This window comes from Epinephelus fuscoguttatus, linkage group LG1 (assembly GCF_011397635.1).
Source record: "Epinephelus fuscoguttatus linkage group LG1, E.fuscoguttatus.final_Chr_v1".
Classification (NCBI taxonomy): domain Eukaryota; kingdom Metazoa; phylum Chordata; class Actinopteri; order Perciformes; family Serranidae; genus Epinephelus; species Epinephelus fuscoguttatus.
Window position 1 is genome coordinate 40,117,134 of NC_064752.1, and position 72,089 is coordinate 40,189,222.

General features: G+C 41.7%; 2 protein-coding genes across 4 annotated transcripts in view; one reads left to right on the plus strand and one right to left on the minus strand.

Annotated features, from left to right (window-relative positions):
- LOC125891024 (cell division control protein 42 homolog) overlaps positions 1 to 11,383 on the plus strand; it is a 17,447-nt gene extending 6,064 nt beyond the window's left edge. Inside the window, exons 2-6 of one of the 3 annotated variants that reach the window (XM_049580023.1) lie at positions 1,289 to 1,429; positions 2,877 to 2,949; positions 3,208 to 3,317; positions 3,720 to 3,917; positions 9,501 to 11,383. In XM_049580023.1, coding sequence (XP_049435980.1) covers positions 1,325 to 1,429; positions 2,877 to 2,949; positions 3,208 to 3,317; positions 3,720 to 3,917; positions 9,501 to 9,590 — 576 coding nt within the window. In that variant the 5' untranslated portion in view covers positions 1,289 to 1,324 and the 3' untranslated portion in view covers positions 9,591 to 11,383. Of the gene's footprint in view, positions 1 to 1,288; positions 1,430 to 2,876; positions 2,950 to 3,207; positions 3,318 to 3,719; positions 3,918 to 6,079; positions 7,161 to 9,500 lie in introns of those variants that run through there. The other 2 variants (XM_049580027.1, XM_049580029.1) reach the window with 2 other exon arrangements.
- A 16,334-nt stretch (positions 11,384 to 27,717) lies between these two features.
- On the minus strand, positions 27,718 to 57,690 carry wnt4 (wingless-type MMTV integration site family, member 4). The gene is made up of 6 exons (XM_049579967.1): positions 57,026 to 57,690; positions 33,408 to 33,489; positions 32,400 to 32,553; positions 31,867 to 31,998; positions 31,358 to 31,500; positions 27,718 to 29,674 (listed from the first exon to the last, which is right to left on the minus strand). The coding sequence occupies exons 1-6, from the start codon at positions 57,223 to 57,225 to the stop codon at positions 29,204 to 29,206; spliced, it is 1,182 nt and encodes a 393-aa protein (XP_049435924.1). The 5' UTR covers positions 57,226 to 57,690; the 3' UTR covers positions 27,718 to 29,203.
- Positions 57,691 to 72,089: the final 14,399 nt, after the last annotated feature.

The window sequence follows — 72,089 nt, forward strand, 5'->3', positions numbered from 1 at the left end:
GAGTAAAGACTGGATTTCCAATCTGTTTTGTGGCAACTGAGTGCAAGGGAGTCAACCCCAGTCTGGTTGGTTTTTCTTTTCTTCAGTGTTTTCCTCCATCCACAGTCACCAGCTGTGGGTCTACACAATCCCTCAATCCTTTAAATTACAAAACCTCATTTGGACATCTGGACACTTGCATTGACCCTGTGGTTGATCAGGATGCTCCAGTTATTAATCTGTAACTGAACAAGGTTATCTCCCCATAAACATATCCATTTCAAATAGATAATGACATTCTTTCTCTGGGCTTTGGGCACCTCAATTTTCAGATTTAGGTCAGGGTCCCATTTTGGAGTTATATTGAAAAATGCTCTTACCAACAGTTTCTCGTTGACAAGTAATCAAAATGCCATCTGGTGTTGAGCTTTCCAGGGTCTCCCCCGGAAAACTGGAATGTCCCCTATGCACTTCTGCTTCTGCGTCCTGTCGAAACAAGCCTTTTTTACAGAGAGATTGGGCTGTAGGCCCTCAACGAAGTCCCTTCTTTACACACCCCTTGCATTTTTACACAGAACCCAGCAACGACAGCTTCATTCTGCTCTGGTGTGCTGTTATACACTGCATTCTGCAGTCACCCAATGAAAGACGCATGACAGGCCTGATATGAAACACAGTAGCGTCAGCCACTAGTGTGACATCTAACATGCGTTGGCAGGGCTTTATAAACAATAACAAAGGCATAATGTGGCAAAAGCAATCATTTACCATCCCTGTCATATGGCAGCTGATCTTGTCCTCCAATTGCAGGGTAAGGAGCTCCCCAACTGCAGTGTGCTCCCAATTTGCAGACATTTTTGGCTGCTGATCTTCTTAGTTAGCTGCTATGTGCTGACAGCTACTTTTCAAAATCATAACACGATGTCAGAACTTCACACCCATGCCACCCGTGATCCTGTCGTGCACACTGCCTGCTTAGAAGATGAGTCGTTTCAGCTCTGTTACTACATTCCTGGTTCAGAGGCAAGACCACTCTGTCGTGGCATAATGGCGTGATATTCCCACTCTAAACAGGCACTGTAAAAGGGGCTACAATGTCGACACTGCCAATAAAGTGCTAATTCAGACCTAAGTAATCCACAAAGATTTGAGACTGGGTGTTCCCAAGGCACTTATAATAATAAGGTTAAATGAGTGAATGCTAAAGGGGGTAAAAAATGTACAGGCTGTAGTTGTTACTTTTTGCCCATGGTGACTTCACTGGTGATCAACTAATTAACTTTCCTTTCTATTTATTTGTCTGTTCCAGATCTTGAATGAATAGTGAAGACTGTAAAACACAGCTATGCAGACCATCAAGTGTGTTGTAGTTGGGGACGGTGCTGTAGGTAAAACCTGCCTGCTCATCTCTTACACCACAAACAAGTTTCCCTCTGAATATGTACCTACGGTAAGTGTGTTAATGCCCGTTTGTGGGCCTCAATATGTTCTTTCTTTTAGTTACCACATGCTCACAGTTGGCAGATGCTGCTAATTTCCACGGAGCCTAATATTTTCTACCTTTGTAGTTGTATTTGTAATTCTGATGTAATTTTGATGTTATGAGTTAATTTAGAGTTAATCAATTTCATGGTGTTTATATGTTTTTAGCTTTGGTTAGCATGCTGCCAGTTGACTAATATTGAAGGGAAACATTGCCAATTTTTAACCAGCTCTGTATCAACACAGTGTGTGCAGATGAATAATGTTAAGCTTTCCCTGTGCCTCAAGTGCCCAGAACTTCCATGCCAAGAAGTGCCCAGATCCTAGCAGGTGATGTGGAATGTGTCATCGATGACACAAAATGCATCACCTGGCTGACCTCTGCCAGCAAATGAGTGGGGATATCTGGGAACTTGCGACGTGGGGGACGCCAAACACTGTTCATCTGCACACTGCAATGACACTGAGCTGAGCCCGTCAGCCTAACTACAGGCCATGTCATTGTACATGCACACTCAATTGAAAAGTCTGAATTAAGAAAGCCCAAGTAGTGTGTCAGGTGTTAGGATGGGTCACCCCAGCTTTTTTTAGCTAGCATCACAGAGCCTGTTTATATCAGGTATTAAAACGCGTTTCGGGATCTGAACACAGGTGGACTGCCATAACACATTGCCGTTCATACCTGTGTCTATCATGCTGACTGCTTGTGTTCAGATTTTGTTACTGCCTAAGTCACTTATGCTAGAAAGCGAAGTGGCCCCACACACAGTTATTATATTTACTCATGCTTCTTGTTTGCTAGCGTGCAGCAGAATTCAACATTTCTCCTTCCATAGGGCAACCAAAACAACCATCACATCCTGCAATAATGACGTCCTTGTCAGGGATGCATCAGGAGGTGTTAGTGTTCACATTAGAGAAGATGTGTCATCAAATGCATCCCAGACCACCTTGCCAAAAAGTTTGATTAATCAGATCATAATCATAAATTTAAAAAGTTAAAAAAAAATTAAAATTAAAAAATTACATTTAATGCTGGTCCACATGTGATCACCCCTTAGGCATGTTAATAGCAGATATAAACAGGCTAACTGATTATTTTATTTACGAATTTGAAGAACCTTCCAGATCACATGCTGTTCTGTCCTATTTTCTCTGTTGTACTTTGAAGTAGCAAACCACTGTTGACCTCCTGCTGCTCGATTAAAGTTTGTATGTGAACACAGCTACCTGAAACAGTTTGAGTTGTGTCAGTTAGAACCTGATGCATGAAGATGATCAGTTTAAAAGATATTGAATGTGAAAGTACTTATATTATTTTCAACATATCTCTAGACTCCAGTGGTGATAAAATATATACATAATTTACTATTAAGCAAATGAGCTAACTGTTGGTTTTGGTTTGTGTTTCGTAGGTGTTTGATAATTATGCTGTAACTGTAATGATTGGAGGAGAGCCCTACACTCTGGGCTTGTTTGATACAGCAGGTACGTCTTTCCGATACCAACTATCACTTGTGTAGTGCTGTTAAAGTTGTCTTCCTTCACTTTCCACCCACATGCTAACTTTTGCAATTTCCAACCCTGGGTGTGTTTGATGGCTCTTAAACCTAACACTGAGGATGCCCTGTTTTTGGTGCCGTGCCTGGTTCTACCAACAGAGATACCCTGCTTTGTTCATTGTGTCACTGCTGGTAATGATGCCCAGACTGTGTGAGTTAAACATTTTTTATGGTGTTTCTCCAGGTCAGGAAGACTACGATAGGTTAAGACCTTTGAGTTATCCCCAGACAGATGTCTTCCTCGTCTGTTTCTCCGTCGTGTCCCCCTCCTCCTTTGAAAACGTCAAAGAAAAGGCAAGTCAAGCCCTTCCTTTTTATTCTCTTGCGACTGGTCTTTTTCCCAGTCTCTTGTGAAATATGGGTTCTTTTTTTTTTCCTTTTTTTTTTGAAATATCCTAAAATACTCAGTTAATGATTAAATAGTAAGATAGATATTTTAAAATAATCACAGACTTGTGATTTGTCATTTGCAGCCCAAGTTTAGCACAGGGCTTTATTTTATCAGTTGCTGTGCAGATTGTGTTGTAGGAGCTGGTCAGTGACCAATCAATTTTGATTGAATGTAAGCAGAAACAATCTAGTTGGCTACCTGTCCCCATCCTATTTTAAACAGGTATCCACTAATTTACAGTAAAATGTTAAATGCTTGTGATGCAGTGTGTTGACCGTCGCATAACCCTGTTTTTGTGTATACAGTGGGTTCCAGAGATCACCCACCACTGTCCAAAGACCCCCTTCCTGCTAGTTGGGACTCAGATTGACTTGCGAGATGACCCATCCACTATAGAGAAGCTGGCCAAGAACAAGCAAAAGCCCATCACTCCAGAGACAGCCGAGAAGCTGGCAAGAGACCTCAAGGCTGTGAAATATGTGGAGTGCTCAGCCCTCACGCAGGTAATATATATAAATATATACAGTCACACATACATACACTCTTGGCACACATGATCCACACCTTGATAGCAAGAACTAAGAAAAAGGAGGAAAGAGGAACATGACCACACCCCCCTGGCCTGTGCACGCTCTGGTTGATGGGTTTTATTCTGCATGCCAGTTTGGTTTCAGTCACTGTTCTTATGAGCTCGGTGGTATTACTAATTACAAATTATTAGACGTTTTTCATATGGCTTAAAAACGTTGCCTAAGACCGCAGTGCATCCTGGGTCCTGTAAGCTATCTGCCTTTAGCTGAGAGTGGTGTTTCCCAGGGTTTCTAGTAAGGAGGGTCAGGCAAGGTGTTTCCTACAAGCCTCTCCACCACAGAAGTCCAGCGAGAGGGACACTAATCTGGTCTTGTGCACCTTTTTCCTGGGAGTCTCCCAGTACAACGTGACCTTTGGCCGTGTCCTCAGATCTGCTTCCTATACCTGGAGTAAAAAGTGTGCTGCTTGTGTCTGTAATTTGAGAATGGACACAGTGCAGCTTTGAAGGACAATATGTGACAAAATGTTAAGATATCAATAACTTTACAAAATAGCTTCAGTTTTTCTTTGGGAGCAACATGTCTTCTAATGTGAAAATGATGCAGTTTGTGAAGTCAAATAGAGAAGCTATGTTTTTCGGGAGAGTGGCTGTGGTTGTGCAGGCAAATCTTTTAATGAAAATTCAGGGCTCAAAATACCACATGCACTGTAGTGCATGGAAAATCTGAACTGTGCATGTAATTGTCAGCTGTTAATGCACTGGTGCACAAAACTCTTTAGGGTTGCCAACACACTGACAGTGAGGCTCATACAAATGACAGTTTCCACATGCCACACAGCCATTTTCTGAGATGGTGAAAAATAAACTTATAACAGATTACACTGCAAAGAGAAAAAAGACGAGACAGAGCAGCACAGAGTAAAAGCATCACTGTAAGACACAGCAGTCAAGCGAACCACTGTTTGCGAAAACCCTGTTAGGCCAGCTGCTTGGATTTTGATGCCCATCTATTCATTCTGTTACAGACTGGTAATTGGAGAAGACAAAGACAAAGGAGGACTCGCATTTTGACAATAATCTTTCACATTTATGTACCTAATGAAACCATGAGCTAATTTTTTACAGAGCACAGTGGTTCCTGACAGTGACCAAAAGTAATTTCACCATAGATAGCTGTATAGGGAAAGTGAGCTTAAATGATATTGAAAACACTAAAAAAAAAGTTTTTAAACTCTTACAAATTAAATAAATCAATGTTTTCCTTCAGAGGTTTGCTGAAAGTTTGAATGTAATCCTGTTCAGGATGACACTGACTTTGATCAAGTAAAATCTGAAGTGGTGGAAGTTCAGAGAAAGAAGGAGGAATACCAGATAATGCAGTAAAAAGAAAAATGCAACTAATTTTAAAAGTTGCATGCACTTATTCATGTAGTACAGTAATTTGAGTCCTGGAACTGTAATGGCCAGTGTGTGATTAGATGAAACTAATTATATGCTTTTAGAGGAAGTCTTTAAATAATACCAAGAGTAGATGGTGTGAATTACCATGTCTTAAACTCAATATTAGGTTCAATACTGTGGCAGTCAGTACTTGTGTTAGATTTTCAGATTAATAAATCAGTCTGTGCTTTTGTGTGTTTATCTACTTAATCAATCCTGAGTACTTGTGTTGGCTGTGGTGCATCACTGCTGGAAACTCGAGGAGGAAAGCAAGCAGAGGGAACATGACTCATAGGAGAACAGATGAGCTAGGCCTCACTCAGGCAGAGAACAATAGTGTTGATGGAGTTGAGGCGGAGTCCCCACCTCTCTGCTCTGCCCCTTCCTTCCTCCTCCTCCCCCCTCCTTGGCACAACTGTTGCATAGCTGTTGATGTAATATCCTGTTTCCTGTTGGGGATCTCAGCACTGCACAGTCAACTACGCAGCGACTGCCTTCATCTCAACACTGTCATCTTTGTGCTATGCATCTCCTTCACACAGACGCCCTGCAACTCATACCTTCTTTGTATTTCACACCTATACTTTCCTCCTCGTTCTGCCATGTTCCTCTTACCTCACTCTCCCGTCTATCTCGCTCTGTGTTTGCTGTGCTAATTGTGCTCTTGTTCTCTTCCCTCTCCTGTCATTGTAGCGAGGGCTGAAGAATGTATTTGACGAAGCTATCCTAGCTGCCCTAGAGCCGCCTGAGACGCAGAGAAAGAGGAAATGCTGTATATTTTGAACACTCTGTGCCACTGCTCTCATCTCTTCCTCCTCTGATTGACATTATCCTCTTCATTTTTCATTTCTCTACCCCATCTCTGACCTTTCCTCTCCTTCCCTCTCTCCATGTATTTACTATTAATCTAGACCAATCCCAGCCATCTGACTAACCAGTCCATCAGTCAGAGTGCATTGTAACTAATCTTTGTTTCATGGCCTGATTCACTGACTCATGTTGGCCTTTCTACACCTCATTGACTTTACTTGTTGCCTTTTCTAACCTGTAACTGCTGACAGTCTGTTTGGTTGGTGTGTTAATGTACTTCATATCTTTCCTCTGGAGTGTTTTATGAAAGCTTAATTTTGCATCATAAATCCTGCACTTCACTACTGTATCATTCCTAGTTTTTCTTCGTTGGCCCAGTGCTTACTGACGTGACCTAGGGCTGGGCGATATGGACTAAAGATCATACCTTGGTAGTTTTAGGCTGAATGCCAATCCACAACACACATCTCTGTGTTTCCTACAAAGTGGGCTAACTGTTCAGTTGTAAGTCAAAGTCATGTGTAACATGTAACAAGCACTTTCATTACAACAGACTTATCAAAATAAAATGCAAAGACAGGGTTTCCCTCTTTATTTCGGTTGATACCTTAAATGTATGGAGTAGGGATACCTAGCCCAAAGGATGAGTGTAAAGGTGTCAAGTGAATCCAGCGTAGTTTGAGACTGTTCAGATTCTGTTAGAGGGAGTTTTAAGTCATTTTACATGACCTTTCAAATTAATATAGTGCTTAAAAATGCCGACATTGTTTCAAATTTCTTCATTTGTTATTATTTATACACGTAGCATGGACAGAGAGAAACTTTGTCTGTGTTACGTCTTGTGTATGAAGTGTCTGTTTTATCACTGCTCTGCATTTTTATAAACACATCTGTGACCCGCATCCAGATGTCATCTCTGTCTGACCATTGCTTGACAGACAACAGCTACCAAATAGAATAGCTATTGAGAGCTAGAGAGTGAGTGGGGGGGGGGGGGGGTGCGCGCGTGGTGTGTTAGAGAGGAGAGATGTAAACACTGGTATGACTTTATGAAGAAACTGGTTGTGTAACACAACATCAAACTATATCAACATAAATGCTACTGTTTTGTCTTATATTTTGTTTTATAATATATCTATATCTTAATAAGTCGAATTACCGCCCAGCCCTAATGTGGCCCCTGGCCAACAGTGGAGCGACATCTTACAGAGGATGTAGGATGTCATTTGGGATGCAGCCATTGTTTTAGTTAGTCGTCGTCCCCCCCCCCACCCCCACCCCCCCCCCCCCACCCCCCCATCCTGTAGTAGTAGTTAATGTGGGGAGGGTTTGGACTGAAGTGAGGGCGGAGGCTTCACATGGCTCCACACTGAGATTGATCTCAACACTAAACAGAGCTTCCATTTCTAATGCTAATGTATTTTTTGTACTAATGTACTACTGATGTTTGATCAAACAGACCTTGGAGTCTGACTATGGTTACATGTAGGGCTTTTAATTACTCATGTCATGTACAGAGAGTTTTGGGCCAGTTTGTCAGTGTGACCACGCTGATAAAAAGCCCCATGATGGTTCTGCCCCATGGTCAGACAGTACTGTCATGGTCTCATGATGGCTTATAGTGAAGCTACACTTGATGTGTCATGGTTGTAATCTTCTAAAAATGCTTCCTTGGTTACGTGTTTGGCCCAATTTTCTCTATATATGAGACATGTGCCACAGATAATTAAAAAGCTATAATTGTGTGAAATGACCTGTGAAATGAATTAATAAAGGACAAATGAACTTGCTTTCCTCTCTGGCTCTCTTCTTTCCCAGTGCTCTGTCAGAGAAGATTTTAGTAGGGTTAGTCAACTGAGTGAAACAACACCGGGGGTGCTTACTGGTTTACTGTATAGTGCAGCACTGTGTCAGAGCAGCTCTGGTTACTTCACATGACCAGGCTCATGGTGTAAGCAGCTTGGCTCCAGGGCAAATACAAAGAGAAAAGAAACATTCACTTGTGAGGCTGAGAGTAGACCCAGTTTGTGGACCCAGATTAAATATGTTGAATCTGGACGGCCTCTTGTCGTGAGTCAGTCAGCGATTTTAATCTGAAGAGCAGAGCTGATGAAGAAAAATAGGGGGTGTGGAATGGAAATGCTCACATTCCATTTTTGTGTTGTAGCGTCAGAGGTTATGCTGCCTTTTTCCTCCACTTTTCTTGTTTGACTTGCCTTTGTTTCAGCTACATTTTGCACTCAGACATGCATGTGATTTGTGTTGTTGACACTTACTCCCTGATGTGGCTCACACTACTAATCACATTTATAGGAAAGCAGAACATTCTCTAGTGTTTTTGTTGCACATCTGGTCCAATCCTCTTGAAATAATTTACATATTTGTTAATTTTTTTTGTCCCCAACAGCACTCTCACATTACAGTGACTATGCTTACATGCACACAAATATTCCGAATTTGACAGTATTCTGAAATTAATACGGGTCATGTAAACAGCATAATCTGTTTGGATATTCCAAAGTAGGCCTTTTTCCGAGCTCGCCATTTCCTGAATAAGATGCGGAATGCGCGAGATTGTGTTGGTTACGGGACATGTTTACAGCACATTCTGAATATGCGTTTGAATAGAGGTTTTTTCAGCTGTTTGCGACACACAGCATCTTTCCTGTTTACAGTCAGCTCTGTGTGTTGTCATGGATACTTTGTACACAAACCAACTAGCCAACAGTTTGTAAGGCTGGGGTAGAGATACATGCCCAAAAGAAAAGCCCATGCTTCTAGTCAGAAGGAGAAACACACCTACTTTTAAACCATATGAAAGACTTGGATATGAACAGGTTTTTGGATATGCACTAATATCACTGCATTGACCTTATTAAGAAAATGGTTGCAGGAATAAAAGAGGGAGGTTGTGTTTGCACAGTCGATCATGTCCACCACCAGTGGGAAAAACAATCAGTCAATGACAACAATGGCACAAGAAGTTCCAGCCATTCCAGTTTTCCATATTTTGACGTGATGAATGAAGTGTTAGGGCACATGAATCGAGTATGCACAGCTAAATGCAAACAGCTTTGAAGGAATTTTGTCTTTTTGCGAAATAAGGGCAAAAAACTGAATATTTTGTGCATATAAAAGTAGTCACTGTTCTAAAGATGTTTAATGCTGCTTTGTTTTCACCCAGTTATTATCCCTCTGTTTAAGCTGCTATTGTGTTTCCCGTTTCCCTACCCTTTTAATTGACCTGTGTGTGTTTGCGTTGCCCCCTCATTGAGCCTGTGCGTTTGTGTGTTTGTGTTCACAGAAAGGCCTAAAGAATGTGTTTGATGAGGCGATATTGGCTGCACTGGAGCCCCCAGAGCCCAAGAAGAAACGCAAATGTGTGCTGCTATGAGAGGCTCCTCCTTTTTCAGAGCATACACACATAATGCATACATACATCTTAAATACACACACTCATATACACAGACACTCATATACACACACACACACACACACACACACACACACACACCCTCCCCTGCCACCACACCCCTTTCCCTCGCTCTGCTAAGGTTGGTCGACAGCATTGTCCTCCACAGAGAAGACTAGACAGAAAACAGCCTACAATGTTTCAGATAATTCTCTGCAATAATAAGAAGCTTCACCCTTAAGTCTTGAGTTTGGGACAGAAGATCAACCTAACCTCGCCAACAGGCTGCTGTGGGCTCCGGGCAGGGTGGCGTAGCCTCCAACGGGGATCCAGACACCAAGCTTACGTACAAGTAGAACTCATTCTGTGGAGCTTTTGATAGATTGATTTGGATTCAGTCAGTGTTGTGGCCTAATCAACTTTTAGACGTCCTCAGCCAATGTAAAATTTTCATGGATATAAGCCCCACCCCAGCCCCTCCCAGCCACCTGATTGGTGGCTGCTCATGCTGCTGGTCCCGTCCTCTCTGTTGACGAGCACACTCATTGGCCGATCCCTACCTTCTTTCTCAGCACTACCAGAAGAATTGCTAACAAAGTAGTGTTGTTTTGTTTCTGTTTGCCAACCCCCCTTTTCTCCTCCAACACAAGTCTGAGATATTTATTCCATGTTCCAGACAGACGCGCTCTTAACCACTAAGGAAACCGTGTAGATCCGACAGGGATCAGTAATTCAGAGCAATACAAGTAAAACTCCACACAGCTCTCACCGAGGAAATTGAATCAGCAAATATTGCCATCTAGTATCCAGTCCTCTTAGTGTGGACGTTCACAGCGCAGAGTCGCAGTCCATTTTGGAGTGTGGTAATCACTTGAAGAGCTAAAGGCATCCAGTAGTAATGGGTCCACTTGTCGACCGCAGGAATTGGCCTTCTAGATGCAGGGAACTTGAACAGTGTTAGCAGAACAAGCGGTGTGTTCTTTACGCGTTGCCAGGGACCAAGGGGGGGAAATGTTTTAACATTGTCATCACTGTACACTCAGAGCGGGTACAGCAGAGACAGCCACGTAAAGCAAGTGTTCCTTGGCGTGCACTGGCAGCCAAATCTGGAGAACTGTACTTAGACAACTGATCAATGAACATGAATTTCCACCACAATTCTGTGCCAGGTCAGAATTTGGTGCCTTCCTGATGTGTTTTTGATTCGTCTGAGGAGCTGAGGGCTGTCTGCTCTGCTGTACGCCCTCTAACTGTACGCTGCTGCGTGTAGCTGAGCCTTGGTCTCTGTTCTAAATGATAGGTTTAACAGATGTAATTATAATGTAAGCTGGCACACAATGTTGATGTAGGCTCCAGGTGTTTTTACCAAAATATTTTGTTTTCTTCATTATTTCTGTTTGTGCTGTTTTTTTTTTTTTTTATTTTATATATATAAATATATAAAAAGAAGGTTACTTTCACTCCTTTTACATTTAGGGGTCGGAACCCATCTGAACTCTTCCCTGCCAGTTTATACCAAGAAAAGCTCTGATTGGTTTAGTTGAATAAAAACCTCCAATGGCAGAGAGACTGTTTGGTTAAGATTATTTGTGATTGGTTGGTTCTTGTTTTTCTTTACTGGTGGCTTAGAGTTGGGTTGATTTCCAGCCCAAGTCAGTATAATTATTATAACCTGTTGTTGTTTTGGTGCAAAACCAAATGCTCTGTCTAAAGTCTTTGTTCTTTGTATATGCATTCTTTTAAAAAATATTAAACTTATACCTTAATTGCCTTTACCACTTCTACCTTGCCATTCTTTTTGGTTTTTATTGTGACTGATGAACAAGAGAATGACCTGTCCACCTAACAATAGTTTTCAGTTATCATGATTGTGTTGTATGCTAGCTCATGTTTGAATAGTGTCAAGGGAGATCTTTTGTCATCCTTCAACATCAGACATCAGACCAACATAGTGGTGGGCCCTGTGCCTTGTTAAGGTGGCAGGCTACATTTGTTAAGGCAACTGGGATCTCTACATCCAGTTTGTCTACTGTTCAGCTGTTAGTGTTCATCACAGCTGCACGAGCCTGTTGTGGCACGTTCAGCCAGCAGGAGGTGCTGTCCACCCAAACGTAATTGCCCCTGATGTTGGTGCCCCTCTTTTGGTCACAGACACACACACTGCTGATGCTATTCACAATCCACTGGCCTGCATTTATTTCCACTTTAAAAACTGATAATTGGATGTTGATACTGGGGTTGTGTGTGCACATCACCCACAGAGGTAAGATAAAACTCAAACCACCCATGAAGATTTTTAAAATGTATGAAACAAAATGGAGAAAGGCAATGACACTGGTGCAAAATATTGAATATTAATATATGAAAGTGATACATATTAAATGTGAAACAGTAGTATAATAGACTTAAATCATTATAAGGTCTGCAGAGGTCCATACAGGCAGTGCCAACATGTATAATGGCTTTTCCAAAGCTGCATAAAATAAATCTGGAACTGTCTTTTAACCCCAAACTGCCAAAGTGCAGCTTGTTGATAGCTGAATCATGACCAAGATGTATTTCAGTCAGCCCCACACATAAACTAACTTTTAGACATAAATGGCTTGCTTGGTAATATTTATGATGACACTGTTGATACCATGCTGTTTGCAGATAAATCATTATGGTCTGTTGGTGTAATGATCACAACAATGTTCATGACAAGTTATAACTTATCTATGGCAAAATGTCCAACCAAAAATAATCAATCAATAAAAAAATGGAGTATAGGTGTAGCCATAACAGAATCAGAATCAGAGATACTTTATTGATCCCTGTGGGGAAATTGTTGGCAGTACGGTGCTCCTTACAAGAGTAGAAAGATATATTGTATAGTGCAAAAATATATATAGTAACTATATACACAGATAGCTACAGTGGCAAAAATAGATAATAAGCAGAATATATACAGTAAAGGCAAAGTTAAATTATTGCACAGAGTAATAATACTGTTAATTATTGCACAGATTATTGTATCCAGTCAGCAGTTAACAGTGGAATAAATATGTAATAATTTACTGGTTAAGTTGTTGACAGTGGGTCAAATAGTCTAAGGGCCATGAAAATTAATTGTAACATTTTGGTTGCCTAAAAAAGTCTTGTTCAGCCTCTGGTTGTACAAAAAGACCCTCTAAAGAGTTGGTCATTTAGTTTATCCAGTAAGTACATTTTGTTTAAATGGTTGTAAGCCTGTTTTTTTCACGGGTACAAATTAGTATTAGCAATGTCACAGTTAACTATAGCTGTAAATGCACTGTGCTAACCAAGCTAGCAGCTAGCGTTAGCGTTAGCTCCACTATCTAATCCAAATATGAAAACTTCTGGCTCCAAAAATCCAAGATGGCGACGGCTAACATGTTAAACTTGAGGATTCAAAACAGGAGTCAACAAATCAGTGGATGGCTATATCCATTATTTGATTTATTTTATGTAATTAACAAGATATTAATATTGTTAATTCAGAAAACAAGAATTTATGATATTATTATCTCATTAATTCAGATTCCAGAGCAGATTTTTTTCTCTCAGGTGAATGCTTTTATCCTGTTTAAAGTTAAACTGATGAAAAGTAGACGTCAATGTGCTGAAAACTGATTTCACATTTGATTTAAGAAAGCAATTTAAGCTGCTTTTTGTGGTAATTTTTTTTAACTGTGTGTAATGTGTTTGTGGGCCACCAAGTCAAAGACACACTTTCCATCCCTTTGTGAAGGACTGTAAAGATGTTTGGACTCTGTCTCTCCTTTTACCTGTTGATAAAGTGGAACTAGTTTTACCTCTCAAGCTCAGCCCAGTCGGCAGAAGAAAATGTTGGCATTGTACCTCTCTGCAAACCATGAATAAGTTACATTTGTAGGTTTCATACGTATCACATCAGACCACTGTTCAAGACCAACAAACGACAAAACCAGTTGAGTGTAAGAGTCATTTCTCTTTCCAGCAGCCTTTTACCCTCTAAACGTGGGTGTTTTTTTGTGACCCTTAACTGATTTTCCAGCCAAGACTGTGCCACAGAAAGTGGTTGTTTTTTTTACTGAGACATTGCCAGCTTTGCCAGCTGTGATTGTGCCACCAAATCTGTTTTTTTTAATCCCAAACATGATCTTTTCCTAACCATAACCAAGTGCTTTGTGCTTAAACCTAACCTCGCATCAACCATAGCGTTGTTGAAATGTAAAGTTTCAACTTATCCGCTTTATAATAATGTGCAATTGTCTGTGGTTCGTAGAAATGTACAATGACAACATTTTTCTGGTGATTGTGTTAAGCCATAGTTCCACACACATGCACACAGACAGTATGTAACAGTGTGTTGGTGATGTTGGTGTTGAGAGATCAGTTAACACACTCACACAGATGTCCAGAAATTCCTCAAATGACAGCAAATGAGGGCGATATCCCAGGTTTGGTGACCTGGATAATCTGAAACATGCAGTTAGAAGGGATGTGCACCCCACCCTCAGCTCCCTCCTCCACCCTCATCCACCCCTGCTAGGCGTTCACACATTCCCTGCGTTTCTGGAGTGCTGTCTGTCAGCGCCTTCTTCCGCTAAAGAGACGCTGACAGCCATTAATTATCACACAGGCTGAACGAAGGGCATTCCTCTCTGCTGAAATATTAGTGTGCGCACACACACACACACACACACACACACACATGCTCCTCAGCCCTCCGTGTCCACACACACAAACGCAGAGAGACACCACCTGGCCTCCATTGGTCTTCATCATGTTTGACAAATGAGTCCAAATGTTTTGTCCTCTGGGGTCGTCCAATCACCATCCAGCCAGGCCGAGTGTCTCCTCTGGGTGGGACGAGCAGGCAGTGGTGGGGATGTAATGACCAGGCAACTTGCAGGACACTGAGGACACACACACAAACACACACAGTGCTGGTGGAAAGCTGCCTGTGTGTTTGTGTGCTGCACCCACTTTTATGAGACAATTTTATGATGATCTGCACAGATACTGACTTGTGATGAAAAACACGCTGAGGATTTAAGCAGTTTATCGGAGCTCAGCAGTAAATCAGTGTTCAGACTTGTCAGCTATACACTGTGCGAGGGCACGGCTGCTATGCGTGTGCATGAAAATAAATCTTCGACGCTGGCTCGAGCTGTAGGACGCAGCCTGCTTAGCCGTGCCGGTGCTGAACCTTTGACAGTCTCTGCTGTTCCAGTGTCCAGAGCTCCTGCCAACACATGGAGCACAATGTGGTTTTCATGTAGATGTTGGCTGTGGTGTAGAGGTGCAGCTTTGGCCCAGTCTACCTGCTCTAAATGCTCTCCAGCAGGTAGGAGGAGGTGCACGAGTAAGAGAAATGGAGAGGGGCCATCTTTATTTTTAACTTATTGTAAATCATGTGGGTAAAGTTATCTCTGGGCTACAGTATGAGCTGAAAAGTGTCCTGTCCTGTGAGCTGTCCATCACAATCTGTGTTCAAGTTCAAGTAGAAAAGCTCCATGCAGATGGATGTATTCCTGTAAAGGCTGCTTGTATTTCAGGCAACAGTACTGGAAGTTCAGCTTTTCAACTAAAATTAATGTTTAACATAGTTTTCCCACATAACAGTTAAAAAAAATCTCTGGAAAGGGGCCCTCATTGAGAATTTTGCTTGTGGTATGTTTCACTCTCCACCTTCTCTCTACGTTGAAAGAGCAGTGTGCATCAAGATGGCTAGTGTTAGCATTAGCGGAAACATCAGAGGGATTCAGCCATACATGTTTGAGCCTCAGTTAGACCAAGACTTAGATCAGGAGTCTGCTGTGCACCGAAATCGACAACTACAAGACATAGCAGCACGGTAAGTGTATCTTTTATTTGTTTATGTTGTCTGTTATCTTGTTGAGGTCAAAACACAGCAGTGGCGAATAGTGCGCATCAAAATACACGCCCCTACCATTTTCAATGAACAACCCCACATTGGCTGCTAGAAGCGCCTCAATGCTCCAGGATGCACTGCTGTTCTATTTCCAGCCTTGCCATGCCTGTTTTTTTTCCCTCTAAAATCACTTCCTGTTGGTCCATTCCAGCTTCCGTAGCAGCTCGACTTTTCTTCACCTGTAGCTGTCGCTGTCCCCAAGGAAACTAAAAACTCATTGGCTGTCCTTTGAGTGTGTGTGAGGTATGGATGAGGAGAGACTAGTTATTAAGACTGAGAAATATCCGGAGCTATACAACACACAATCCATTGCAATCCATTCCCTCCATTGCAAGGTCAATGGCTAAAACGATATTGCCTGGCGAGCCACAGCTCTGGACATCGACTGTTCAGGTGAGAAATCAGATTTAATTTGTAGGTGTCCACACACAACTTTAAGCTAATGCAGAGGTGGGAGAAGTTTTCCGATCCGTTACTTTCGTTGAAAATAGCAACAACATAATGTAAAAATACTCAATTACAAGTATAAATCCTGCATTCAAAATCTTACCTGAGTACATTAAAACTACAAAAGTATTAGCATCAACATGTGCTTAAAGTACCAAAAGTAAAAGTAGGTGACTCATTATACAGGATGACTCATTTCAGAATAATATACATTCCATTATTAGCTACAATTCATTGATTCCTGGAGGTATTCATCACTTTGAAGACTTAACTGCAGGCTGGTTTTATCCATAGTCATAGACAATTTACAGTAGGATCAGCTTTATTATAAAAAAGTAGGCTAAACATGGAATAACTTTTCATCAGTTACATTATGTCTGTTGACACGCTGCAGCATCCTGTGTGTGCTAGGGCACTTGATGCGCATTGAGGTGCCAGTGTGTTTTCAGCTTTAGCTTGTAGGCTAACTGGCAGTGGCTGACACAACATTAATGTTTGTGAAACACAATAATATTTGCTATGATGGAGTTTTTGGGAAATAGTGGAAGGAAGCTCTCGGGTTAGGTTTTCTTTAAATTCATCTTTTTTAATAAATGAATTACTTTTTTTCCAAAAGTGCACACTCTAACATATGTGCTGTCAAAACTTTCACTATGCTAACGCTAACTTTGCTCTCTGTCCGCTCATCACTGTTGGTTTCAGGTTTCTTTGCTGGTGTTGTGACAAAGTCTGTTCCCCTGTCACTATGTGTTTCCTGTATTCGAAAACGATACAGAAACTAGAAATGTACCTAATCTATCTTACCTGGGGTTCATTTCAATGTAAGATTTTCGGGAAGTGCACAGACAGCAAAGGAAAGTGAAAACACCTCTCTAGTGACAAACTTTGCACAGATACAAGCCAGTGTAGTCAAGGTCAGACATTTTAGGGGACATAAACAGAAGACAAACACATTTTTGAGTGGAGGAGGACATTAAATCATTTTTTTCATGTCATTCAGAGAGTTTTGGTTTTATGAGCCAAGGTTTAAGGTATCTGTCTCAGAGATTTCTGCTGAATTGACTGTCATTTGTAGGGCTTAAAGCAATGTGAGCTGTTTTTCCTGAAATGATGTTACTCTGGATAACCTTGTGCACCATCATCAGTTTTTATTAAAACTTTTTTTGAGAAAGTAGATCCAATGACATTTTTGTGTATTATCCACATTACATTGTTTCTAAAAAAAAAAAAAATAACAGATGTTGCTGTTAATTTTTTAAATGTAATTTTTCAGTGTTATGAGCAACCAGCAACATTTCATTCACCTCCATTGAACAGGCATAGAGACAGATATCTGAAAACCTGGACAAATAAAACCAGAAGTTTAATGGCCATATGTTATGAGAGGTGAAAATATGTCATTTTGTTAATTCTGTGAAAAGATCATTCCAACGTAGTTTAGTTAGTATTTAAAGAAATTTAGAGAAACCGAAGCTGACTTTATTTTCTTTAATTAAAACCATACATTTCATGTGAAATATAAATGTTTTTGAGTATGTAGCAAGAATGCAGTGGCAGGTGTGACAGACATGGGAAGCTAGCTTGCTAATAAATACTATGAAATATGATGTTACTGGTACAATTTCTATATTTTTATGTTCTATGCCTGATCCCTGACTCAAGGCCAGCCAGGCAGCATCTCACATGAGCATCTCTCATGTGGGGCTGTTTGTAGTTTTCAAGGACAATATTATTTCATATGGGCTGGTTAGACAAGGCAACAATCATTGCCAATGCAAATTTGCTTTGCCACCAATTTTTTTATTCACCTTTTTGCTCTCACTGAATGGAGGTGAACGGGAGGAAAATATTTGCCACTGTTAACTTTGTGCATGTGTGACCATTGCCTTATCACAATTCTGCACTTTTGAGATGATTGTAACATAAATGTCTATCGCTATGCGGTATGTGTAGCAAATTCATTTTTGTATTCTTCCTAATAACAGCACAACATGAGAGATTGTGTTCATTGTTTCTTATTACACTATCAGGGTTGTGTCATCTTAAATTTTGGGGCCAGGCAGATATACTGTAAGAACAACATTCATTTCTTAAGATAAACTGCGTCTGTGGAGATTAAAGAACAATGGGATAATGACATATGAATATGATTCAGGGAATGCTGCATAAAATTTATGTTCGAAGTCAAGATGTGTGAGCTTACCTGATCGTTACACTCATCTTGATGACTTTTTCCATTGTGTAAAACAGCTCTGTGTGTGTGTGTGTGTGAGTCAACCATGAAGTGACGCTACCACTGGTCACTGCAAGGATTATTTTGACACGGCAGGTTGCTGTTGGCTAATAGATACATGTAACACACACACTTCAACCCCTCTCACCCGCATACACACACCTACATAGACACATATGTTCAGGTGTGTGTGTCTGTTTAGTGTCCAGGTGTTGAGGGAAAGTTCTTTGCAGTTCAGCTGAAATCTTCCCGATGACAGACACACAGCTATAACCGTCGCTAGAGAGTGTGTGTGTGGAGAGGTAAGCTCACAGTGATCCTCCGTACCAGCATCCAGAGATGAAGCTGTGGCAGCTAAAGCCCTCATCAACAGCCTGATCCACCATGTGTGTGCGTGTCATCGCTTTCACTCCTCCCGACTGATCCGTCCTTATCTGATTTGTCCATGCTGGGATAAAATGTTGCCTGAGTGGCCTCGAGATGAGCGCTCGGAATTCACTGCAATCAAAAGCTCAGTGAGTTTGTATGGATAGATGTGGAAAACAGACCTGCTTAGATTTCACTGTAAATGTCTCAGAAATTAAAACATCTTTCCGTTCACCATTTAACCCAGAGTTGATTTCCATCTTTTGAAGTCAAAGGTAAATCTCAAGTCTTTCTGAGCAAGTCTAAACAAGCCCTGCTCATTAAATGTACAGTTTCATGTATAAGACAAAGGCAGGTGCACTGCAGAGTCCATACTGCAAGCTTCCGTGTCTGTGTATATGCAGAGTTTGAGCTTTAGTCCTGTCTGATAAAAGCATTTACACAAGATAAAGAACTGTCTGAGTCAGGGTGAGAGCAGATTCTGCTGATTACAGTAGGCGACTGTTGGCCAATGTTGGGCTGTCGGTGAGTGTCTGTCACTTTAGTTTTTGCGGTGTGTCCTGCACTCTTGGCACAAGTTGGCCCTTGTCTGTGACTTTTCAGCTGATTCAGCATGTTGAATTGGCGAAGGAACCGGCAGAACCCATTGCTGTGAGAAATCCCTTTGATCGGCAGTTCAGCTCGGTGCACAAAAAGAGAAACGGAAATGAGGAAAGCAAACAAATGACCTTAGACGAGAGGGCATGAGATCAAAACAAACTTGTTATTTTAGGTAAGATTATATCTGTTTTAGCCACTGAGCTCTTCAGCAGAAATAGTTCAGAATTGTTTTTGTCACTGTTTGCTCGCGCACAGTAAACATCCTTTGTTATTTCAACATCAGGTTGTGTTGTTAATGTGCTAACTGGCAAACTGGCCTCTTGAATCTATCCTGTTGGTCTTTGAGTTTTCCTTTTTTGAATAATAAATACAGACTACCGCCACCTGCTGGTACGGAGAGTTATTTCCTCTCACACAGGCACAGAATGTACTTGCTAGTCGGCTAATGGCTATATGCTTTGCGGTGTGTTCAAGTGCAACATTTTGGATGAAACACAGGCAACATGAGGAGATGCAGCAGTTGGCCTTTACTAATCATCAGTGCTATATCGTAGGCAACCAGACTTGCTTACGTTTCGAGTCTCATCCAAGAAGCTTCTTCAGTTCTAAATGACTGGTACGCAACTGGTCATTTAGAACTGAAGAAGCTTCTTGGATGAGAGGCGAAACGTCTTCAAGAAACGCAAGCAAGTGTGGTTGCCTACGATATAGCACTGATGATTACCATGACCTGGATGACTGAGAATCTTAACCGACTTATTGCTACTAGTTCACTGATGTCAGTTCGATGTGTCTGGGCCCTGATGATTCCTCCAGTGCTCCAGCCTGACACTAAAATCGATCAGTGATATTCTAGACACTGTTCCAATTTGTTTCTCTTATTTTAATGCCATGATATATGTATAACCAGTTTTGGAGCAGGGATCATCAGATGCCAGATGATTATCTTCTAAAGTGTTGATGTAATTATTTCAGTAGTGGTTGCTGTCTCCCCAAACTGGCACTGCTGTGAGTGAGGATATCTCATGGATTTATAGCGAGACCTGGATACAGTGTTGGAGGCAAGGCCTGGTTCATTGTATGAAAGTTGCTCAGTGGCACATGGAGCCAAAGAAGTTTGACTTCCCAGATAACATTATCAGGCCCATAGAGCAAGCACACCAGTGACTTTCTCTGGCTGTGCAGCTGACTTCACCACTAACCTGAATGGAACTTAAATGTTTTAATTCGCACGATGTGGTGGTTAGCACTGTCACCTCACAGCAAGAGTGTTCCTGGTTCGATCCCGGGTGTGGGAGCCCTTCTGTGTGGAGTTTGCATGTTCTCCCCGTGTCAGCGTGGGCTTTCTCCGGGTACTCTGGCTTCCTCCTGCAGTCCAAAGACATGCAGGTTAATTGATAACTCTAAATTGTCCGTAGGTGTGAATGTGAGCGTGAATGGTTGTCTGTCTCTATGTGTCAGCCCTGCGATAGTCTGGCGACCTGTCCAGGGTGTACCCTGCCTCTCACCCAATGTCAGCTGGGATAGGCTCCAGCCAACCCGCGACCCTCAAGAGGATAAGTGGTTAGAAAATCGATGGATGGATAATCGTGTGGCACTTTCTCAGTGTTATTGAATGGATCAAATCCCGTTCGTGAAACAGATCATTATTTAGGGGCTGTGACACCCAAAAAAACGATGTGTTTCACTAACGGGATTTGATCCATCCACTGATTTACAGACGTGTCTTTCACAATGTAAGTCTATGGGGAAAAGTCTTTTTTGGCCTTGTGGCCCATATGATGAACTGTAAAGCCGTAATTCCTCAATTTGGCCACTATGTCAAATAGACCTTTAAGTCTAGTGCTGTTTCTGGGGGCTTGGGATGTCTCATTTGTGACCTGCTCCATCATTTTTGCCCACATTGACCCTGAAACACATTTTGAGATTTATACACTGTTAGAAATATGAGCTTTCCAATGGTATTTGTATTGTTTCAGTGCTCAAAATATTAAGCAAAATAGTAGCCTTCATAAGTTGTGGTATGGTCGTGGCAAAGATGTGTGTCAAAGCCCATTGGCCTTCCAAACTGGGACCACATGCTGTACTCCAGGGGCTGCAAGAAAAAAAATAGAGGAGCTTGGAAGCACTTTTATTTTGCAGCAGGCAGGGTAACGAAAACAAGCAAACCCAGCAACATGGTGCAGGAAAACAAGAAAATACTGTTTATGTCGGAAGAACTGCTGTCCATTCCATGACAGTATTCACATCTTGGATTAATTTTATGTAAGACCATTTTGATTCTTTTGATCAGTGGATCCTTACAGACTAATTGAACATAAATTATGGAGGAATGGACTCATGTTTGGACATAACGACCACTTCAAAGGAAGAGTGTCACCAATTTTGTTTGGCCTATTTTGGTAAATCTGAATGAATTATACTGTGGTGCTGATTTTGCTAAAAATGAACTGAACAGTTGAATTAGCATTTGTTGTGTAGCATGTCCATATTGACAAGAGTTTAACGTTAAACAATTATATTTTGATGCTTGATGCTAAGCCACTTGAAAGTAGCTCATGCGGGTCCATGGTGGCAGAGCCGGCGGTTTTAAAGAGATTTTAATATTCTGAAAGCGCAAGATTTAATTGACATCAGACAAAGACCCACTGTCTGGGATTCCGCCTTGTTACCTTAAGCCTGTAATTCATAATTTCAGGGATACATAGAGGGAAGGAAAGTGACTTTGAGTAGGACCAGAGTGTGGTTGACGAGTGTTCGCTGCTAGCTTGTCATCATGCCTTTATACGCTTCATAATTGTATCTATTGTCTGAATTTGATGATAAGAGTTTCATATTATGAAATCCAAGACTTTGTTTTGTAAAATCAAACACAACCACAAAATGACCAGATGTTGATGTTGACATCGAGATCAAGATGCTGACAGAAATCCTCATTTTCCTAGAAATGAGCCGTTGCAACATCTGACTGATTTTGATAGAGTTCACCACATGTGGAGAACATAATTCCTATGTCCTCATGTCACTTCCTCGCATCTGCCTCTTGCATCCGCCGCTGGGAAGATCCAAGGCGCAGGGGAGAGATGTGAGGAGACACGTTAGCCCAATGGAAAGCACCCACAAATTACACCACTGGCATAGCTGAGTAATGTGTTTAGTGTTTGTTAAATAAAAAAACTATATAATTTTCATAATGTTCTCATTTTAAAAAGTTTCAGGCAACATATCCGTTTCATTCTGTGGCTGAGTGAGGATCTGAGTCTCCGTCTGTCTGTCATGATCCACGGGGGTGTACCAGTACACAGAGGAGGAATGCAGACAGTAAGCTGTGGGTCACCTACATCGCTCTTCGTAGTTAACCACCAACCCCCTTCATCCACCTCTCCTGGGGTTTATGTCACCCAACTCTCCCCCACTATGAGTTCAAATCAGTTGATCAACAGTCTTTCCCTCCTCTGCTGATTATTCCTACATAACTCTTTATACATAACTCAGCCATTTAAATGATTCTTGGCCTGTCTTTCATGTACATAAGGTAAGTTCTAACAACCATTTTTTCTTCCATAAATTATGTTAATATGCAGGTAATTGGCATTAGCAACTTATCTTTGCAGCTCCAGAACAGAATTTTCGAGTGTGAAGCTTAATGGTTCATGTCTTTTCTCGTACTTGTAATTTGTAGCATAATAGAAGCATTACAATGCAATTCATAGATGATACTGTTGTGTATGTGGAGATGGGGAAAAGACACTGGAGGGTCCAGTTTCCCCACCTTTTGACTGACGTAATGTGCACTTGTCAGTAGAAAGGACATAAAACCTACAGTCAGTTAACAGGAAGTCCTCTGCACCAGTACGTAGCCACGTCAGATATGGAGCCCGGTGTCCATGTCTCGATGCCCACAAGCCTGATTCTCACGACTGCTCCGCTCATGTTGCACAACGTGGCCGTTTTTGGGCAAAAAAAAAAACAAAAACGACGGAGACACCAGAGGAAAGCCGAGAGGGAAGAAGAGGGGAGGAGGGCTGCAGGAGAGAGAATTGCAACTGTCATCACAAACAAGAACCATCTGTCTCATTTGTGTAACTTGTTTTCTTTTAATATGAGAAGTATGCTGAAGAGATCTGGGAGTTTGAGAGAGGCCTGGGAGGGCTGGGCCCTGGGCTAAAGCCAGCCTTCTCCTGGGTTCTCTGAGCGAGTGGCATTAATATCCAGCCAACCTGCACTGTTAACCCTTCACACTCACGACACACACTGACAGAGAAAGAGAGACAGTCAGAAAACCTCTGACTTAAGGTATGCAGAGGTACCTGAGGTGTAATGTGAGCTATTAGCTGCCTGTCTGGGGAAAGAATTGGCTGGAAGATTTACGTGAAAGGGTGAAATTGCACCGTCATTAACTCATTACCTCTCATACCTCCAAGAAGGATTTATCAGAACTGTACCTGTGCCGGTGTGGGCTGTAAATAACACATGCTAATTAGACAAACCATTGTATTCTTAACCTTTATAGTTCATTATTTGCATAATGTCCTTGATTTATACGCCCTGGGGAAGCTTCTCCAGAAGTGAAAAACCCTTGTTCAAAATCTCATTGGCATTTGTCAGGATAACAACAGATAAAAAAAAAAAAAGATCTCATATTTTTTTAAACAGTTGTGTTTTTAGCAGACTTTGATGAAACCAATTTCCATAAGCTTTCAACCCTTGCAGGTTGAATGTCTTGGCTTGACAGAGGACGCGATCCCTAAGAGAATTGAGGGGTTGTGTTTAGCTCAGACGTGTCTGTAAAAAGCAGGACAGAGAGGACTGAGTGCTGTACAGGTTTTCAGACAGCAGAGATTATAGCTGCAAAGTTGGGAGAAAAAGCATTGGTGAATTTTATGTATATGGACGAGTTACGATGATGCAAGTACCTCTGCTGCCATGCTGATTATTTTTCATTGGGGCTGTAGTTTTTTTATATTCGCAAAAAATAAATGTTTAACTTTAGAATCCAGGTTTCAACTTAAACAGACAGTGCCGCAATGGATACTGATCTTTCTTAAAATATGGGCAGTAAACCGTAGGATTAGGGTTATTTAAGTTTATGTCTTTTGGTTCAAAGTGATCTCGTCCCTATTCGTCATATTTTGATGCTTGGGCAATTACGCTGTGGGGAAGCCTTTTGCGCTGTTGATGCAAGGGTCAGCACATCTTGACAGAAGGTGTCAGCGGTAAGTTGCGTGAGTTGAATCACTTGACTAAGTTCGGGTTGACAGTTAGGTTTAGGCAATGAAACCACTTGGTTAGGGTAATGAAAAAATTGTAGTAACCTCGGAGTGATGTGACAAAATAACTCAACTTTGACTTCTGGTGATTTTCAGTGACTTTTTCTTTCTCTTGGGACATGAACACTGGTCTCTAGTGCTTGCTCGACCCATCCACCCTCTGCCCACCATAGGAGAACTTCTGTGCTTTTAAATCTACATCTGTTGCTCTAAACATCTAATAATGATGTGTATGGGTTTACACCGGAGTTGGTTGAAAGATTGGTACATTTCATACAGACGTTAAAGGGTACGATTAGCATCATTATTATGATGCCAAGGACTCAGCCCAAGTGACATATTTCACCAAAAATAATAAGTTGGCTACTGTAACTTTTACATTGTGGTGCACCACTGTAACCAGTCAGTGAACTGTAAGGGTGTGAATCACCAGAGGATCCACAATATGATATTATCATGATACTTAAGTCACGATACAATATTAAAGTGATTTTAAAAATGTTGTGATATGCTGAGTATTGGGATAAAATATACTGAGACATATTGCAATTTAGGGCGGCACGGTGGTGTGGTGGTTAGCACCCTCGCCTCACAGCAAGAGGGATGCCGGTTCGATCCCAGGCGTGGGAGCCCTTCTGTGCGGAGTTTGCATGTTCTCCCCGTGTCAGCGTGGGTTCTCTCCGGGCACTCCGGCTTCCTCCCACAGTCCAAAGACATGCAGATTGGGGACTAGGTTAATTGATAACTCTAAATTCTCCGTAGGTGTGAATGTGAGCGTGAATGGTTGTTTGTCTCTATGTGTCAGCCCTGCGATAGTCTGGCGACCTGTCCAGGGTGTACCCTGCCTCTCGCCCGATGTCAGCTGGGATAGGCTCCAGCCCCCCCGCGACCCTCAAGAGGATGAAGCGGTTAGAAGATGAATGAATATTGCAATTTATTACCTATTTTTCAACAGGAAATCATGTCCCCAAAAGGAGCTTTGTCAACACCTGTTTATGTAATAATGTAAAGTTTTCAGTCTGTTCATCTCACTTCAGTCATTTTGTTTGCAGCCAAATGTATCTACTGGACTTCATTTTTATTTAAGTATGCTACCTAAAGTTTAATTTGTACTTGTAATTTTAATAATCTATATAATAAAAAATCAATACTTGCACCGTGTGACTATACGATATTGCCACACAAAAATATCGCGATACTATGCTGTATCAATCCCCCACCCCACCCCTGGCAAACTGACAGTATTGTCAATTGTAAGCCAATGTCTACCAAAAGTTTGCAAATGTTAGCCAACATTAGCAACCATAAGCTACCAGCAGCCTGTTGCACCAGCTATACATGCACAAGGTCTCTCTTCTATGATACGGTGCAAAGTGCACACTAAACCATCATTGAAATTAGATAAAATGATAAAGCTGCATCAGTGTTTGGCTGCATCATGGAGATGCAAGGTTCATCTTAGTTACTCTGGCATAAAGTCCACACTAACCAACATCTTGTTGCAGAAAATGACGTTTTCACATACTGTGGTCAATCAGTGAAATTCAGTAATGTTATTCTTGATGCTAATGGCTAGGAATAGCTAACATTAATCACCCAACAACAAAAAGGTACCTAAACGAGGACAAATTTACACCAACTAAAGGTTAAGTGTAAGATTTAAGTTTAAATTTATGCCTACATTGGAGCTTTTTCAGCTACTTTAAAATGTTGGAATTGCGTAAACTCAAAGCTAAGTTATTATTAAACTAGGCTACAGTGCAGATCGTGTAGCTGTTGCACCAAAATCCCTGACTGTAGCTTGTTTTATTGCTCATGAATTCAACTCATCTCTGTGTACAAAACACAAAATAAGGTTATTGCTAATAATAACCCACTTGTGAAAACATTTGTCAAAGTAAATTGCACTAGCACTTTTGGTGCTAGGCTAACCTTTTCCGACATTTGTGCATATCTGCCTCCTGATCTAGTAATTGACTTATAGCTATAGGCTAAACTCAGTTAAACACACTTCTTAAATTCAGTTCTAACATGGGAAAGACATAATGATGATTAAGCAGTTGGTTTCAGTGGACTACGTACTATTTCCAAAGTTTGTCAAAAGTGTATGTATTTGAGGGGCATTTTTTTGGCCTGATAATTGGTATTAGCACAAAATATTGACTATGAGTAGTTTCATTCCACAAATATTTGTACGAGCCTTCATAAACCCATATTTGCTGCATCTTAATTTCAACACACTCACTCACCCCCCTGACACACACACTCACTAAGTGGTAAAACCTTACTGTCAGCCTCTTGTCTCCGCCACAACCGCAGCAAACCACAAAAGGCATTAGACTTCTCTGACTGACTGACTGACTGACTGTACATCTGGCTGTCTGACAGACTGAGCACACACACAAGCCCGCAGACATTCCCAATCAGTGTGGCCACCACCACCCACCTCATCTAGGCCATCATGGTAGCTTAATGAAGGACAGATCCCCACCGTTGCAGACCGAGAGTGGTTAGGGTTACACTTTCCGCAGAGGGGGAGCAGACTGAGACCAGTGTAAGTCAAAGATATTGCAGGAGAAAAAGCGAGAAGGCTGGAGTAGGGGGGGCAGTATGATATTGATAGAGACAGAAGGAGGGAAAAAGCTTGTGCCATGTGGTCTGCATTTCGCTGTAATCCCTGTTCTAGCCCGGTGTTCCTGCCTCTGTTCCCTCTTCAGCCCGAACCCAATCAGGCAGTTGCTGTAACCTGAGCAGCCGCTCTGGTTCTTCCCAAAACCAGACTACCAGGTTCCCAGCGCCGCGGGAAACACATCAATTTATCTCTGGTTCATATACTGTATGGGATGATATATGGCGCATAAATTGTGTTTATAGGTGTCGGGGGTGCTGGGAAGGACCTCGGGGTGTAATGTACCTCACACAACAGCACACACACACACACACACACAAAATGCTGCACAGCACACACTGTGGCCACATAATAACGCAGCTGAAAGACACGGGAAATGGACGATTTTATTGAAATATGTGTATGTCTGTCAGCAGGGCTCTGTGTGTGTGTGTGTGTGTGTGTGTGTGTGTGTCTCAGGGCTTGGTGGTGGAATAGGATCTGCTCTCTCTCACTTTCCATCTTTCTGTCCTCTCATGTTCTCATGTCTTTCCTTCTGGGCAACATTGTTTTGGTGGTATTCTTTCTCTCTCTCTCTCTCTCTCTCTCTCACACACAAACACACACACACACACAGTATCTTTTGAAAGAAGCGACAACAGTCATTTTTGACACAGCATATATTCCGTATTAACATACATTCATAGGCAGTATAGTCTTCTTCAGTGTATAAGTCTTTACAGATCTACAGTATGTCTCTATAATGATAGCACGTTATTATAGGAAAGCTTGGCTTTATGGTGGTGGTACAAGACAACAATAGAGTCCTGACAGTGGCATGGGAAACCATGTTTGTGTGTGTGTGTGTGTGTGTGTGTGTTTGAGGAACAGGATGAACTGAATATGTGTTCAGATGTCGGTTGCTGTGGGGCGAGGGCTCTATGTGCGCTTGGAGAGAAAGTGCTTCAGTCATCATGCATGGTGAACATGCTCGGCAACCCTCTGGCAGACCCCTTTGTGTATGTGTGTGTTTACACTGAGTATGTTTGCTGGTCCATGCATGTCTCTGTGTGTTTACTCGTGTTTGCATTAAAGCCAACTAGCGTTTGGCAGATGTTGCAGAAGGAGGCCAAGACCAATGTTCTGAAATGCTAACCAATCATTTAATATCTGATCTGGAAACTATTTTGATTTAAGGTTTCTGGTTTGCTGTCGCAGGTAGCAGCTGTGGATGAATACAGGTGTCTGTTTGGAGTAATGTTTGTTTGGTATGTGTGTGTTTTGTGAGTTTCATGCCCATTGCCTGCCAGTGCTACGGGTCTACAGAAAAGCCAGGAAGGAGCTGACAGTGGCTTTCACCTGTCCATCATCGTCCTCGCTCTGACAGAAAGACAGTGAGTGTGTGTGTGAGTGAATGAGTGGAGCAGCATCAGGGCATTGCAGGGGGCAAATTAAATGACTCAACAGCAACTGAACCTCAGCGCAGCACAGCCATGTACACTCAGGAAGCAAGTCACAGAATGTCTGTGACACGCTCCTCCTTGTTGTTCAAGTCCGTCCTCCGACAGACTCGGCGTCTCCCTTTTTGACATCCAGCACTCCAAGTGAGTCCCCGAAGCAGCAGCAGCAGCAGCAAGGATAGAGGGCAAACAACCCTCCTCCTGACCCCACCCCAACCCCTTAACCCCACCCATCTGCCCACCCGTGGGTCCAGTTTGTCCTTTATTATCTCCACTCGTCTGTCCCCTTCTAGGTCCATCCCCCGTCAATCTCCTCAGTCTCAACAAATAAGTTAAACATTACAAAAATAAGAAGCATCAATGACAAAGCAAATATGAGAGTGAGGGAGGGAGACAGAAAGTGAAAGATGATCTCTACTTGAGAAGAAACAAACTGCCTCTGTAGCTTTGTAGGAAATCCCATGCATAATCTACTGATATCCATTAAGGTGGCATAAAATGAATAGGATGACATTTGACCTCTCAGCCACTCAGTCTGTTTCTGTGACCAGTAGTTGGAGGGTGGGGTGGTTTCGAGCAGGAGAAGAGGGAGTTCCACGTGTCCTTTTTGCTCCCTCTGGCCTTAGCAATTGAGCAGGAGTGTGGGGCGTTTGTTTTGTCCATCAGCAGTGCCCTCTGAGCCCCCCTCCCATCACCGGCAAGTGTGCATCTCCACCATTTTGCGGCACTGTTTGCATTTGACATAACAGCACCAGTGGAACTTACAGCTGCACCTGTCCACCACCTCCACCTCCTGCGTCTGGAAGCCGCGGCCACAGCACATCAGCTCGCAGCCGTCGATGGCCTTTGAGGTTCTGTTACACTGGCGGCCCACCGTGCCCAGCATACCCGGTGTGCGCGGGTCATAGTCGCAGAAATCTGGACTGGGGTCCAGGTAGACCAGATCTTCGTCTGTGTGAGGTTTGAACTGGGAGTTTCGAGGCACCAGGACTTTGGTGGTGCCCACCTTGCGCTGTTCCACCTCAGTTGCACCATCAAACTTCTCCTTGATGACATTGCCCACTTTGCGGAAGGGGGGCATGGCTTTCCAGCAGGTTTTTACCTCACAGGAGCCTGACACACCATGACATTTGCACTCCACACGCATGTGGGACAAGATGGCCTGCAGAGATGTCAAAGAACCTTTGGTTAGCAGAGAGGACTTGAAATAATGCGATGACAATGCATAATATCCATAAAGGATAGCTGCAGTAGATAGCAACATCTCTTAAATGCTGACTGTTTGTGCTTACAGTAAAAACTACAGCAAAACACAAGAGCTATAGACTTGAGACTTGGACTTGAGTATGATGAGAGCAAAACAAATAAAAGAACTGGGATTTGAGTTTGACTTGACTGCTGCGAGGATAAACAAATTGTGTCTAGTATGTTTATGTCTTTTGAAATGGACTTGTCTCAAATAACTTGAGACTTGATATGGACTCAACTAAATTAAAAACTGACTTGCACTTGTCTTGACTGACTTCCAACCTAACCTGGACTTGTCTTACACAAGAAGATTTGAATGGAATGGAACTGGAAGCGTAACTTTCCTGAGTGACATAAAACTTGATATGGACTTGTCTCAGATAACTTGAGACTTGACTTGCACATGTGTTAATAACTTGAGACTTGAGCTGGACCTATCCAGAATAACTTTAAGCTTGCGTTGGACTCCTTTCATATGAGTTGAGACCTGACTTGGACTTACCTCAAATAACTGGAGACTTGGACTTATTTGAATGACCTGGGACTTGGCTTGGACTTGCCTTAACTGATACTTGATTTGGACTTGTCTCAAATGACTTGATGCTTAACTTGAACTTGACTCGAATGAAGAAAATTACTTGCATTAGTTTTGACTGACTTGAAACTTGACTTGGACGTGTCTGTTAAAGGCTTCACTTGGGATTTGACCTCTACTTCTCTGGAAGTACACAAAATGTGAGTTGAGCTCCTATAGAGGGATTTAAGACTTGATCTGTACATTATCTGACTGACTTGAAACTTGACTTGCACTTGTCTCAGATAACTTGACCTGGGCCTGTCTAGAATAACTTGAGACTTACCTTGAACTTCTCTCATATGACTTGAAACTTAAATTAAATTTATCTCAAATAACCTGAGACCTGGACATATTTGAATAACTTGAGACTTGGCTTGGACTTGTCTCGAATGACTTAAAAATAACTTGAATTTGTCTTGACTGACCTGAAACATGGCTGCACTGGATTTGTCTGTAATAGGGTAAGCCTTGACTTGAGACTTGACATCAACTTGTCTTAAATGACTCAAAATTTGATTTCAACTTATCTAAAAGGATTTAAAGCTTGACCTGGATTTATCTTGGAGGACTTGAGACTTAACTCTGACTTCTGTTGAAAGACTTGACTTGTCACAAAATAATTTGAAACCTGACTCATATGACTTGAGACTTGGCTTGTGCCATCTCCAGTAGACTTAAATAGCTCTATCTTAATTTTCATTCTTCTTCAGTGTTGCTGCTGCAGCCAGCTGTGTATGGAAGCACATAACAACCTATGTCCTCACCATTTCTAATAAACCAAGCTAATATCCAGAAACTTTTCTCTTCTATAGAGAGCATCTTTATTAGATATTAAAATACAGAGCCCCTGAAAGTGGTATACTAAAGTCACTGCCTGTTAATGCAAAATTTATTGTGAGGTAATGCAAAGTATTTCAGAAAAAAAATGCCAGCATGACCCTTTGGGCGCTCCACACTAAAAGAAGTGCAGTGTTTTTGTGCAGTGTAAATTCACATGTCACATCAAACACACTGAGTTACCTTCCTGCCAGCCTCGTTGTTGTGCAGGTTCATGAGAGCCCGACTGGAGGACTGGCCTTTACTCCTCTCCCTCACATCCACGAAGGACTGGGAAAAGGCCACTCCATATGCAATGTTATCACTGCAGCCTGACCACTGGAACCCTGTGACAGTATATCAAGATAGAGGCAGGAAGTGGTTATCTGTATGGCTCCGTCATTGCACTTTAAACATCACATAAACACTACACTAATGTGCAGCCTCTTTTCAGTTCCTCTGTACTGATGGTACATTGTAGCAATACATGATATTGATATTGTAAAAGATCTGTCTGTACACACTGAGTTTAACTGGAATAATTAAAATGCAACCAATTATATCAGTCCGGCCTTTTCAAAATAAAATAAGTATTTAAAATGTCACATTATTTAGTCTTTTCATATTATTGCATTAAAATGTATTGGATGTGTTGGTCCTTCTGTTTTCTCTGCATGTGTGTGTGTTTGTGTGAAAGAGAGAGGGAGACTTACCCTCTGGACTGACTCCATGTACATTGTGGTCACAGCCACATTTTTCCAGCTCTCCGCTGCTGCAGGCCCTTGTGACCGCAAACGCCACACTGGCTGCTGAGATGGCATACACAAAGGCTGCCTCACGGGTGCCTAACACACAAACACAGAGACACACATACACACACTGTCACATTGTTTCATTATGCAGCTGAAAAGAGCTCGTCATTTTGAATGGCAAAACAACATCTCCAGATAAAGAGTGTATTAAAGTCTAAGTGAAGGAGCCAAGATGTTCACATGCAGGAGCTGGTTGAGCCAACACACATGGAAAGCAGCTTAAAAATGTCACAATATTTTAAAATGAAATGGGATAATCCACATCAAATCAGTTTTTGAAACAGTCCTGAGTGATATCAAAGTATATATATAGTTTGGGGTTTGGACATGCTCGCAGGTAGAAAATCTGTTTTAGCGTCAGTCAGCTTTGGTGCTGTCTGACATATCAGTATCTTTTTCTTGATGACAAGACTTGCTACAATGTCTAATCTTACCCTGGGTGACCACTTTGCCAAACACAGGCATGGTCTCCAGAGTGGAGCAGTTCCATCGACGGTTGCGAAACTGGAACTGACACTCATCTATAGCCAGCTGTGCTCCACGGCGCACCGCATCCATCACCTCCACGCTGCGCTTACAGATCTGAACCTGGAGCAGAAACACACAGGAGCTACATCAGCCACAGACACACTAAAATGCTTTACTTTCTCATGATCTCCACCAATGTTTGTTTGTCTAGTCGTCAGCAGGAGTAAGGAGTAAGTGCTAGACCAGTGTTTATGAAACCTGGTGGAAGGTTGTTGCATGAACCAAGAGAGAACTCATTAAACTTTGGGGCAAATTCTGAATCATGGGGCGGATACTCAAATTATTTTTCAGCTTCATTAACACTGTGAGATATGGTCTTTGGTTTTGGCGGAATAAATGCCGAATTTCTAAAATCTAGTAGATGGTAGGAAAGTTCAACAGTGACAAAGCGTAGCCAATTGTAGAAATACAATAAATTTACAACAACAATAAATATATGATTCCATATCACAATCCACATTCAAACTGTTGTTAAGAAGCACCCGAGGACAGACAGTGGTTTCATAGGAGAACCACTACAAATGTAACACCAGCACATTTGTAATGCATTTTTCTTCCCACACTGAGGCATGGCTTTGGAAATGTAAATTCATACATATCATGCAACTAATTATACTCTTACTGTGATTGCAATTTTACGACATCCTTGAGGGACTGAGTAACATGATAACATACCTTAAAATAAATCAAAGTTCAATTGGTTTCACCCAGGACACAAACACTGGTCTCCTGGGGGAAAGTTCAGTGTTTGTTTGACCATTTCACCACCCCAACCTGCCTCTTTACACAGACTTTCACTCTTAACTACTTCCATTTTTATTCCTGTCAGAGCATTTGTCACATGATGTACAAATTATGGTGCAATACATTTTGTAAGTATACATACAATGACAACAGCCAGAAAACGTATGTACCTGTCTCTGGATGAGGCCTCGTAATCTCTCGCATGTTTCCTCATCCCTGATGCTTCCTACTGATGACAGCTTGGCCAGGTACCTGATGGAATTAGATACACGGTGTATATTAGTGTACATTTCTTTAGTAGACCTGAAAGTACCTGGAGAATGCAAAGAAACATTCAGAAAAAGGAATTTAAGGAAAGGAAAGGAATTTAAAAGTACCAATCTGATGCTACAAGCTGAGATACAGACTGTATATCATCTCCACCATAGTGCCACTTTGGTACAGTTGTTACAGATAATGCTCCCTTTTAAACCAGGGATGACTTGACGACACTGTTCAGAGAAGCAGAGCTTGTGTTCAGAGGATTGGTTCCCATGACGTTGTGGGAATGTTTTGGATAAATGTCTGGTTGTAAGGTCTCTGAGAGGAGGGAAAGTGGCTTATCACGCACACCACCTCCAGGCCAGACAGGTCAGGGCGATATACTGCGCGCACACACACACACACACACACACACACACACGACCTAAGATGTGTGAGAAAATGGCATCGGTCTGGATGCCCTGACCCTCACACATCCACCTCACCTCACTCCAGTCTCATATCTCCAGTCCCAGCTGCACCATACAGAAATAGGCTTTCTCATAAGCTGGCAGTGAGACTCCCACAGAGGGAGCAGCCCTGATTATGTACTGTCTACACTTCTCATCGTGTACTCACTTAAACACATGTTGAGTCTAAAAATCTTGGTTTTGTTTTTTTCAAACAATGGAAAGTTTTCCAGATGACATGACATAACTCCTCACTTCTAAATTCGCTACCAGTATCATGTAACACACTCAGAGCTTTGAAAGACATGTTTTATCTTCAACCATGGCACAAAAACATGCATCATTTTGGAATTTTGGATTTTGGAATTGTACATTGTGCAAACCATGAATATATTACATTTCAATTCAATGTTTCTAAAGTAATGTAATATATAAGCTAGCTTTGTCAACAGGAGGTGGAGAGGAAGGTGGATGGTGCGACAAGATGCACGCTAAAAAATGATCCATGGGGTTCATGGATAGCGCTTAAAAAAGGAAGTTTTTCACCATAAAAAATTCTGAGCATCAGACACCTAATTATCATTTCATTAAACATTCTGGCGATTTTTAATGCACCAATTTATGGTGGAAATGTATTGTTGTCAATAAAAAAGGGGCAAATGCACATGTTCTAAATATTGAGGGAGGCATGTCCCCTGTGTTCCCGACTCCCCCCTCCCAAAATCCACACTTATATGGTTGGACTACTCCTTTCATGAAGCTTAAACAAAAAACACACTATTGTTTAACAGGCAAAATTCATGGACTGACATCTAAAATATAAAAAAATAAGCTAAATTAAATCCAAGTGGCCTGTTACATTAGACTGTCTATGACTTGATACATTTTGCAGTGTATGTCACACTGCATCAGGCCACACAGCAGTTCATGCTGTGAAATGTCGCACTACAGCTGTATGAAAGAGTGTTGAAGGGACAGCGATAAATGTAATAGATGTGATCATCATGTTTTAATGAAGAAATTACTTCAGTATTTGCAGGCTCATCCAAACAGTGGAAAGAGTTTGAATATCAAATGTCCCTTAATAAAGGCAAATTCCAACAATATTAACTTTTAGGCTATCGTTCTGTACAAGTAGACATGTTTTTCCTTAAGGTTTCTCAAGCTTGTTTTATGAGTCTTGGGTTATGAGTTCCCAAGACCACACATACCTCTGTAAAGCCCTGTTAGCCCATCTCAATCAAGCTGTGGCACAGATCCAGATTGCAGAGAATTCGGCTGTCCGATTATTGACAAAGCTATAATGCACAACATGAAGCTGTGCTACAAGTGTTTTACACCAGCTGAGTGTGTTAAAGGCTTTATGACAGCCTTATTGATTTTATTACGCAAACATGAGCTGTTAGCTACATCTCAGCCCTCAAACCCTCCTGAGCTTGGGTGGTAAAAAGGATAGTAGCAGAGGTAACACAAGTTTGGCATTACTGCAGTATGTTTAGTACTGTTTGTAAATGTGGTAGTGTAATTAGTGTATCATCTGTCCAGAGGTCAAACAGCTCCTCCTCTGCTTTCACTGCCTCATCTCCTCTTCTCAACAGCTCAGATAATCTCTCTGCCTCTTTGATGATATTCTTTTTCTCTTCCGCTCCAGACAGCATCAGTATTCAGCACTCATCGCTGTGATAACCTCGCTGTCTGCCACTCCACCACATCTCAGCCACATCCGCTCACATCTGCCCTCAGGGGTGACCTCACTCTCTCATAAGGTGGACACTTTCCTCAGGAGCTCCACCAAGGCCCCCATCCTCTATCAGAGTGTGTCCAACGCTTTTATGTCATGAACCCCCAACACTTTCTTTAAAGCTGCTCTAATCAATATTACTATGTTAACAGTAGATTAATTAGGCGTTTTCAGAACAGAGTAAGTTTCTCATAGGTCTGAGAACCTCACTTCTTGCTGTGTTTGCACTGTAAGAGCTAGAAAGAATCTTAGTTCTTAGAGGACTCTTTTAGCTCCTCTGTCAGAGTAGGTAGTCTCCCAGCACAGGAGGAACCATGAGTGATGTATGTGTACAGTGATTGGTCAAACAGCCAATGCAGCACCGGCAACTGCCATTTTTTAAACAACAAACAACTCGAAACACAAATAACAGCTCGTAATGAAAAAATGGAAGAACACATGGACTAAATGGACCGACAGTAAAGTCCGGACTTTTCGTAGCATAAATGTAGCGGCAGAAATATAACTTGATTTTTGACGTGTCAAAGTGAAAGTGACATCGCTATACCATCTGCCATCTGGCTTACAGTACATCACTTCAGTGTTCTTATTCACGGTGCGATTGCAAACAGGACAGAAGCCCTTGAAGGGTTCATATTTGTGCCTTGTGATTAAGTATTTTCCTGTGACAAGCTTAAATATAGCCAGCAGGCTCAGTAATGTCAGTGCAATATCTAATCTTATCATAAATTTGCAAACACCATAAGCTACTGGACATACCAGACCAACTGAGCAAAGAAGTGTTTTATTGTTTATTGACTCAATTTTGATTTGTAAGAGGAGGAAAGCGGTATTTATTCTTTTCAAAGTTACACACAATGGCTTGAAGGAACAGAAGGGCTTCAGCTAAAATATGAAAAGTTATTAACAGCAATTTCATCACTGGACACTGAAATGCGGGAGATTACAGTGGTAAGAAGACCTGACCATTTCAAAATTTCTGAAGGGAGCTGGAGTAAATCGAAGCTGTTGGGGGTATGTAAACTCCATGTCTGTCCTGGAGCCCACTGTCAGTTTATTTCTCTTTCCAAATCTACAGGTCCTGCCCCCCCTCCCCCCATGTGGATGGAGTCCAGCTCAGCTCTGCCCCGCTCTGATTTACTCGATTGCAGAAGCGAGGTTTTCATCAAAGCCATGTCCGGCGTTTGATCCCTCTTTGTTGTTTAGCGGAGCCTTGGGCAGCGCGCTACGTTTGGGTCGAGGCATCCAGCTGGGAGACCATCAGACAGCGATAAAAACAACCCATGGAGAAAACACATTCAAAAACAACATGCTGCCTGTCTGACGGGCAGCGCCACACTCACAATGACACAAACAGCTGGATGGCATCGCGCTGACCTGACAAAGACCCTGGAAACGTTTAATAAACACTGGATAAGCTGTTATTCAGGTAATTTTCTGGATATGTGTGTGTGTGAATATGTTTACATGTGTGGGAATAGTTCAGCAAAGGCCTTGGGCGAATGTGTGTGAGTCTATTCAGCCCTGTCTCACTTTATCTGCTGTGTGTACCCTCCGCTTCCCACAGACAAGGTTAACAAAACGCCTCAACAAGGAGACAGACCCACAGAAGGACAGAGCAACACACACAGACACACAGACACACACACACACCATCATCCCACATCTCATCCTCATTCCACTCCCTCTTTCCTTTCTGTCTCTCTGGCCTCTGGTGGTTGCGTGCTTAAATCCCAGGGGCCTAAGCCCAGTGGAGCCAGTGGTGTTGTGAAGGCTGCAATGTGTAATGCAACACAAACACGCGAACGCACCACAGTCCAGGTGGAATGCTCCATACCTCCCACCCAGAGCCCCCCACGGCCTCATGGGAGGCTGAAACTGAAAAGAAGAGATAATTCTAAACAGAGGAGACATTTATGACGCAGGTTGCTATCTGGAGACAGGAAATAAAGGATAACACAAAAATGGAGAATACAACACAGAAATCCATTCTGAACCACTTTTATGCTTTATAAATATGCATTACCACAGCTCATTTCAATGACAGACAAAGCTTCTGTTATTGAAGGAATACTTTCTCTGTAGTGCAAAAAAGATCATTCGACGATGAGCTGATCAACAGCAAATTGATAAGTCATTTTAATAATGAATCAATATATAAGAGCTTCATTCTGAATGAAGACCATGAGATGCAGCTAAAAGCTGGTAAGTGGACCTTTGAGTCTACATTTATTGTTACATAAATTGTTACAAAAGGTCCAGGTCCTGAATTTTGGGAATTACATTTATTGTTTGCTTGCAGAGAGTCAGATGAGAAGATTGATACCAGAGGTGGAAGCAAGTCACAAATGTGCAAGTCACAAGCAAGTCTTGACCTTCAAGTCTCAAGTTACTTTGGTGAGAATCACATAAGTAAAGTCGAATAAATAAAGCAAGACAAATCAAGTCATGTTATTCTGGGGAAGCTAACGCTTGACCAGCCAATAAGCTGATAAGTTAGCTAAAAAGACACATTCACAGCCCTTTCTTTGTTGGTTTTGAAGAGATGAATGAAGTTGGATGTTCTGGTTGTCGTGGCGCTGATTTTTGAGCTGCTGGTCTGCATACCGCTAATCCAGATTTTCTTATTTTTGGATTAGCTCCTTCCATGGTAGCATTTGTTGGCCTCTGCTTCTCTGCCACATCCTAATAAGTTTCCAGGTGTGCACTTTATTGCACTAGAAATCACCCAGTCATGAATTAAAAAACAAACAAACTGTAACTTCTCAATATCTAGAAAAATGCTAATATTCAATTTAAAAAAGTCAAGTCCTTCTGTTATCTGTCTCAAGTCTAAGTCCAGTCTTAAGTCATGAATACCAAGTAAAGGTTGAGTCTTTATCAGTGTTAGTCAAGCAACAAAGAATCACATTGAATCCATTGGCTTGACAAAATATTTTTATCACATCTGAAGTCAGCAGAACTAAGGGCTGAAATGAAGAGAAAGTATGGGCAGCAGAGAAGAGAGAAATTCAGGGGAGGGAGAGGATACACAGGCTGGACACATCTGCATGACAGCAGTGTGCTTCAGCAAACTTCTCAGCGTTCTTGCACACATGCACACACCCAAAGTGACACAAATGCCCCCAAACTGTAGCACACTCTCTGTGCCTCCATCACCTCTAATGTGTATTTATATGAAAATATCCTCATGTTTGCCTTTCCAGCACTAAGCACACAGCAGAGGTACACAGCGACAGGTAAATATAGCATGGATGGGAAATGCAAGGAGGAGAGCTGCAAGAAAGAGTCTAAGAAATGTCTTTTCTACTGAGGCACTGTGCACAGCTCTTAAATGAGCCAACAGACCTGCAAGCAACCCTGCAACAAGTCAGATTTTTGTTTGACTTGATGCATTGGCAATGTTCTTTGTTAGTTTTACACCAGTAAAGTAAATGACTCAGAAAATGTCACATTTAGTAGTGCAAGTAGAGAGTCAGCAGGCAGCAGAGATTTGTCCTGCTCGTAAAGACAAATGTGACCTGAGCTAACCCTCCCTGTCCCCTCCGCAGTGGTCACCTTCAGTATGTAAAACACACAGTGACCTGTAGAGGGCACTATCCTCTCACTTTAACTTCAGCCACTCACTGAGCCACAGTACAGCACTCAGCTCGCCCTCCTACCTGCTGAACCTTCTGCGGCTCTCATGATGGCTTCAGACGATCAGACTGTTCTGAACAGCCAGTGTTGTGTCATGTGTCTCTTCAAATTGTTCTTGAGCAAACACCTGTTGATTGCATGATGCACTGGTTATGTGCGGGAAACACAGATAGATGAAACAGGTCTTCAAATGTATGTGTGTAGATGTAGTAGTATCAGACCAATGTCCATTGCATTACTCCACAATGACAGAGATATTCATCTGACATCTAAGCTTGAATCTGGAATTTTTGTCTTAACACTTAAGATATGCATTTCTAGAAACCAGCGTACATGCAGGCAATACATCTGAGTAATGTCAGCAAATCCATATAATGCCAATCAGTGAGGGATTGTTGGACATCAGTGCACACGTCTAAGAAAAGCTGACACCAGAACTCAAGTTATTTCCAAGGGAAGTTAAAAAAAAGTCCAACACTTTCAAAGAAAAAAAAAAAATCTGATTCCGACCCACCTTAGCCTCAAATTGACCTCTGAACCTCCCTGAACCTCATATGCACCTGCCTTGCTGAGCTGTCCTTGAAGAAGACATGGTAAAGCTGACCTGTGTCTAGATCACTATCTTAGCACATGCATCACATACTTCTAACTATCTTTGATATTTTTAAGGGTTAGGGTTATTTTCTAACCTCCTAAAAATATATGTCTGACATGTGGACACATCTGTCTACTGTGACAACAGAATAAGTTGTTTGCCAGTGACTCGCACAATGTATCAGTTTTAAACATGTGATTAACACTTGGAAATGTTGTTTTAACGTTCAGTGTTGAAACAGTTTTAGAGAGGTGTTGATTCAATTTTTTTTGGAGGATCAAGGTGCTCCTGAGCTGTACTAGGCTACATTATAAAGAGAGGTGTTGTTGTTATTTAGCTTGACCCTGACTGATATAAATGGGGTAGACACAATAACACCTTTTAGTACAATACAACCTTTATGAGGGTAAGCTTCCTTGCAAGGCTCTTGGTCTACGTGCACATGCCTTGAACACCTGCAGCTGCATCTTGTCTCATATCAGGAGTCACTTTTCCTAAACTTTTCCACGACCTTGGTCCTTCTGCATCATTAACCAAGTGGCTTGCTTTGTCTACCCCTAACCATACCTGACTACTGTGTAGGTGTTGTGCATACTTGTTGGAATAATTCAAAAAAGAAAAAATAAAACATAGTCAACACCGTTGACCATGGTTTTATGTGAATGGTGACCTACCTACTGAAGGCTTGTTGTTTATCTCATATTACACATAAAATATTGACATCAAATACTAACAATATAGTGATCCAAAAATCTTAAAGTGGATCTTAAAGATCTTAAAATAAACCTTGCTTTGAAATACTGAATGCAAAGCCTTTGGAAGAGCCTGTATTTGCCCAAGTAATATGCAATCTGTAATTCTTATGAGACAGAAAAAAAGGAAATAAATACAAAAAATAACCTTTCCCACATGATGGGTATCACAGTGAGGAATAAAACTCAAGTGAAAAAAGAAAGCACTGCTGCCATGCAGTAGATTGTTCAGGAGTCTAAGGGTGGTGGATGTTTTTATGAGTGGGTGTGTGGGTTGAAGGACTACGTAGGTCTAATTTTACGTCATAATACTCAAAAGCCATTCTCTTATGTATTCAGTGACAAATTAAATAAACATTGGTTGAAGACCTTGAGAGGAAAGAACAGAAGTGAAGAAGGAAGGCAGGATGGGAGGAGACAGACAGAGGAAATCATTTAAAGAATGAAAGAAAAGTATAAGCAAAGCAGAGAGACAATAAAGTGGTCAGAGAGGAAAGAGGTGAGAGTGAAAAACATCTGATGAGTTCAGTTAACACAGTCACTGAGCAGCTAAAGGTGTGTGTGTGTGTGTGTGTGTGTGTGTGTGTGTGTGCCCATGTGTGTGTCTGGGTGTATTTATATGCTGCTGGCTCCACTAGAGCTCATTTCCCCCTAAAAATAACATGCTCTGCCAACACCACAACCCTAACACACACGCACACACACACACACACACACACACACACACACACACACACACTCTCTCTCTCTCTCTCTCTCTCTCTCTCTCTTTTACACACATTTGGGAAAAGTGGCAATAAAAGCCATGAAATTAACCTCCTGCCTGGTGTTAGTGCCGTGGCCCCTGAAGGTTAGGAATCAATTAGTGTGTGTGTCAGTATAATGTTCATGCATACCAGCCTCATCCAAGTGTCATCTTCAGCCTGTTTAACTGTCCAGTGATTCCTTGTGGTGTTTTCTATTGTCTTGTTTCTGTCCATGAAGGTCTTTCAGGTGATGTAACAAACACTCGTGCAGCCATGCTGACGGTCTGTAGCTCTTAGGAAAGAACGGCTGTGAACAGCTGATTGTTTCTAAATGCAGGACTTGGCTGAAGCTGCGTCCTGTGCTGTGTACCTGAGACCAGGTTTTGTGTAAGTCAGTTCATTAGCTAGCTGACCACCAGACCAGCACATGCATATCTTGTTTAACAATTGTTTGATCTATGGACATGTCTTATTATTATTTAGGGACCTTGCATGTAGCTGAACATTTGCGATACCATAACAAATTAAAGTTGATCGCCACCTTGTCCCTTCACTCTTCCCCCAGTCCATGTGGAACAGTGATCCAACACAGTGGCTGGATATTGCTTATCCAAACATTTATACCTATTTGATTGAATCACCAGATATTGAAGGGTTGTGTTGTTTGTAAATAATCAACCTGTTACTTGCCAATTGTTTGATCTAAAGGCTGACATTTAGATGCTGCTATGTACATGAGTGTACTGCAGCAGCCCCCCACTCAAGCTAACGTTAGAAGTGACTATCACCAGCATAATATTAACTTACCTTATATGCGTCAGATCTCTGCATAAAAGCCTTATTTAACCTGCTACACAACAGCTTTCCTGCATTTTCTGTTCCTCTCCTTACCTGACAGAGCAATGTATCTTCATGCAATAATTCATATGATATCTAACAAATTATTGCTCTACGACTGAAGTTGTGTAATTAATGTAAAGTGACATAGGTTATGTTTAGGAAAAGAAACATGGGGATGACGTACCTTAAAATAACTCAAAGTTCACTTGGTTTCACATGGTTCTGAACACCAGTCTCCTGGGGAAAGTCCTGTGCTTGTTTGGCCCATCCACCATCCCAACCTGCCTCCTGAAACGGACTCTTTATACTACTTTTTAGTTTTTTATGTTTTTAATCATTTAGAGTTTCTTTAGTTTTCTGAAAAGCTGAAACGTTTTCTCATTTTCTTTTTCTGTTAAATGAGTATCTACTAGACAACAACTAGACAGTAAAAGCTGAGCTGGGGTGGAGGGGATGGTGGATGGCATGTCACCTAGGCGAGATGGCTGCCAAGCTGTAAATCACAGTTGAAGACCAACAAATGAACCTAACCCTAACCCAAAGACTGTGGCTTTTAGCCAAGTAACATAGGTGTTTTTTAGGGATCCATCACTGTGTTTCCTGCTGGGACTGTGCCCCCGAAATGCCCCCCCCCCCCAGGTATTTCAAGCCAAAACTTCCTAACCATGATCAAGTGGTTTTTGTGCCTAAACCTAACCACACATTAACCACAGCATTGTTGAAAGATTCAACATACCTGCTACATAACAATGTACAAATGTAACATATCCACGGTTTGCAGAAACATAGAATGCCAACATTTATTGTAGAGTACAGTCATGCAGAGGCAAAGTAGCAGCTCTGCGAGGCAAAGTGGTGCTTAATGCTGACAATGGTATGCTAACATGCATTCATGTCATTAACTTTTCAGGTACTTATTCATAAGCCAAAGTACTGGAAAAACTGTAATTTAAGGATTCTGATAAGGACACCAGAGGAGAAGTTAGAGGATCTCCACAGTAATCAGCTTCCACAAGTCTTTATCGAGACATTGCTGCTTTACCTGCCAGGACTGTGCACCCAAACCAGGTATTTCGAGCCAAAACATGATCTTTCTTAACTATTAACAAGTGGATTTTTCTGCCTAAACCTAATCAGACATTTAACCACAATATTGTTGAAATGTGAAATTTCAACATGAAGCTTCAATGTATGGGCTACATGATAACGTACTAATGTAACATATCTGTGGTGTGCAAAATATGCCAAACCGACATTTTTCTTGGGATTTAGTTGATTATTAAGTTACACTCTACAACTTTCTACTTCAACAACAGACACACAACAACAGCATCATCCCATTGGGGTTTGATCACTTGACCAATCTAACACCTGTTAGCTATGTTTTAATCTCCACCGACTCCCGAGATAAATATCTCAGTTTGCTAGAACTTCGACCTTCTTCATTAGTCACTTGTTTATGTATACAGTCTGAGCATTGCTATAAACAGCTGCCTATGTTTTGACATTGAAATAACCAAAGCGTGAGGTGAAAGGTGGTAAGAGAGGCCAACGTTGGCTTAGAGTGTCATTGAGATGTCAAGTCATTTTAAAAGAAATGGAAGATTAGAAATATATCTTCAGTTTTTGTAAATCTACGCAAGGACATACGTCAGAGAATTTGTTTTAATCATTGCCTATTTGAAGTCAAAGGGTTGCCTGAAGAGAGAGCATGGATAATATGAAAGGGGGAAGATTCAGTAAAGGCAGAACACTTGGAGGGACAGAGTCTAACATACTATTTTAAATTTGGATGAACTGACAACTTTAGGTTTCAACTCAAGAGGAGCAAACTGTAGAAGTTTACAATTACTCAGACTAATGATTTGATGTCTTACACTGTCAGTGTGTTGGATAAGCTGGAAAGAATGTGATTGCGTTATTGATATGTTTTTCTACAGTGTCAAAAATGAATTTATGGTTGTTTTTATTTTCACATTCAGTTCTGATAGATAAGGAGATAAGCTTGCTTGTAAAACTGAAATCATTCATGTGCAGTGGGCAGGTTTTGACATGCACCATTTACACCCCTGCCAACTATTTACACAGTTAACACACGTGCATAAACTGTGTGTTGTACACAAGTTTGTATGTATAAAGAACTCTCTGTGTAAGAGGTAAGAGTTTTCAGCGTGGTTCTCACCTATCTGGTATCTAACTATCACTGCTGAACAGAACAGAAACTCCTTCAACTTTTCATTTTAAGATCAAGATGAAATGTGTGCAGAGTGAGTAAATTAAAAGGGTAAAAAGACAATTTGTCCGTTGTGTGTTCAGATTTGACTGAGTAAAGACTCAGAGTGATTGGACTCTAACAGTTTTAAAGTGTAAGCCTTGTTTTCACTAAGCACTCTGGTTCAGTTCAGTTCCGTTCATTACATATATTCAGCAGTTATCCATTGTTGTCTCCATTGTCAAAAGCTGAGGATGGCACCAACAGAACTGTTCTGTATTTTTGGTACGCTTTGTTGAGGTACCTAGCACACTGCAGGAGCTAGAGCTAGAAACACTGCAATCTGTTAACTGGTCTATAGAGAATCAACACTTGCTCTACAAGGACTCAATGCACAAACCACAAACCTGTGATTAAAATATCTCATTGATTGTAACAGAGACTGTTACTAGACCTATGACGAGTTGAGTTGTTGCTCGTTTCAAAGGTTATGTGACCACTGCTTCTACAGTGGCAAGTTTCCATATATTAGCCCACTATACCTAAATAAATAGAATAGAATAGAATAGAATAGAATAGAATAGAATAGAAACTTTATTGTCTGAAACCAAAAGGCTACAGAAATTTGTCTTCAACAAGGCTCAACACCAGCTTTACACACACACAAAGGATGTATTGCTGCCTTTTCATCTTTTCTAGTTAACAGTTGGCAGCTATATACTCAGAAAAACTAATTAAATTCACTGTGCCCCTCAAAGGCTGCCAACCAGCAACTTTTAGGTGGAGTGTTTTCTTGCATGTTACATAATGCATGAGTTGACAATATGAATCAATCAACATCCCCTTAATTGTCAATGTGGCCTGTTCTTTTTTGTTCTGAAAATGACCTGCAACCAGTTCCATGCACAATCACTAAGGTGCAGAGGAAATACAGCGAGAGCAGTGAGATGGTTATTACCATCGGTAAACAACCCTGCCTACATATAAAGCCCCGTTCAGACCAATAAGCACATACAGCGAGCAGCAGCGGCAACCCACCGTTCTTCATCAACACACCATTAGGATGGAAAGAGAGGGCTCGGCAGGGACGTAGCACCTGCAAACACACCGTGTAGTCATTTTGACTTTTGACTAGCAGACGTCACTATAAGCCAATTGGCTGTTTAAACAGGTGATTTGCTTCATGTTCTAAAACCACCTGTCGGCGATTTGACCAGCTGAGTTGCAAGTGCCACCATCAGCCAGCTTGAGCCAAGCTCAGACTGGCCAGTTCACCCTGCTGCAACTTTTCTCTGCTAAGCTCTAAAATGGTTTCTCCTCGCAATGCTTTGGTCTGAATTGTCATTGGTGGAAAGCAAAATGGATCTAAACTTTATGTACTTATCTGTATAAGTTACAGTTTTTAGGGTATTAAACATAAAGTTTTTGGTGTAAACGCAGCTTTAATTGCCTACATGAGCTGTGTATCACAGTCACTGCTACTGCTGAATGTGTTGGTGAGCGTGCAAAACTACAATCACTACCTTCCAGTTGTTTTTAGAACACCTGCACGCACCTGTCCCTTTAACCTCAGCAGTATCTTTACCTCATGTCTGTCTCTCCTTCAAGTGTCAAGGAAGTCCCACGCCTCAAAGTAAAAACAGTTTTACAGCAACATGTATATGCATATGATCAAGACATCTTGAGATGAGATGAGATGAGATGAGATGAGAATTCATCCCACACTAGGGAAGTTCACGCGTTACAGCAGCTCAAGAGCCAGAGGCAAGGTACATAGAATGACAAAAGTGATTGAGTGCTTAAAAAAGGATAAAAACATTACAAAAATATAAATCCAGAAATGTAACAAACTGTTACCAGGCATTGTTGCCCAGAAGCATAAGCCCTCCAACATGGCTGTCAGAGGGTATGTTACACCTCCTAAAAGCCCTGTGCACCTCACAGCTGATCTGCCAGAACTGTCTCTTGTCTTTCAGCGGCCGAGGTGTTTCCTCGTCAGCCCAAGCTGTCCTGGTGGTAATCTGGTCAACATAAGCAGTTCCCAGTGGCTCCAAGTGTGTCACGATAATTGTACACACTCTGGTGACAAGAGGGCTCGAAATAACATGCCACAGCTTTACCACATTCATGTGTGTGTCTGTGTGTGTGTGAAAGAAGTGTGAGGCGCCAGTGTGTACCGCAATGCCAAGGTCTCTGCTTTCTCTGGTTACCCATCAGCTGCCATCTCTTTAGCACCTCACCATGGTTGTGCAGGACATATGCATGTATATTCACGCACTTCATACACACACACTAACACAAACACAAAGAAACAGAGAGACAAAGAGAGATGCCGAGGAAGGAGACACAGAAAGAGAGAGCAGTGTGTGCTTCTAATCCTACAGTGTATAGAAAGATAACTGTGGCATGCTATTAGTGAGTTATCAGTGATATGTGTAACACCATGATGCTACTGTAGATGTGGAGTGTATTTGGCAGTTTAGAGAGAAAACGATATTTATTCTGCCTAACCCAGAACATTTAGTAATAATATGAACTTCCGTACATGTGTTTCCATATTCTGGTTGCTTTGCTGCCGTATCTGCTGGTTCATGTTTACAGTAGCAAATGGCATTCAGACTTGAACACACTGTTCCCTACTGAAAGTGAAGTGTTTCAAAGCAAACACTCAACTCTTTCTAGGTTTTAAAGGGGATGTCCTTTCTTGAGTAAATAAATGAGCATTCTAATCCTTTCTCCTGAGCTGATTCATGACAGTTTAACTAAACAAATAAATGAAATTGAGCAAGGTCACTCTGGTTTTTGTCTTTTCTTTAGACAGATGCCAGATGAAACCTTTGTTTTTGCCACATCTGTGGTGAGAGAAATGATTCACAACCACTATGGTTACTTTTTCTTAAGTCAGTGTTTAGGGTTTTTTTATACTCTTTAAAGGGTCTGATTGTCAACATGGAGGTGGCTGAGTGGGCGACTAACAAAGGTGCTAACTTAATAAACAGTGCTAACAGTGGTAACAGTGCTGACACAGCTACTATTGTTAACGTTGGGGCAAACCAGACAGTGGGTGTTATGCATCGGCGACACTGCAATTGGTCAGAATGCGTTATCAGAAACAAGGGCACATCTGACTGAGTAATTTGGTAGAAAGCTCAATTTTAGTGTCAGCTAGGGCACACTGAGGTTATTTCCTAGACTGTGCTAGTGGGGTGTCTTGGAACCTCAGTGTGGCGTTGCCAGTCCAACTCTTGGTGCCAAGAATGAGTGGGTCCATAATATTTTGGTCACTTTATTTCGTGACATTACCATATAAACTTATCCGAAATCACACTAATCTTTTTGTTTGCCTTGCTTTCTCAATTTCATTCTGCATTTTTCATACTGACAAAATAATGTTTTATTCCAATCATAGCATTATTGCCAGTGGGGCAGAATAAAGATTAAAGAATGTTACCAACTTTGTAATAATCACATACTGTATAATATACTGAAAACTTTTCCTTCACTCACTGGTGAGTCTTCACAGCCATCTGAGGCAGCGTGTATCTGTTCTGCAGCCTTTAACTGGAGTGATGTTGTCACTGTCAAGCCACAATTACACACAGCAGATCCACTGGTTCCATTTTATGTAACCAGCCCCAGACTGTTGGAAAATAACCACAGAAATCTCTGTACTTATGTGCACATTATTTATGTGATTATAATTCATTATTCTACAGTTTCTACTGGAATGTACTGTAAATCAACTGGAGCGTTGGAGAATGAAAACAGTGAATAAAACTCCATGAATAACTCCCTCAGGACTGTTGATTCCTGCCATCCACGTGTCATCTATTTAACGAGTCTGGCCAAAATGTGGCCTGGGACTCCACATTTGTAAATACAATACAACAGATGTGTGGCTGTGATGGGCAACATGATGTGAGATAAAGATTGTTGGGGTTAAAGTTGACAGGGGTGTTCCCAGATACCAAAGAGTGTCATTTTAAAAATCCTAATTTATTCGTGGATCATTACCAGGATCAAGTTTACATTGCAACGCAAATATTGAGCAGCAGAAATGGCCAGATTGTCAGCACATGTGTGTTGCATGTAAAACAGTCAAATCTAACTGACTGAAACATGGAAAATTTCACAGCACAAATTCAACATGAAAAAAATGGAATGCACTCATAATTCTGCTTTCATTTTATTTATGGCACTTTGGTGGTAAACCCTTTGAACCTGCAGATGGTTATTGTATGGATCAGTATGATGACAAATAAAATTGCGCGCTATAATGCACGGAAGATGCTTTAAAATGTTCACAAAAGTGAATTTAACTAAATAGAATCACCGCCTGCTCTAATGGGCTGCTGGATTCATATCTGAAACTTTGCATGTCCCGTTGACAAGCATCCTCTGAGGAAAACTCTCAGAGCCCTGTAAGAGTTTACAACTCTACTCTGAACTGTAAACAGTTTTGAGCTAAATGCTAACGACAGCAAGTTAATATGCTCACAATGACAATATAATAGATCAATGGAGGAAGTCAGGTGACATTATGATGGAGCAACAAAGTCTACAGAGGGAGGAAGTCAAGATGGATGGCTCAACAAAACATCTCTTTAACCATGACCATGATCGTTCCCTAACCTTAACAAAGTACTAACCTTAACCCACACCATATTGTTGGTCTAATCTAAAGTACCCATTTAAGCCCAAACCACGATCTTTCCCAGCACCGTAACACAAACATGTGAGCCACCCTGCTGGAGTTGGGCTTGGGTGAAAAGATTCAAACTGGTTTGACATTAAGCCAAACACTGGACTGGACTGGTATACCGAATTTTACTTTTTTTACTCAGCAGCCACTACTGAGTAGAATATAATGACCCTTTGTCCAATCAGAAAACGAGTGTCTGACTATCGCACAGCATCACAAAACACTGGAGCTCTCTGTCCACACTGAGCCCATTGAATATCCACTTCTGTTACATCATGTGCACAAACCACAGAGCTATCAGCTGTGCGCTCCAGATCAGACTGGTGATGTAACCACTTGTAAGATGGCTGAGTAGTCTACTTGCCATCTTCTTACATTTGTAAAGTTAAATTTTAAAACAGAAAACACAAATTTTATGTTGTGATTACAGGAAATTACATACAATATAGCCAACAGCAAGTAACAATTAGCCTAGCTTGTTTTTAGCAATGATCTATTATCTCACTACAAAGTTTTAGCTCTGTGGTAATCTGCCTCCTGGCAGCTGCACCTTATTTAGGTTTTTGTGGTGAAATAAGAAGATACTGTGTAGATTATTCCTCATTTTAACTTCACGTATCAGCCGTTCATTGTCCATTGCGGTGCTTTCAAAGCGAGCAACAGATATAAATAGAAACACAGCCCGACGAAAGTTCAGCTCAGAACAGCGTTTGCAGTCAGTTAGGACGGCTCTTACATTGGCTTCAAATTCAAAATGTTGTCATATTAGCACAGTTTTAGTTTTCTTGAGAGACTAACTCTGCTATGTTTCCACTCGTCACCCCAAAAAACACATGAACTTTCTGGTAAACAAACAGCAAACCTCCTACTTCTACTGAAACGTAGTCTCCTTCATTTTGCCAACATGGGCCTCAATCTTAAATGCACACAGCCTGTCAGACACTAGTTGCTCCTTTAGTCTGTTTATAAACATATTATTATATTAATCACATTGTCATGTTGCTTATATTAATGCAATTTGAGTTGGATTTAACGCTGTGATGCTTAGGCTACTTTTTAATTTGCCAAAACGTGTTATAATGACAGCTGTGGTTAAGCTGCTTTGCACAACATCAAACCAAGTAGGCCCTTCTCCTGCAGCACAAAGCAGACAAATTTCAAAACCTATCATAGTGACAGTGCTGACCATTGTAAATGCACAACCAAATTTAACAGAGCAGTTCAGAAGACTGGACACAGATTATGGAGTTAACTGTACTGAGTAAATTTTAAACTGTTGGAGCTTACTAACATTGCAAACTATAAAGTGTCACAACAGCTGTCACATCTATTACAGTATTTGGGTTGCTGGTCATCACTACAGAATCGAATCTCTTACATTTAGCCAACACCTCTATTATAAAACTCCTTAAATGTAAATGTAGCAGAGAGGGTTAAAACAAGTGAAGTTCTCCTGTAGACTGAAGTGAAGCCCTCTGTGAGTCCTCTTGCTTTCATTCATTTAATTTCTCACTAGCCAGTACATTCCTAGATTATTTGATTTCAAAACCCACATGCTCACGCACACACACACACACACACACACACACACACACACACACACACACACACACACACACACACAACTTTCCTGTTTCTTCTCTAACACTGTGTTCACCTGTGCATGCATCTGTGTGTGAGTTGGAGCACGCATGGTGCACTGTTAGGTGTCTACCATTCTTCTGCGGTCAGTGTTGTAATTACTGAGTATGTGCCACCGTTGGGGAAGATGCCAGTTTACATGCTGAATAAATTTTTTAAAAAATCATACACACAGAAACACACACACACACACACACACACACACACACACACACACACACACACACACACACAGCAGCCCTGGAGCAGCGTGCAGGTGCAGCAGAACCAGTCGGAGCTGGGCAGGAGGAGGAAGAGGAGGACAAGGAGGAGGAGGAGGAGGAGGAGGGTGATGACGGATAAATTAATGAAAAGTAGCATTCAAATCCCTATTCGGCAGTAGGACACTAAACATGACTCAGCAACCACAGAGATTTGGCAAAGCGATCGCATCCTGGCTCACGGGCTAAAGGTGACAGGCACAGGCAGAGCTACAGGTGAGGTAAACAAACAGGCTGCGGTTTGGTGTGACGTACAAACAGCTGAGAGGTGTTATGAAATGTTTCATCTAAGAAACAATAACAATCTGCCATATATCTCCAACACAGGCTGCAACTAGCAATTATGTTCATTATGGATTCATCTTCAAAGTGTTTTCTGAATATCAAATTGATGATCTGATGAATGAAAATCAGAAAATAGAGAAAATGCCTGTCATAGTTTCTTAGAGCCAAGAAACATTGTTTATTTTATCAACAGTCCAAAACCCTGAAGGCAGTCAGTTTAAAGAGGAGGGAAAAAATTTATACTTGAGAAGCTAGAGCTGGTTGATTTTTGGCAGGATTAATTGAAGGTAACAATTTTAAGCAAAGATTTCTGAAGACTGCAACTGTTGAATACATCTCTAAGACAGTGTTACAATCTTTCAGGCACTTGCTGGTTTTAATATAACATCAAGTATCTGTTAATTTTGGTTACAAAATGAAATCTACTTTATCCTGAAGTTATCACTGACCCTAGCCTGGTTCCAGACCATAGACCCCGCCCACTCAACTGAGTAGGCTTGCATCTCTGGTCTGGCATACTGCAATGAATTTGCGATTTATCTCGTCCAAACGCTGGACGGACCAATGAACGCCGGGGGTCTAGCGATTAGCCAATCAGCGCCACGCTGATGTCAAGCTGTACGCCGGTGGGTAACTGGTGAGGATAGCAACAATGGCGACCGCTACAGATCCTACAGACCACATTAATGATGCTATCGAGGTATTTCGCCACTACTCGCGTAAATGGAGGACCAAATTAAGGAAGCTGCTAAACTGGATTTAACGGCGACGCAGCTGGGCGTGCACGACTACGGAGACATTTTAAACGGGCAATGCTCGCTTGTTTTCGGCACCCCCGAGGCATGGATAATAATGACGTCAGATTCTGGGTGAGTCTTTGATCTCTACTGATTGGTTAGGGAAAAATCTAATTCCCTCCCCCTTGTAAATCGCCTTCAGTGGAAGCCATATCAGACTGAAGGTTCTGGGAGCTTCAGTCTGACACTCAGGCTACACTGACCCAAGTTGCAAGACAAACCAACGACCCAACAAAACAATCAGACTGAACTGTTATACCTCAGATAAAGGGGCACTTCACCACTTTCACACATGAGGATTAGTTTGCTGGTCATTAGGAGAGCTACTCAGCCTGAGAAAACAGCTGTAAGATTTCTTCCATGGCTCTGGAGGGGCTTTGTCAAGTTTGAGAGAATAATCCCTAATGATGTCACAGTGATGTCATCATCTCTGCTTGGGTTTGGAGACCACAACTTTACAACAGAAGGCATTTATTTCTAAATCTGTATTTTGAGAGCTGTCCAACTGCGTGAAAGTTCAATATCACTGGAGATCAGCCCAAACCTTGTTTCATTTGTTCCATTTCCGCATGTTACCTTCCGGTTGCTGTTGCTGCTTATAGTAAATTATAGTCAAAAGTCCTGGTCCTGATTGGATCACATGGCCTACTCTGCATTTCTCAAAGACAGGAACCCAAATCCACATTTCTGAGGTCAATTGTCCGAACAGCACCACATCCACAACAGACATCAGATATCATCCACCACCAAATCTGTTGTCGTAGCAACAGCTCGATGTGTCTACAGTGAAAAATGTCAATAACTCTGATGCTAACTCATCAGTAAAATGATACAGATTTTTAAGTTTTTAATATTATTTGTATCATTTTTCTTCACAAACAATCATGAAACCAGACGAATTTTACTTTGATGGTCTGAAACTTGATTTAGCAACATGAGTTAAGACACAACTTTTCACCCAACTATGTAATAATATATTTTGTATTTATAATAAAATTCTTGCACATTAATAAGCACATATGATAGAAATCTGGACTTGGGGCGTCAGTGGCTTAGTGGTAGAGCAGGCGCCCCATGTACAAGGCTGTTGCCGCAGCGGCCCGGGTTCGACGCCAGCCTGTGGCCCTTTGCTGCATGTCACTCCCTCTCTCTCCCCCCTTCACGCTTGTCTGTCCTGTCAAATAAAGGCTAAAAATGCCCAAAAAATATCTTAAAAAAAAAAGAAATCTGGACTAGTGTAATAAACAATTCTCCACTGTGACTACGTTTACATGCACAAAATATTTTTGTGTTTGCCCTCATTTCGAAAAAGACAATATCTACCTTAAGCTGTTTACATGGCATGAAAATCAGTATTCTAGTAATATTCTCATTTTCATGCAGCCGTGCATACTCTGATTGACGTACCCTACCATGTCATTTATCATGTTAAAATGTGAAAAAAGTGGAACATTCTTTTCCACCAGTGGCGGACTTGTTCGACTGTGGAACCACAGCCTCCCTCTTTCATCCTCCCTCTTTCATTCCTCCAACCACCTTCTTGAAAAGCTTGACGTCATGATATTTGCATATATATATATAAAAACCTGCTAATATCCATGTCTTTTACTATTCTTAAAGTAGGTGTGTTTCTCCTTCTGATGTGAGCTTTTCTGGGGGCATGTATCTCTTCACCAGCCTTCAGACTGTTGGGTTGCACAACATATCCATGACAAGACACAAAGCTGACTGTAAACGGGCAAAAGTTCACAAACTGCAGTAAAAACCCCAATTGATATGCATACTCTGAATGCACTGTAGACATGTCCACAGAATGCTCCTAAAACCCAAATAATATTGACATAGCTCACATCTTAAAGGTCTAGTTTGTACGATATAGTGCCATCTAGTGGTGAGGTTGCAGATTGCAACTAACTGTAACTTCTGTGCTCCAAGTGTGTCAAGGAATTACGGCTGCCAAGGCAAAAATGTGAATGTCCTGATCTGGAGTCAGTTTTTGGTTCATCCGTTCTGGGCTACTGAAGAAGCAACACGGTGTACTCTGTGGAGGAAGTATATATGTATGTATGTAGATATTAACAGCTCATTCTGAGGTATTGAAAATCACAATGATTCTTATTTTTTGGTGATTTTAAACTAATGAAAACATAGCTATGAATATTATATTCCATTTCTGCCAATACATCCCCCTTAACCCAATACACTGGGCCTTTAATCAGAAAAAGCTTTATTCTGAATAAGGCCTAATTTGAAATATCAGAGTATGCCATTTACATGATCAAAGCTGTAATAGTGTGCAACATTCTGACCTGTCACCCTGACTGTGACATCAGTAACATGACCAGCTGATCCAACAACTGTGCAGCTATGGTGAATGGTTGACAGTACAAATGACATGAGAGAGATGACGGCAAACAAACAGCAGAGATACAGAGGGATGTTCATTTGACTAACTGTAATGAACAGTCTGGTAAACTGCTCTCTATATACAGCAGGCTTGTTGCATGCTCTACAGCCCGATAATCTCTCTCCTAATTGCTCCCCATCCTTTGACCCTGCATGTACCTGCTGCTGCGTGGAGGTTAAGCCGAAGCTTGTGAGTTAGTTGAGGTGTTGAGGACTGAGATACAGTCCAACCAGCCCCACACACATTTTCCTCAACAGTGTGAGCAGACTGGCAACTCGGTAGCCTGCCTGTACATGCCTGCTCTGTGCTGCTGTCACCACGCCTTCAGCCCCAAACAGCACAATTACCTTGCACTCAGTGACAGAGTTCATGGTAGACGGTGCTGTTTCTGATGAATCGGTCAGGGATATCAGTTAGGCCGTCTGCAGCGCAGACTGATGTAAACACACATGGCTCTTGTGATCTTTTTATAAATCTTGCAAAGGTGTTAATGCAAAGAAATGAAGTGAAATAAAAAGACAAATACGAAAGTCAGTGAACAGAAACTATCTGGCTCAGCAGCCACATTTAAGCCCTATAGGAGGATGATAAGAGTAAGGAACTGTGTCGAATAATAATAACATCAGATGTAATTCTTACCACCTGAGCCTCGATTCTACGGAGAGAACAGGAAGGTCCTCCCTAAATGATGAGCGCTGCTTGTAAATTTGCAGAAGCTACGAGGAATGAATGGCAGCAGAAAATGGAGCGGAGCCTGTGGAGGAATGCAGAAACCCACCTAACCACCTCCCACAGGCTGCCGGGAGAGCAGGCACACACATGCGACCCAACCGACCGGCCTCAGGAAGAGGTGGCACTGCGCACTTCAACTACAGAGTCACACTGTGTGTTAGAGCCCCTGCAGTGTGACTGCTTTACAGCCCCCACATCAAATACATGAATGAACCATAAAATATCCCTACATGGGCCAGCATGAGTAATGACCTCGTTGCACTTTTCAGATTCCCTTATCTCCTGAGATATCCCTATATTTCTACTATTACATTCACACACTCTGTGTCTGCCTGCAGGATTCAATGGTAAACTAACATTGGTGTTACTCTACTTTATTTATTGAGGTATTTTAAGTATTTTAGTATCTCTGTAATATCCTTGTGGTGTTCAGGCTCAAATAATTTGCTGGGATATTTATGTCTTTTGGTTTTATAATTGAATACTCTTTTTTTGGTATTGTTTATTCAGCTGAGACGGTCCCACAGCTGTTTAATATTAACAGTATCAGCATCTGTCTTTCTCTTGACATACAATAGGCTGTTAGTAATGACAAAATACAAACTTGGGACTATGAAAAAAAGTGTTTTTAAGAACATAGGCTTATGTTTATGTGCCTCTTTTTTGTCACATTATTTCACCAATGAGAAAAAGACTGCAGGTCAGAGGTTTAATTGGTCTCACAGTTCCTTAAAGCGTTTCCAAAGTCAACAATTGTTCAGTTTCACAATTTGCTCTCACCATTTACAAGGAAATTAGCACATTAAGTTTTACAGGCTGCACTTTTAAAAAACTGAACTGTTTCTACAAGGTCCTGACAGCATCATTCGAAAAATCTTCTGATACTGAGCAAATTAGCTGAGGCAAGAGAGTAGAGGTCGTTTCAACATTGGGGGTACGCATATGAAAGGGAGGTTTGGGGGTCCTCAACCAGGGAATTTCGAGCATCAAACACTTCTTGTTTCTGTACTAATTTGTGCCTTGTATGCATCAGTTTGTGGTAGAAGTATCTTTTATTTTATCAAAATAAAAGTCCTCAGCTACTGTCATGTTTTTATTGGAGAGGGGGCTCATGCTCTGGATATTGAGGAGGACGTGTCTCCTATGTGTCCCCTACGAAATCTATGCCTGTGGTTGAGGGTTATCAGGGCAAACAGATGGATGCAGAGGATACCATTAAAAATCCCACCTGACACCAACTTTGTAAACTTTTTTACTTCCAGGTTGCACATGCACATTACTGTCACATTTCCACCAGCCCTTAAATCCTTTAGTTTCACACATAAAACTTATTTTTCACATGTATAAAATGTTTCAATTAAGAATATGAAATTTCACCTATATGGAAAAGCTGCACCTTTCCAAGAGGAACATGTGCTTTTTCACTTGTGGGTGATTTTTTTTTTTTTTTTTTTTTTGTAAAGGTCTTTGCGGGGGGATGTAGCGGTGTTGGTAAGTTATTAAGTCTGGGCCAGAGTGGGAGAGAGAGCGTGCGCGTGTGTGTCTGATGGTTAACAATTAACCTGAGCAGCCACTGAGCCGGAGGGAAAGAGGACAGAAGAAGAGTGAACATGTGAAAATGAGGAGGAACAGAAGGAGGGCAGGTGAATGATAACAGCGGAGGTGATGAAGAGTGAGAGATGTGGTCCGCTTTCTAAGATCAAGAGTAGAAACGAGGAGTCCAACTTACAGCCAGTTACTCGCGTTGGCCGAGAGGAGCGCGCAGCAGAGCATCAGGACGCACCGCAAAACATATTCCTCGGTCATCTCGAGAGGGAGGTTCGGGGAGGTCGGTGAGAGCTGAAATAATCCCGAGGTGGACAGGGGGTAGGCGGTGAAAAAGAGGCAGCGGCAGGGTCCGTGGAGGGCTGTTAATCCATCGTCCCGCATCCAGTGGATCACCCACCGGGGAAGCGCGCAGCTTCACGGTCCGTCCGCCCGGTTCTCCCGTCCCTCCCTCTGCCACTCCGCGCTCAGAAGGGACGGGGAGAGGGGGAAGAGAAGGATGCTAAAAATACGATCAAAACTCTGGGGCCGCTCGAGCTGAATCGGACCCTTCTTCTTAATCAACTTGTTTGCTTTCACTCTCAGCTGCGCGTCAACGCCAGCCGGGACAGCGCGTGGATAAGCAGTCAATAAAAGCCCAAAAATATGAAGGAGCTCTCAGACAGTTCTTCCTCCTCTCTGGAAGCTGATCACCCGGTGCCGGGTCCTGCTCTCAGACACGCGGGGTTCTCGTGTCAGCGCGCCACGGGCTCTCCAACTCTCCCCGGACACATGCACACACTCTGAGCGTAAATACGCACGGCCCCTGTTCACACACCACCGTCTCTCGGTGCGTCTGGCAGAGGAGAGTGTGTGTGCTGACTTTAGTGAAGGGGCGGTGCGAGGATATAGAGGTATGGCAGCGAGATGGGAGTTTTTTTTGGGATGAAGGAGGCGGGTTTAGTGCGCTGCTAAGGTACTGTGTGTGTGTGTGTGTGTGTGTGTGTGTGTGTACGGGGACAATGTGTGTGTTTTAGAGGTCTCCTGGGAGGATGCAATAGCACAGCCATTCACTAATGCCCTCCCCAGCCACCCCCACTCCTCTCCAACACACACATAAACACGCTCTCTTCCACTCACACACACACTCACACACACACACACACACACACACACACACACACACACACACACACACACACACACACACTCCTCAAACCGCACACACTTCTTGGCAGCACCTCACTCTCCCTGTCACACACTCAACCAAATATTCTGCGGTCAGCGGGCTATTTAAAGCTTGGCTGCAAAATGTCTGCATTTGAAACCAGCAAATCCCCAATAATATGACAAATGTCAGCGACACACTATTGATTGATGAAAACGTTGTAGGAGGATAATAAGGTGAGGCAGCCTCGCTGGCCTCATGGAGGCTAATACAACCAAGCACTTTATATGACTCACCTGATCCTGGCGGAGAAGAAGAAGAGCGAGGTGGAGGACTGAAAACTGATATTTTATTTACATAACAAAAAAATACACGAGAAAAATACACATGTACTTTATTTATTGTACAGGAATCCACACTGCCTCTCGTCCATCACTGCAAATGACTTTTTCTAACCCACAGGACTTTATTTTTAACACCAGTGAGAATCCCAAAGTTTCCAAATATACCAAATATGTCAGACTGAATTATGGGTAAAGGTGTATAAAAAGATGCACAAACATGTACTTCTATTGAACATGTTGCAGCCATGAGAAACAGGGCACTCAGTAAAAGCATCATTAGGAAATGATAAAACACAATGAAGATGAGCTGTTATGTGCTTTTATACCTTTGAGGGTATATTTGAAGAACAAGACAGAGTCTGAGAAGTTCATTTAAGACAACAGACCTTTATTCAAGCCACAGGACATTTAGTGCCCAAGATGCTCAACATTCAGAGTAAAAGAAATCCTGTACCTGAGACATGTACAGAGAGAAGACAAGAGGAGATCAATCTTTATTCATTCCAGGAGGGAAACTGAGTATTACAAAAGCACCAAAAGACCAGCTATGATTTGCCTTAGATTTGTGTATAAGTGTGTCTGTGTACATAAAACACATGTATATGTACTGTACATACATATATATGTTTGTTCCCTCTGCTTATATTAGTATGAATCCAATGAATATAATACATACATCTGACAAGATAAGAAAATCCTTTATTGATCTCCAGAGGGGGAACGTTGGTGTTGAAGCACAAAGATCAAAGACAGAGAGGAATAAATAAATAGAGAGAAAGTAAGAGATTAATAAAAATAAAAATAATTTGAATTAAAAAAAAAAAATTGAAATTTAAAAACTGCAGTGTAGCACAATAAAGAATTGCTAGAGATATTTTATTATATTACACCAGCCAAGTTATATTGTATATATAATGTAATATTACATTTATTTATTTTTTTAATTTAACCCTTATTTAACCAAGAAGTCCCATCGAGATTGAACATTTCATAAGAGAGACCTGGCCAAGGTAGCAGCCAATAGCCAGCGTCAGTGTAAGAGTATTATATTATAATATAAAACAAAGTACCATGAAAACATGCAACAGAGAAGAATATATGGCAACTGATGATATATATCTATGTCTCAATCAATACAGAAATAATAGAATATAGTGTATAATGTAATTATATAGTATAATATAGTATAATTCAGTGGTTGTCCACCTTTTTTGTGTCAAGGACCACATTAGGTCTGATCTCCATTTGATAAGATTTTGTGACAGGTAACTCCATCTGAAAAGATTTGGGTTGTTAGATCTGATTAAAACCAGAATTCTGTAGTTGTTAACTACAGTTGAGGAGATAACTGTGGAGGAAGTGAAACCTATGATCACAATAGTCACTATTAGGGCTCTTACTCACATTGTATTCACTTTTACAGCAAGTTAAATAGTGAAAATGAACTATTACCCATTTCTCTGGGGACCCCCTGGAACTCCCTCACGGGCCCTGGTGGTTGAGAACTACTGGTATAATGTAATATAGATTATAAAATATTATATCATAGATAAAATGGGATATTACGTATATACAATATTCAGTAATCGCAGTATAAGAGCTGCTTAGTGCATAGATGCACAGCAAGGAGCTATACATTATAGTAAATACATAATAAAACCTATGAAAATGTTTGCATGATTGCAAATAAATCAATAAATAAGGCGCAAATTAATTACGCCCACGAGTCTGGTGGTGCTATTGATACCAATTACGCTTTGTTCAAACCCAAATTATAGTGAATTCTATCAGAGAGGAGTTACCACACACAACAACTATGGGCTGATGTTTGGATGAAATATGTATTAAACAATGCATACGAAATCTAAATGGAATGATGCAGCCATATAAGATGACTTTTCCAACCGTAAAGCTATAGGGGAGAAATATGACAGGAACACTGGATGTGAAGTGGTTTGAGACCATCAACACGTATGTTAACATCTGACATCAGAGCTGTTTCAGCCCCGACCTGCAGATGTGGAAAGAACAAGAAATAACATACACAGGAGACTTGAGCAGCAGCCGCTCTTCACACACGGGCTGAGTCTTAAGCTTGTATGTGTGTTCATGTGTGGGTGGTGGTGGCGGTTGAGGTTGAGGTTTGGGTTGTGTCTGTGTGTGTGTGTGTGTGTGTGTGTGTGTGTGTGTGTGTCGTCTAATCTCATTTCACTTATTGGGTTTTAGGGAGCTAAGAATACACCCTGCTGGGACGAGACGCTGCAGCCGCGCCACCAGCTGTGTGCAGTGTGGCTCCTGGCTGCCAGACACGCACGCACGCACGCGCACACACACACACACACACACACACACACACACACACACACACAAACACTGTAGCATTGAGTAAGACAAGTCATCTGTCTGATTTTGGATACTTAAAGATAAGATAAATGTGTATTTTTCCCTGTGGGGAGATTTTGCTGCAGCAGCCAAACTAAATGAATTCAGCGTTGGAAAAAAAGTTGAATATGAGCCCAAATACAGAGTATCAACTAAACAGCGAAAACACCAACTGACAAGGGGCTCTAAAGTTTTCTCCTCATCTGAGCGGAAAGTCTGCAGGTTCTTCAGAAAAAGCCGCAGAGCCGAAGCTTCTGGACAGCAGAGCAGAGCTGGTGTGGGAACCTGCTGACCTACATTCTGGGCTGACAGTTCCTTCCAAACTCCTGCTCCCACTGAACCCATTTCTGCTTCACAATGAGACAGATGGCACCTGCACCGAGCTCAGGGGAGTGTGTAAAGCTCACCACGCATTACGGAGTGAGACTGAGAGCTGCCGCCGCGCAGTCTGCCTCTGTGAAGGCTTCGGCATCCAGAGGTGAAACCAAATGAAGTGGACAACATCCCTGAGTGCATCCAGAGAGTTTCTCAAAGGGTCACCTGCATCCGCTCTGCTGCTGATTGGCCAACAGAGGGGGGAAGTGAGCAAAGGAGCCTGTTGATGATCAGCAGGATATCAACAATTCACTGAATGCTCTTACATGACTGAAATGTAACCTGCCTCGTTATCACACCACCATCTTATACAGCTATGGTTGACAAATCCTTGTTTGTGAGTGAGAAATGTAGGAAAATGTGAGACTGGTAATATTGTTGTCAGACATCTACATTCAAGCTTTCCCTAGAGAAGAAATAAAAAAAGAAAAGTACTCGATTAAAGAAAATCCTACAATAAATTGAGTTGCAACAGACACATATGAGAGCTGCAATGTCGAAACCAAACTAAATGGCTTGTTAATGGATACAACATGTGCACAACATGAATCAGCAGCAGCCAAACCAAAGTGAAATGAAGTGCAACGGAGAGAGTGTGCCCACTGTGTAAAGCGTTTTCAAATAATACGGTTGCTTGTATGGCAGTTCAACTAACAGTTGATTAGTGGAAGAAGTATTCACGTCCTTTCAGTAAAAGTAGCTATGCCACACAATCAAAAGTCCTGCATGCAAGTAAAATGTGCTCATGCTGTGGAATCAGTTGCATTATTTTATTATTATATGTCATATAAAGATGTCACTTCTTGCATTTAAATGTTGTGCGGCAAATTTAAACTGTCTCATAAACCTTAAATAGAGAAGGCAAATTTGATCCATAGCAATCCTCAATATTCTGTAAAATGATCATGTTTTGTATTTCAAATCTTAATCTGTAATGTAAGGTAGGATAAAGTGCACCAGTCAAATAAGTGCAGTGTAGTTTCCCCCTTAATGTTCCATTTCGTAGGATTTAGTGGGATATCTATTGGCAGAAATGGAATATAATTTTTACAACCATGTTTTCATCAGTTTACAATCACCTGAGACAAAGTTTTATTGTGTTTTTGTTATCTAAAGCCCCGTTTTCACCAAGCAGTCTGGTATGGTCCAGCTCAGTTTGGTACCCATTTTTTTCCCGTTTCCACTGTGAAAAGTTGTGGATGGTACCAATGGAACCGTTCTTTACCGTCCGCTCTGTTGGGGTACCTAGCACACAGATCCAGTACCAAAAGGTGGAGTTGGGAACACTGTTCTCCGTTGACTGGTCAATAGCAGATGGTCACTCTGCTCAGGGCTGAGTTGTGGCTGGTTTTGAGGGTTATGTAACCACTGGTCATGCCGTGGAGAGTTTTACATGTATTAGTAAATTATAACTACAAAATATAGGATGTTTTGCTGCCTCGCAGCAGCTGTAGCCTGGGAAAAAATAACTTAGTTCAATGGGCTGACTGCCTGTGACTTTTAAGGTGGAATGTTTACTTGTAATGTTACTCAATGCATGAGTTGACAACGTAATCCCATCAACACGCCTTAAATTTCAGTGTGACAACTCTGACTATTTCATAAGTTTTTATTGTCTCTCTTGGACAACATACACTGTTAGTGACGAGTGGATCTTCAAGTGTTTAAAAAATATATTAATTTTGACCAGATTATAAACTGCATATATTCTAATCCTCACTTGGAGAGAACAAAAAGCATCATGGAGCATCGCTCCTGTCGACTGTGGCAACATTAAACCCCTGAGCTTCCCTGAGAAAGACTAAATGCGCAAACACACTATTTTTTAAATACCCTATGGAGAGAAAGACTCACTGCAGCCTATTCTATTTTGTTCTGAAAATGTTGGTGTGCAACCCTGTTCTGTGGACAATAAACGAGGTGCAGACTCCTCTCTTTCACCGGTGATGAGAAAATAAAGCGAGAGCTGGACGGAGCAGTGAGTGACAACAACCCCACCCACATGAAAGAGTACTGTCTGCGGTGGAAACACTAAATGGACCTGGGGTCTAGGTACCATGTCCGAAGGGTTACTTTTGGTTCCAAAGGTACCATACCAGAAGTGTTTGGTGGAAACGGGGCTTTAGAATGAGCTGTTTTTATCTACATATGGACCAGGTCCTCCTCCACAGAGTCCACCATGTTGTTCTTCAGTAGCCCAGAACAGACAAACCAAACACCAGCTCTAGATAGGGCTCAGCACAAAGCGCAAGTTTCACTGGCTGCAATTCTGCAACTTCACCACTAGATGTCACTTAATCTTACACACGGAACCTTTAATGTGTAATCCTGTATAAATCAAAACTGTATATGAATAAATATATGAAAAGTATAATATTTGTATTGTAAAGAAGTAGAAATATGAAGTAACATAGCATCTCAGTATTAATATTAATCAAAAAAATTCAAAATTACAATAGGGAATCCCCCTGATGATGATGACATGAGATAATTTGAATTTCTCTGGAGAGGGTGTCACTTGTTATGCAAATTTTCGTTTAAATTACTGCTGCTACCATGAAACAGGACAGATCAACTAATTTACTAACACAAGTGTTACAAGAATGGCAGATGTGCTACGTGATAGGCATCGATTCCGGATCAAGGGACCGATACTGCTGACACTATGATTCCAGTTGGATCTCTTTGTCTTTGTTTTTCTTTTCTTTTCTTTTCTTTTCTTTTTAGTCTGTACCTGAAATTAATTGCTCTTACAGGTCAGGTACACTCACCAACACAGATGATTGACAAAACATTATGCTGAATTAAGGACTGCACAGAAATTATTGGAGCCTGAACTTTATGTTTCACTTTTCAGAAAAACATGAACCTTCCAAACTATTTCATATTTTCTTTGGACTGTACCTCTGACTTAAGAAAAAAACAGCGAACCCTCCCCCCATTACCTCAAAAATATTAGCACAGTATTGAGTTGGTACAGCTCCTTTCACAATAACTAACAGAGTAAAATTACATTCAATTATGTGTCATGTTTACCAAAAACTCCAGACATTTTCTAACAAAAGCTGAACATTACACTGCTGTAAGCTCTTTTTCTATGCATAAGAGAATATTTACATGCAAACGATATGTATAAACAAAGCTTAAGTGTCTTGGTTACAGTTCAGTTACATGTAAGTGCCATTTTAGTTACTTTTTTTAATCTTTTTTTTGCTACAATTAATATATCAGTGGGTAAAAGACAGAAAAAAATTTAAATAATAACTTGACAGGTGTTTTTCTTCTCTTATATACAACATAATCGTGTTTTGTATGTATTTTAGACAATCTAAGTGCTGAGCAGTCACACAGCTGTCAGTAGACATGTCGAGTTTTTGACAGAGTGCTCAGTTTGCAGCGGTGAACTGAACTCCTGCTGTGTCCTGAAGTATCCTCTGCTGCTCACAATCAGGATCAAATCTAATTTGCACAAAACACACAAGCATGCGAGCACTCGCACCAACACTCAGCAGTTTCAACCCACTGCTTCCCCTCCAGTGCTGTGTGTGTGTGTGTGCGTGTGTGTGTTGTAACTAACTCCAATTCAGTTTGCTGAGCTGAGATCGCTGCGAGCATGTGCCACTGCTGAGGGAGACACGAGCTCACACACTTCTTAGTCTCTCTCGCTCTCACACACACACACATACACACACACACACACACACACACACACACACACCGTTGCCTGTGAAAGAAACCATTATCCCCCATGGAGCCCCAGACATCTGGGCTCGCTACACACAGTGTGCAAGCAGCCCACACACACATCTGCGCACGACTGTGTGTGACAGATAAAGACAGTGAGTGAGAGGGACAGAGGCATGGACAGAGTGTGTTCTCACTGGACACATGAAACACAGTGAAGGGGGGTCATGGGAGAAAAGGTCTGAGTCAGGACATGTTCCCCTAACGACCACCCCCCCACAACCCTTCCTATCCCCATGGTAACAGGAGCTGGCACACACGCCTGACACAAAGGCATTCTGGGAAAGCACAGGTTTTATATTGCCCCTGGCTTTACACTCCTGTGCCATCACCCCGGTAACACTAATGCTGCTCGGCCCTCTAACATTTACTCTCACACACAGTCGTGTACAAATGAACTGTCTCACACACACGCACGCACGCACGCACGCACGCACGCACGCACGCACGCACGCACGCACACACACACACACACACACACACACACACACAGTGCGTGACCCTGGAAGAGTTATGACAATTCTGACAAGTCTCTTCCTCTCCCTCTGTTTCCCACTGTTTCTTCATCTCCTTCTCTCTTTCTCAAGATGGACCTTGTACATCTTGATGCCTGAAAAGAGGAAGACATGTTTGAAGAAGAGGATGAGGGGAAAAAGGTCGGCCGGTGTTGGGGATGGCTTTAGAGGTAACACAGAGTCCCTTTACATGCATGCACAGTAGTATCCTATTTACAATATTAAGGGCCTGTCCCAATACCCACACTTCCCCTAGAAAAACCCACTTGCACTTGGTTGTGTGCGTTAACGTTTAGGCTAGTGGTGTCCCAAAACAGAATTGAGGTAATGGAAGTGGTTTCCAACACTGAAAACCTGCTCTAGATTCCAAGGGAGCCCCGACCCACACTTAGAACGAAGTGGAAGATGAAGTCAGCAACTTCAGCACGTTTTTGAAAACAATTTGTTACTGTACGATCAGAATGTAGGCTATACAAACAACAGATGGTTGAAAAAGCGTAAACTCATCAGCAATTCAGTTGAACACAGCATCAAAATATTTAAACAAATCAATTTACCCGAACAAAATCGATCAGAACTAGAAGACGTTGTAGGTGCCTCCTGTTTTCAGCATTTCTTCTCCATTGATTCATCAGACGGAGAAGAATACACAAACATGCCACAACACAAGCGCTGGAGCTGGCATTTTCATTGCGTCGCTACTACAGGTGACGTATGCCTGCACATCGGTCACGCCAACTTGCATGAAGTGGTGTCCCATTTATTAGGGAAAGATCTCTACCCTTATATTTCTCACTTCTCTCACCAAGGGTTATCTTGCAAACGAGGGCACTCAATACCAAGTGGAAGATTTAAGGGGTAGAAATGGGACAGGCCCTAGGTTTTTGTGGAATTGCACTTTAGTTTTGTGTTTGCACATGTAAACCTCCTATCAATCACCCAGAAACCTTGAAAAACTTTTGTCCCAGTTTTGAGAAATTCTAGTAAACCTGGATACTGTGACAATGGTGATCAATGTTGTAATGGTGGTCTACAAGCTAAAATCTAAGGATAGGTCATTGTTAATGTAGAGGATGGACTGTTTTATTGTCCCATTACTGATGATAACATGGAGAAGTCAGATCCAGCAGAGTGGTTAATATAACAGAATCCAAACATTAATAAACCAAACTGGCCTCATCCTCACCTGCTGATGTAACTCAGTTGCAGCAGAAATCACGATAACAGATACAGTAACTAAACAGCTCTGTTACCTGGTGCTTTGCATAACACGAACCTGTAGGAACCACTAAGGTGTAGGTTCTGCTTTCTTTCCACCATGTTTAACAAACCTGAACATCTCAGTCATTGTTTCAATTAACTCTTGTGCCTTTTCCAGTTTGGTTTGGATTTGTTTGGTGTGAGTAAAACTGTAGATGGAGCTACTGGTGCAATTTGTTTGTGATATGAAAGCAAAGCAGACCAGCCACAGGTTTTTTCATAGTGATTTTAGCATGAATCCAAAAGCTTAACTATACCAACCTATTCTCATCCCAAGTCTTCACATTCACTGACTTTGTCAGTGGACTTTCCCGTCTTCATGTTACGTGCGAGGTATCCTTCTGAATCTCCTGTTTATGTTCCAGGATGCTTCAACCAACGTCGGGATGGCAACAAAATAACATAGTTAGGTTTAGGCAACAAAAGCATGTGGTTAGGTTTAGAAAAAAAATCATCATGGTTTGGCTCCAAATTCATACAGGAAGCAAACACTGGACTCCCTGGTGAAATCCAGGGTTTGTTGGACCCATCCACCATCCCTCCTGCCTGCCCTATAGGGACTTTCCAGCTCCTTATATTATGTTGTTACCGACAGCGTTTCAACCTGATGCTGTCCAGTGGCGTATCATACAGCCATAACAGGTGCTATCTGGCCACATTATGAATTGACATCACCTTTCCCTGTATCTTACTGCTGAAACATTACAAAAGGTTCTGTACAGTTGTTTTTACATACTGAAGCTGCCCAGCAGCGTGCATATCACCAAGAAAGGTGACTTTTGCTGTCAGATGTCTGAAGCCGAAATCACTGACAAAGCGACGTTATTTGATGACTTCGGAATGAGACCGGGCTGAAACTGCTGTTAAATCTATCTGCCGATCATAGACTGTCACAAAAGTGATCATCTCTAAAGATCATCTACTAACCATGGTAACTTGTATGCATGTCAGCACATAAGTGCAGGGTTTGCCCTGATTATTCAGAAAGTGAAAGGAGTTCAAACATAAGTGTGCTGCATTTGTACTAGTCAGTGTGTTTTGGTACTCCCAAAATCAAAAGTGAGCAAAATGTAGAGATGATTACATAATAACCTATCATAATAATGCTCATAAGGAGGCTCATAAAATAATTGCTTTATGACACCAAATAACATGTGCTGCAGATAGGGCACATAATCACTACTTGCCTAACCCTAACCCTAACCCTGCCCATGTCCCCCAACTACCCCAGTCAGGCTTGGAATTCACATCAGGCAACTTGGCAAATGCCAGATTGGCCAGCCCACCTTGTAGACTGCAAGGCTGCCACCAGGAATGTTGGAAAAAAACTGTAGGGAAAAAAAGGAAAACCTGCTGGCTGTGGTGCACTTGATGTTGGAACAACTCATCTGATAGGGGGTTACATGGTCCCAAAATTGTCAGTAGTCTACCTATATTGCAAAGCAGGTTCAGTGGTATCAGCACACATACACACACACACACACACACACACACTAAAGAGAAAAAAATGTGTACATTTCCATTCTTCCCTCTTTAAACACAAGCTAGATCAATGCTGTTCAATATTGTTGTCGATATCAATGATGACATCATCTCTCTTTCTCTCTGCACTGTGACTCTGTAAGCCATTCATAATGAATGGTAAACAACTGTAATTTTTCTGCCAGTGAAATGATCATTTGAGGTAATTCTCAATGCAAAACAGTTTATTCATCAGACAAAATTGCATTTTCGTTTCAGTTGCTTCAATCTTTTTTAAAATTAGTTTTATAGTGAAGCAGAATTGGGGATAAAATGACTGGTGATGTGCTGATTCTATTTTCTAACTGTGATTTAATGCTGTATTGAATTTTAAAACAACTCCTCACCTTTTTCTTCTAGATGATTATTATTACAGTACTTTCACTGTTGTAGTGACTAAAGAGCCTCAGAGGGAATCTGTTAGTGTGTGTTTCATTGCTATGCTACATTATGTCTATCGATGCTACTTTACTGCTTAGACAACACAGGTTTATTTCCCATCACATTGATAAATCAGATTTAAAATGGACTGAATTTAGTTGTGTTTCTCTTCAGTGTATTTGTGTGTCATATCTAGCATCTAGTTACTGATTACCCAGGGATGTTGCGTCCTCTGACCCCCCTGTGCCCGCACCACAACACAAAGGTCAGAGGTCAAACACCCTTTGGCCTCCCCCATCCCCTCCCTCGCTTTGTTTCCCTTCCTCCTTATCCTTCTTTTCATTTCATCCTTTTTTCTCATTCTACCAAAAAGAAACGATAGAGATTTTCACAGGTGGGACGTTGACATATTATCTAGTAAAAGAAGCAGAGGGATGCAATGAAGTCAAAGAGGATGATGTTGGTAATGCTTGTGTGAGTGTTTGTGTGTGTGTGTGTGTGTGTGTGTTAGGTGTCACGAGGGCTGTCTGGGGTTAGGCCAGTAAATGAACAGCTGAGAGCGGTGATTTAGTCTGTATAAAAGCAGCCCAACTGTCATAACAAAGACACTCTGACAGCAGGCCAACCGGAGACAAAGAGGAGTCACCGGCCCCCAGGAGGCCTCAAAGACCCCTTTGGACACACATACATACATACACCACACACACGCACACACACACTTACACAGACAATGGGGAGTCAACAGCGGGCTCCCAGAGGCCTTGTGAGGGTCCAGGGGCCAGACTGAGCTCGGTTGAAAGGACCCAAGAGGCGTCCATTACAAAGCCAGGCAGGCGTCATAGGACCACAGCAGTCACCCATGGGCCCCGTCACTGGCACCCTTACTCAGCTTCAGAGGGTGATGCTTCATCAGCAAATATCCTAACCAAAGACAAATATTCCCAATTAATGGAGAGTGTAGTGATTGTAATTATCACGCTGAATATGGGATTGTTTTTGACTTCAGCCAGTTACTCAGCAAGGTTGTGATGGCTGATTAAAAAAGTTTGTCACCAAGTTAGCATTTCACTCCTATAATGCTGCTGGACTCATGATGGACAGTTTCAAACAAAAAAGGACAAAAATCTACGCAGCAGACCCAGAGATGTAATCTTTTTTATTCTGCACCTCTTCTTCCTTAGCAAAACCTTATGCCTGCATCACTCACAATGCAGCTTGACTGCTGACAGTTCAGTCAGAGATTCAGGTGCGTTATGCTAGTAGGAGCTAATGAAGCCTGGAGATGAGCAGTGGACTACAGAGGTCTGGTAAGCTCACTTCTTTGCAACTCCATACCCCCTGATTATTTTTATTTCCAAACTTGTAGTCTTCAGCCTAGCTCACGTTGACTCAAGTGACATCACTTAAGGCAGTTTTCTGTGGTTTAGCGTCTTTCACCTCATTATTTTGGTTTTGCAGCCCACAACATCACTATTTTCATTCAACCTCACTACAGTCGTCGATCTCCAAGCAACAGCAGGCAGCTGTTTTCAGTGAAAAAGCTCTGATAACTAATCAATGGTGCTGCTCGCGATTGGTAGGATGGGTGTATGGGCGGAAACTCGATACCGCAAAGGTCACAACAATGCAGATCCAAATAAGCAACTACAAAAGCACTCAAAGAGTGCAGACCTCCGCCAAGTAGGTGATATTCCCTCCCCCTCAGCCCCACCCCTACCCCCACCCCCAAACGTTAGCTAATTGCTCACGTTGGCTAACGTTAGGTAATCGCTAACGTTTAGCTATCTTTCGCAAAACCGCTAACGTTTATCAATCGCTAACGTTATGCTACCTTTTGTAACGGCAAGAATAAACACACCTGTAGTAAAGAAATAGGCAACGTTGCCGTTTATGGCTGTTTAAAAATGTGCTGGCTCTAGTACCAGCTGAATATGTCTTCAATGTAATCATTAACGTTAGCTAATCGCTAAAGCTGGCTAATGTTAGCTAATCGCTAATGTTGGCTAACGTTAGGTAATCGCTAATGTTTAGCTAACTTTCACTAACCGCTAACGTTTGTTAATCACTAACATTATGTGCATGACCAAAACATCAATTTGGGAGGCAGTTTTAATCAACAGCAGCGTCTTGTACATACCGTGTCAGTCAGGGAAACCCCCATTCAGTCAGACGATAGACTTCATACATTCCTGCCGAGCCCAAGTAGGCCTACTCGCCACTGCCAACCGGTGGCACACGTCTGGTCATGGAATGAGTCTATTCTAAAACTCGGTGAATGCACAGTGCTATTTAGCGCTATTTTATTATTTTATCCACTTTGCTTCAACTGATCACCACCACCACCAAATTTTATCATCTGTTCCTTGTCCCATTATCCACCTTTCCTGAAAATTTCATCAAAATCCGTTCATAACTTTTTGAGAGACCAACGCCAGCGAAAACAACCTCCTTGGCGGACGTAATGAGTGCAAGATGGCGGCAGCCATAGCTGGGATATTTTGTCTTCATTTTTGCACAGTAGGAGGATGTTGTGATCCATATCCATACTGTCACTGATAAAGACTGACAACAGCTAAAAAGAGAGTGAATAGTGAACATTTATCAGGCTGACAGATAGAAATCTTCGAATGACTGCTTAGGTTGCTCTTGCTGGATATGTGATTAGGCAACTGTTTGCTAACATATTCACCTTTACAAATCAGGTGTCATTAAATGGATGTTGGCTGGTCCATTAACACACAGTGACCCATGAAATATTACTTAAAGTCTAAGCTGGACTTTAACCACGGAGCAGTCCAATTAGAAATTGCTCATAATTTTGGGAGGCAATAACAAAGAACCTACTTTGCCATTTAGGTATCAGAACTTGTCGCATAAGTCAGTTTCCTCTTCCTTCCTGTTAGGCAACCAAACTGTATCTGATCTTCTGTCATTTAATCAAAACAAAGTAGCAGAAATAACTCCAGCCAGGGCCAGATTTTATTCTCATACCATCAGTCAATACTTTGAAATTCTTTAAGAATTAGAGAAAGTTGAGGATTGTCGTTATTCTATTGGGGTAATTCATATTCAGTCTCATATTTAGAAGACATGGTGAAAAACTAAAGACTTAAGAATTTGTTATGGATCCTGAAAAGCATTAAATCCTCAGAAGTTTTTCTCCTCACTCTCTCATCTGTTGTTCTGTCTGTCAGCCGGTGTCCTGCAGGCCTGTCCAGCAGCAGTAAAAGGATGAGTGTGGCCCCTCCATCCTATTAGGCTCAGATTAATCAGCCTTTTCTTCAGAGTCAAGGAGCGTGATGAGGAGAGGCATTGAGCCCTCTGTAACCCCCTCCACCCCTCCCCCCTCTCCTCCACCCTGCTACCCATCCACCTGCTGTGGCTTTGTCTGTGGCTTTGGAAGAGCTTTGGCTTTCAGCAAAAAGCCAGCACTGACCACACACTTCAACCAATGTGCACACACTGAAGCTGGCATAAAGGCTGGAAAATTCGGCTGCCACAGAGTGCTCCTCTTGTCCGGGTGGAAATGCCACCGGAACCAGCTTTTGACCATGAAGGGACACTAAAACTCCCCTCTGA

Coding starts and splice junctions, on each gene's coding strand:
- wnt4 (XM_049579967.1), bottom strand. CDS start 57,225: ATGCGGGACGATGGATTAACAGCCCTCCACGGACCCTGCCGCTGCCTC. Junction 33,490..57,025: donor GCCAACGCGAGTAACTGGCT/GTAAGTTGGACT, acceptor TAATTCCATCAG/GTACCTGGCCAAGCTGTCAT. Junction 32,554..33,407: donor GAGGCCTCATCCAGAGACAG/GTACATACGTTT, acceptor TTTCTGCTCCAG/GTTCAGATCTGTAAGCGCAG.